The sequence below is a fragment of the Diadema antillarum genome, unplaced genomic scaffold (assembly GCF_040938485.1).
Source record: "Diadema antillarum isolate AM-2024a unplaced genomic scaffold, OU_Dant_1.0 seq00001844_RagTag, whole genome shotgun sequence".
Taxonomy (NCBI): domain Eukaryota; kingdom Metazoa; phylum Echinodermata; class Echinoidea; order Diadematoida; family Diadematidae; genus Diadema; species Diadema antillarum.
Genome location: NW_027272516.1, coordinates 1 through 72,089, shown reverse-complemented (window position 1 = coordinate 72,089; position 72,089 = coordinate 1). Strand labels below are relative to the sequence as shown.

The following is a 72,089-nucleotide window of genomic DNA, read 5'->3' as shown; positions in this document are numbered from 1 at the left end:
ACACTATACACTTCGCCCCTTGGGAACATGGCACGTCAGCATGGTTTAGAACCCCACTTCTATGCAGATGACACTCAACTTTATGTGACATTCGATTCAAGAGTGGCAGCTGAAGAAACAGCAGCAGCTACGAGGATGACTGAATGCCTGTCAGATATCCGACAATGGATGGTGAAGAACTTCATGAAACTCAATAACGACAAGACTGAATGCCTCATCATTTCTTCTCCACAAATGAGAAACAAGATTTTCTCCATGGATTTTCAGGTCGGTGATGTGTCTGTCTCTCCTGCAGATAACGTCCGTAACCTTGGGGCCTACTTTGACCAGTCTATGAGGATGGATAGGCATATTTCGCAGGTATGCCAGACTGCTTACTTCCAGCTTCGTAGCATCGCAGCTATTAGACCTCTGCTTACAAGGATAGCAGCAGAAAGCATCATTCATTCACTCATAACATCAAGACTGGATTTTTGTAACAGTCTCCTAGCTGGCCTTCCATCTGCAACCTTGAACAGACTTCAAGCAGTACAGAATGCAGCAGCACGCTTGCTCACCGGGCTGAGGAAGTATGATCACATTACCCCTGTCCTGGCTGAGCTGCATTGGCTTCCCATCAAGAACAGAATTGATTTCAAGATCTTACTTCTCACTTTTAAGGCCATTCATGGTCTGGCCCCAGGATACCTGTCTTCCCTAATTGAGCGACGGCAGCCTCGCCCTGGCCTTCGTTCATCTGGCCTCACTCTCAAGGTGCCCATCACACATCTCAAGGGATACGGAGACCGGGCGTTTTCCTCTATTGCTCCTCGCCTATGGAACTCCCTCCCATCTTTCCTCCGTGAAATTGACAAACTGGATCACTTCAAAGCCTCACTCAAGACTCACATTTTTCACCAGACATTTAATTGCTAACTGTCTTGGAGGAGTCTGCGCCTTTGAATGTTTCTGTGACAGATATATGGCGCCATACAAATGCTGTGGATCATCATCATAATATTCCCTTTTGATGAATCTTCTTTTATATACCATCAAAATGCTGTAATGTATGAAGACATGGTTACTGAAAACAAATCTTATATTTTCTCATTTGAATATACTTAATGTGGGTCGCAGTCCACATGTCCATTTATACTCTTGTAGGAATAGCCATCGAACGCACAATTGCAGTGGTGAGTCCACTCCATTTCCGATCGTACGTCACCACTCGCAAAATTCATTCATACATATCGGCGGTGTGTGTTTCCTCGTTTACATCCTGTCTCTATTCGGTTGATATGGCGGTGGTCAATAACTCCTGTAGACTCCTACATGGACTCATGTCACGTAAAACGATCGCGGTCTATTTGTTCCTGATCAGGTTTGGCTTCCCTGTTTCCATCATGATCGTAACACAGACGGTAACAGCATGGTCCCTACATCGTCAATCACGCCGCACGCGCAAGGCTCTTTCTCGGGCGTCCTCGGTATCGGCCACTCACATACGAGCTCGCAACCGTATGACCAAGCTAACCGTCCTCATCGTCTTAACGTATATCCTGACGTTTGCTCCTCTTCACTTAGCTGCACTGGCAAATGTCCTGCAGGGAAATTTACCCTCGAACCTACGTAGAAGAACTCGTCACAGCGCTATGTCGGTGCTGATTTGTGTCAACTCTTGCGCCAACCCTTTCATATACGCATCCCAGTACCCAAGGTTCCGAGCCGCCATTCAAGAAATGTTTTCAACTGCAAACGAGCTGACAACGGGAACCATCTCTTTTCTACTGTGGAAAAGTCAAACAAAACAGAGAATGTCCACATTCCTTAATCCTTTAGAAGAGCAAGTATTCCCACTCCTAATACGTTGTGATATGACTACTACCCTCGTACATCTATTGTAAGAGGTCAAGGAAACCCCCTCGAAAGTCTGTTGATACCAGAGTGATAGGGAATAGTATAATGTTAATTCTATGTAGAATTAAAAAGAAATGAGACTTATAATGTCATACCTATACATGTCGAGTGTAAATAATATTGTGCAAAAATGAAGGTATGGGCAATTAATATTGGCAATGGCCATATGTGCCTCAGAGAAATCCAAATGCATGAGTGACTGGATGTACCATGCAACCGCCCATCAGAGAAAGATGATGAGGAACGTCCTTTTTCTCTTTTTTTTTTTTTGGATGAATATATAATTTACAGCTGAAAATACTTTCTTCAAAACCCTGACAAAAAGTTCAAAAAATGTTGGCGAAATTTTTTCTCTGATAAACTTTGGAAGTTATTAGATGCAGCAGGATCGTGTTTTCACAACAGTGATCAGGGAATGTTAATCGACAAACAAAGGACTCTAAAGTCACTGACAGTTATTGATTGGACTAGTCCTAGAAAGCGGGATGCTGCTCCTTTCTTTTCGTTTCATTAAATTTTATTTCATTTTATTGTTTCTGCATGATACAAATAATCAACTATGATCACTTTCAGAAATATACACATGGTTCATCATGATTCACTGCTGATTTTGCACATGTCAGGTGAGCAAACCATTGTGACAGAGAACGGAGAGATAAAAGAAAAACATCAAGGTACCATACAGGATGGGCTCCAGTAAGCCGAACTTAAAATTGGGGCCTCTTTGGATGTACAAAGAAATAACTTAACAGTTTTAACCAACTATCGACTTCCTTAACCACAGCAAAAAGAAATAATTTCACACAACGAAACATACCCTGTCATGAACACAGGTGATGCTATTATAAGAAAGAAAAAAAAGAAGAAAGGGATAGCGATAATGAAAGATCGTGAGGAAGAACATGAAAGAAAGAAGTACTCGGGTCACCTAAATAGAAGGTCTCCTCGTTCACTGTACAATTGATAACCTTACACTCTACAAATGCAACACTATGGAAAGTGCATTCACCCTGTTGCCAGTCAACGGCTGGGTGAAGCAACGTACGGACCAGTTACTTGTACTTACATCTGTACATGAAAATAGAGACAGAAGGCAGAGTATAACATAGACTGAAGGTGCTTCAAGTAACAAAAGAATTCATGTTGTGGATATGCAAATTAGGTCACTAATATTTGGCAATAAGCACATATGTTTAGTGAATCCATAAAAAGAACTAAATTGAGCGAATTGCAACGGACTGAGATGGTAAAGCATTCCATATCAGGGCCGGCGTGCCGCATTGATTTTTTTTTTAAAGCTAAACAAGTTCCAGGATTCACTAGATGATTTTGGATGCATTTCTTGTAGGGTAGGAGTGGATTTGTTTATTGAGTTTGAAAATATTTATGAAATAAGGGAACTTTGACCATTAGGCCATTTGACCATTTAGATTATGTTTTGGTTGACCCTTTATGAGGCAATTGATCCAATTGGATCTTTCGTGACGATGACTGATTAAGATATATGATGACGAAAATGAAATAATAATGATGATGACAATTTTCATAACAACAATACTTGATTCAAATAGACGCAAGTATTTGATTTGACACTTGATCATAATTATAATTAAGCACATTATTGACAAAATTAGCCTAGTAGGCCTACCTTTCTTCGTTTCCGCGGATTATAGACATATCGTGAAAGCAACGGAAAGTGCTTCAGACATCATAATTCCACCTAATCTCTCATAAATAAACTTTTTGAGCCCCCCCCCCCCCCAACACACACACTCAAGAGGTTCACTGAATATTACCAAATTTGAAATGACTTTTCAGTACACCAGTGACCAAATTAACTTCCTACACACATGTGCTTGTTAGACTTCTTTACATAAGCCTATATATTCATTTCCTGTGATATTTTTCGATGACCCTATTTGAGGTTTATCAAATTGTATGAATAACTGCTGGTTATGTTGATTATTATCTTGATTGTCATATTAAACTTCTGAAACCAATTTTGACTGGGGTTAATGTGTTTAATAAAGACAATTAATGAAATGGTTTGCATGGGAATGTATTGATAACAACGGACAATGCACAATCACACATTACAATTGCAAGTAACAACAATATTGCAGAAATGTATATGAACATCTGGGTTCCTGCATTGTCAACATAACGAGTGGTAAAGTGGGTGACGTTGATTATTCCGAACGTTCGTTATTCCGAACTTCCGTTATTCTGAAAGTTCGTTATTCCGAAACACACACATTGCCTAGATGCTTGTTAATCCCGAATTGAATAGGGTTGTTAATCCAGACTTGAAAAGGAGGTGCGTGAACCTATACCAACGTGCCTTTGGAATGACTAACACTCTCCTGTTTTCCAATTTAGAAATTTCCTCTGGAGTCACTAACCTTTTCTAATTTTCAGATTTGAAACAAGCCTTCTGAACAGAGAACTTTATTTCATTTTCGAATTGAAGACCTGAATATAGGAACGACATAAGTCCAATTTTTGGCCAAATTCAGTTTGACATGGGAAGCTGTAGCCTTTGCATGGACTAATCTTGTGTACAAAATAATGATAAATCCTAATTACCCCCCGGAAGTGCCTGAAATGAATGAGTTAAATCTTATATGAATGCAACAATGAAGGACTTGGGTCATTCTTACATTCATATTATAGCGCCCTCTCTCACCCTTCTCTCATCTCTATAGTAGAATATCATGTACATGATTCAAAGAACGACTCAAGTCCATCACACAAAATGGCCTCTCCACAATAATTGCAAATGTTATATGTCCTAATAATATAATTATGTTCTGATTTGTATATACAATGTAGCCTTCCCATCACAGTTAAATAGAATATTATTGGACAAATAAAAAAGATGATCTTTTTTTTTTAAGTTTACTCGAAATGGTCTTCCATGGACTTGGGTCGTTCTTATATTCAGATACTCAATTAATATTTTGAGTGCCAGAGGCAGAACCTTTTTTTTTTCTTGTCCACCCGATGTGTTTCTGATTGTTTTATCCAACTACAAGCTTGGGATCTGAATCCAGATCTGGTTGATGCAACTCTTGCAATTTCGGCTTTACCATCCTCATGCATTATTCTTTTTTTTTATTTCTTTACATTTTCAAATGAAACAATCAAAAGGAAAGTTAATTCTAGCGCCCATCATGGATGTCTAAAAAGCCTCACCGGAATAAGATATGCTCTTCCAGATTCGGATTAAGCTCCCTCAAAAAAAAAATGGGAAACCCACCAACTGATTCTCAATTTTTCGCACTATGTACGGAATACTTATTTCAAGATATCAATTGTTTGACTGCCGTTTTGGATATACCTCAGGTTTGTCAGGAATAAAAAAAGAATTTCGGTACACGTATTTTGAATTAGTAGTATCGAAATAGATTAAAACTCACAAATCTTTTCAACATGTTATTATCTAAAAAAGAAATGTCTTATAATGCTCGCAACGTTATCACTAATTACATTTACTCCTGTGATAGCATAAAAAAAATCACTTTACACAAAGTGAATAAAAATATGAAGCATTAAAAACTGTTACTTATCCGTCCTATAAAGAATCATGAATGAGAAAAATCTCTCATTCAGCGACAGAATTTCTAGTAGGTATTTTCAATCTATGTGCGTTTCATTCTAACAGCCGAGCTAAAATTCGTTAGTTACACAATGACAAAAGATGAATAGGATTTTTTTTTTCAATGGCATGGTACGTCGTTGGCATTCAATGCTGGTATGACTCCTTGCTTTTATTGACCTTCTTGGGAGAGTGCAGAGTGAGGAATTGAATGAAAAACCCATTAGCGACATTTCTAAAGAAAACGTCCTATGAGAAGGTGAAAATTCCATATTGATCTTTTGATGTTCTATTCTACGCACAAGAGAAATGTAAATTGTGAAGTTTGATGGAAATAACGTGATTTCTCAAAAGAAATAAAATAATTGAATGAAAATTGCTTGTTTGTTTGTTTGTTTTTAATTCGAGGTACGATCTTATCTTAACTTCACTGTAAGGATTCTTGGTTTTTGTTGCTGTTCTTGTTATTGCTGCTGCTACAGCTGGTTTTTGTTTGTTTGTTTGTTTATTTGTTGTTGTTTTTTCTTGTTGTTGTTGTTGTTGTTGTTTTTGTTTTTTTTTTGGGGGGGGGATAAGAAACCAATTAAATGATAATTGTGATGCTTCCCGTAAATCTACCTCCTCCCCTCCCCCTAAAAATGAATGAGTAAAAACGCACACTTACTAACTTATACTCACTCATTACTTTTCCGGAACGATGATGTGTAGGACGGGGCTTCAATGTAAACTAAGAACCGTTTTATCTGGGAGGAGGAGCCATCTGCATTCAACCAGCTCTCGTCTCTTGTAGCTATGACATAATACGATATGAATTTCTGTGCAAAGAGGTCATTGCGCAACTCGTTCCAATGCGCCTGCGTATTCCAGGTGTTTTTTCTATTGGTCTTACCCAAACTGGAACAATGGTGTGTTTACGGTTTTTGCTTTTAATCCTGTATGAGTAGATTCCACAATGCTATCTGGTCAAGATGAGGTACAAATAGACATCTTCCGAGAAGTCCAATCCAATAAGACTACGAAACACTGTCAGCATCATTTTCGCCATAAACCCGACTCGTGAAGAGAGCCAAAAGTCAAACTTTTACCGTAAGTTGAATGATATTCATTTACAGCTTTTCCGTTTAGACATCCGAAGATAATTTTTGAAAGGATATCTTATGATGTGGAATCTCCGTTCTCTGATACAGCACCCATTACTCGATCTCTCATCATCTTATTACCATTATCATCATTATTCCCTTCTTCCTATTCTTCTGTCTTTCTCGGTTTTACCTCTGAGCAAAGGATGAAGTCATAAATTCTAATTTCAATTAATGCACTTTGCTAAATCTGTTCCCATCATTCCTTTTTTGTGAATGTTTCATCACCCATTTGTTGAAATATTTCAAGATTTGCCGTAGGCTTCTTCCTCTTCTTTTGCTTTTTTTTTCACTTACGTGGTGCATGTTATTAACTTTTCTCAGCACCTGAACAATAAAAAAATGTGCACCACTGAAATATATCAATTTATATTTGGTTCGTTTGCTTGTATTTCTGCTTTTTCAAATCACACATAACGAAAGAATACATACATTTCGAGCATTACAGTAGTCGATGCATATAAGTCTAAAAATACAATAAAATTATTGCAAAGTAATTCAAAATGAGATCGTAAATAAAAAACAATAGTCTTTTAGGAACATGATTATGTCATTCAATATTTGATATGTAATTACAATTATTGAAGATTGAGAAGGAAAATATTTCAAAGAGAGGGGGATTTAAGGTACTGGATTTGTAGATTATGGATTTAATAGTGATTGTAAGGAAAGAAAAGGAGACTGCGATCATACTCAGATGCTTGACATGAATAGAGGCCTCAGTGTACAATTGGAAATTAATATGACTTAGGCCTACATGATTATAGTTATAAAGGACGTGTCTTCAAACTAAGATTTTATAATCAACCGCAAAATATTGTTATAATATCTGTCTGGTAAAAGAGATGGTGTAAAATATAGAGTAAATTGTATTCAAAGGGCAAGTTAGTGTAAAAAGTTTGAAATAGGGTAAACAAACTGATATATTTTACTTTGTTGAGGTGGAGTGTTGTGATGTGCAAGGGGTGAAGTGATTACAAAGTGATTTGCAAAGTGATTTCTCGTAATATAGGAATAATAGTTAAACTCAAATGTGTTTTGCCAACAGCAAATTTATTAATGCTTTATTTTACGTTGATTTCTCCATATCTAAACTATGGTATTTTAGCTTGGGGAAATGCCTCATCAATATTACTCAACAGGATTTTATTATTGCAGAAAAAAGGTTCTTAGAATAATTAACCATAATATGTCTATTTATGCACACACTCGTAATTTGTTTATTCAGAATAAAATCCTTAAAATCACTGATGTATATCAGATGCAACTTGGTTAATTCATGTACAAGCTCCTTAACAATGATCTTCCATCAGTTTTTGATTCAATGTTTGTTCTTAATAACTCCGTACATAAGTATCCCACGAGACAATCTAGCTGTATCTATCTACCTTTAAAGCGAACATTTTTTGCCCAAAATGCCTTTGTTTATCGTGGACTCAAAATGTGAAACTCCCTTCCTTCAGAAATGAAAAATTCAATCAGTATTGGCACATTTAAAGTCAAAATAAAACAAAGATATTCAGTCGTTACTGAAATTTGATACAACAGACAACCTTCCTCTCAAATCAGTGTTTGTTTCCAATTCTCATATGCGGATCTTATTACACAAGCTACACGTATACTGACATGCTGTATGTTCGCTGGCTTCCTCGTCTTGTGACCCTTTGTTGTTTATTTGTTCGGGTTTGCATGGATGTTCCTGTATTAGCGTGTGTTTGTTTGAATGTGTGTGTGTATCTGTTTGTGTCATCTGGTCCCATTGCTTTACTTGTACCTCTTCCTCTTATCTCTTCTGAATCGGAATGCCCACTCGTTTATTCGAATCTATACGCACATGTGCATACACTCCCCCTCCCCCCCTTTTTTTTTTTACTCGGGGAACTTGCTAATTGTACAAGCTTTGCTTCTTATGCAAGTTCCCTCTATATTCGTTTCAAAAGCTAGTGTTTTTTTTTTCAATAAAGTGATTTCATGAAGATCATTTTGAATAATACGTAGGTTCATACATGTCTGTAGTTACAGGTGTATCATACTTTTGTTACACTATTGTTTGTATTTGCTTTGTGACACTCAAACCTTGTACAAATTGTTAACGTCCTTCGTAACAATAAATTTGGATATGGAAATAGATGAAATGAAATGAAAATGAAATGAAAGGTCAAGTTTGTTAATTTGACGTTTGCGTAAAGTTGAGTTTGCTCTGGGTGTACTTTTATGTAGGCTTTATATGTCTTGTGTGTGTGTGTCAATTGGTGACACTACACATGCAAGACATGTTCCGCCGACATTTCTAGGAAAATTGCACCAACTGCTCCGCGTCAAAATAATGCTCCACAACATTCACTCCATCTCCGCCGACATTCTTTGCTCCCCCGAAATATAACCCGCCTTCTTTTGCTCCTCCGACATTTGCTCCAAAGATAAGACAGTTTGCCCTCCCAACAGTTGCTCCATCGCCCTGCTGCCTATTGAATTCTTATACTCCTGTGGGCCTACTAAAAGTTTGCTTTTCATGAATTCAATGCAAAACTATGACTGTCTAGCGACATTTAGGATATAGTTTAGAAATGATTATTTTACGCAATTGTTATTTCTTTCTTTACTTAATGCTTTTGAAAGAAACGCAATGAGATACGGTCAAGTCATTAACCGCCGAGTCATTGGAGTGTTTCATTGGTTACAGTATCCGAAAATGCAATTATCATGGTTACTGATTCGACTAAAATCAAGCCAAGGGCACGACGCGGGTGTGAAGATTGATTCTAAGTTGTTCTCTTTTTTTTGGTGAAGTTTTTGTTACGTCTATAACATCCTCCAATTTCTGATTTAAACTATAGAAGAGCACGCATCGGCCGGAGGTACGATCTTTGGTTCAATTGACTCCCTCCATCACGTCATAAATCTAGCCCACTTCGTTTCTCTTGAAAGTTATTGCTATAAATGTATGTAATTGTTTACTATCACTGTTTTTTTTTATGTCATCAGCATGTAACCGTGAGAGACATAAATGTCATTTCATTTCATTTCCTTTTCACTTCATTTTATTTATTTAGTTTCCGCAGAAATTATACAACGCTGTATTTGCAACTTCCATCCATGATAATGTAAAGTAACACATGAATTATAAGTTCAGAATATACAAGTAAAGACTAAAATAGCGTTTATACATATCTTACACAAAAAAATGAAGTCAATATCAAGTACATTAGATTTATAGCGAATGAATAAAATTATGTGCGGTTGATATTGATATAGTTTGCTGTAGCACTACGCCCTGGTTTGTGGCATACTACAGGCTGTACTAGGGGAGAGCTGTTGTTGTTGTTGTTGTTGTTGTTGTTGTTGTTGTTGTTGTTGTTGTTGTCTATCATATACGGGGGGTCCTTTTGTCTTGTCCTTTGCTAAGCATCCACAACCACTATAATCATCATTCGAAATAAACAACTCAACACAAAAATCACTATAAGTACCAACACTCAACTGCATGAGAAGCACAACATTAAGAAATATAGCACAAAGCGAAACAGCAAAACTTCCTCGTATATTTTTTTTCACTTGTTTTCATTTATCTATCTATCTTTTTTTTTACTGAGGCAAAACGGGTAAATTGCTGATACATACAAATATAAACATAACGAATCACTTTAGGCCGACATAATTTCCAGCAAACTTGGGCGGAGTAATTGCTGGTGGAGCAATGTCGGCAGATCATTTGCCGGCGGAGCATGACTCATGGAACCGTGTCTGTTGTCTGTCTGTGATATTGATGTGATCGTGAGTTGGATATGATTTTAAAAAAAGTGTAACGAAGTTCCTCGACGCGTCAAACGGTCTATTAGTGATGAGCTTACATATAAATAACTTTCCTGTGGCATCAAAGGCTATTGTATTTGCATAGAAGATGCTTTTTCACAAGTGCCTTAAATGAACAAAGTTAAGTCGTGGCCTTTCCTTGCTCACGAAAATTATTCAAAGCATCTGGTCCCATGGTGTTTACTTGACTTCTGAGCTACAAATTGTATGACATGCTTGGGAGTACAAAGATGATAGTCTTTGGAATGTTGAGTTGGGTAGGCATGGATGCTGGAGTTCGTAGTGTACATATTTGTCGAATGAGGGTGTGTTGGAGGGGTTTTTATACATTAATTTTGCGGACTGTTTCGTTTGAAAAATGGAGTGTTTTCAATTTAAGGAATAACGGATTGGAGCTAGCCAGATAATGTGAATTGGTATCAATACGGAGTGTTTTTTTTTTTTGAGGATCAAGTGATTGCATTTTAGTTTTAAAGGAATTTGCCCATACTACGTCGCAATATGTGATGCATGATAGAATCAGGGCATTGTACAAGGCAGGGAGAACCTAGAACCTAAAACTTGAACAATTGCAAGCCCTCAGAATGTACTTTTTAAGCGGGTGCTTGACAAAAGAATGACAAACAGCAAAAATCCGTGATGGTGGAATGGTATATATAAATTCTACAAATTCAGAAATCATGCTTTCAAGGGAAATAGAAAAGCTTATCATATGATTTCTTCCATTAAAATTTTCGGTGGTTTTGATAATTGGAACATATGTAGTGAACCTTAATCTCCATGGTGTTATTACAACGTACCTGCTTAAATGTCTAAGTACGTCATTTCAAAATGTTATTCGAGTCCGATCGTTTATCTCTCTTCTTCTACTATAGAGATCTCAAAGACTGACGCACGCTTCGCCATCATGTGGTCTTTGGTTTTAATAATTGGTATCATAGTCCATGGAGACCTCGCATCTCTTATCGACGGATTTTCTGGTAAAACCGCCATCTCGGAGGATCGAATCATAGACATAGAGGGTGCAGGAACTCCAGGAATTCCCAGAAGCAATTTGCCGTGGAATTCCTCTACCGGAAGTGACGATACAAGTCAACCAGGTGATCCACCAAACCTCGACCAATTGCATTGGGTCTGGTTCTTTGAGTGGACGTGGGTAAATGGTCTGGAGATGAGCTGTGCCTTCGTTGGGATACTAGGAAACCTGCTCGTTATCCTCGCATTACGGATGCAAGTAGAAGTCAATAAACATTCAACCGACATCTTCATCGGAACATTGGCAGTTTCTGATCTACTGACATCCATTTCTATCCTACCCTTACCTCTTGCTGTCAGGGTGCCGCATACGGCAGTTGGTTCGCTCTACTGTAAGTTTCCATACACGCGTTTCTTTATGTGGGTCCCAGTCCACATGTCCATTTATACTCTTGTAGGAATAGCCATCGAACGCACGATTGCAGTGGTGAGTCCACTGCATTTCAGATCTTATGTCACCACTCGCAAAATTTACTACTACATATCGACGGCGTGTGTTCTCTCGTTTATATCCTGTCTCTTTCTTGTTGAAATTAGGGTGGTCAACAATACCTGTAGACTCCTGCATGGAGTCATGTCCAGTAAAACGATCGTGATCTATTTGTTCCTGATCAGGTTTGGCTTCCCTGTTACCATCATGATCGTAACACAGACGGTAACGGCATGGTCCCTCCATCGCCAATCACGCCGCGCACGCAAGGGTCTTTCTCAGGCCTCCTCGGTATCGTCCACTCACATACGAGCTCGCAACCGTATGGCCAAGCTAACCGTCCTCATCGTCTTAACGTATATCTTGACGTTTGCTCCTCTTCACTTAAGTGCACTGGCAAATGTCCTGCAGGGAAATTTACCCTCGAATCTACGTAGAAGAACACGTCATAGCGCTATGTCGGTGCTGATTTGTGTCAACTCTTGCGCCAACCCTTTCATTTACGCATCCCAGTACCCGAGGTTCCGAGCCGCCATTAGAAATGTTTTCAAGTGCAAACGAGCTGACAACCGGGAACATCTCTTTTTTACTGTAGAAAATTCAGGCAATACAGAGAATGTCCATAATCATTAATGTGTCCAAGTATTCCCACTCCTATATTATGTTCCGATAAAAGTCTTGGCTACACCATCGTACATCTATTGCGGAGTTCTTAAAGCAAACCCCTTCCCTGGAAGTGGATTGATGTCAGCGTGATAGGGAATATTATCATGTTAGTCCTGTATAGAATTATCAAAATAGAAATTAGATTTGATGTCACACCTAGATATGTGTCGAGTGTAAACAATATCGTGCAAAACTGAAAATATGGGCAAATAAGATTGGCAGTGGCCATATTTACATATTTATCTTATCTCAGAGAAATCCAACTGCATAAGTGACTAGATGTACCATGCAACCACCCATCGGAGACAGTTGATGAGGAACATCAATTCGTTAAATTCGCCAAATATACTATCTAAAGCTCAAAATCTTTTCGTGAAAACGCTGACAAAAAGTTAAAGAAATGCTGGCCAAACTTTTTCTGTGGAAGTTATGAGAGGCAGCATGATTATGCTTTCAGAAATTGGAATCAGTGATCACGGAATGTTAATCGACAAACAAGGGACTCTAAAGTCACTGAGAGTTGTTGATTGGACTAGTGCTAGAAAGGATGATGCTGCTCATTTCATTTCATTTCATTTCATTTCATTTCATTTCATTTCATTAGATTTCATTTCATTTTATTGTTTCTGCATGGTACAAATAATCGACTATGACCACTTTCAGAAATATACACATGGTTCATCATGATTCACTGCTGATCTTGTACATGACAGGTAAGCAAATCATTGTGACAGAGAACGGAGACATAATAAAAGAAAAACATCAAAGTACCATACAGGAGGGGCCCCAGTCAAAGCAGAGCTTAAGATTGGGGCCTCTTTTGATGCACAAAGAAATAACTAAACAGTTTTAACTATCGACTTACCTAACCACAACAACAACAACAAAAAAAAAACTAGATCTGTAGTCTTTGGGACATGATAGATATATGGTATAAGTTTGAAATTGATTGGCAGAGGACTTTCTAAGCTAACCTCTACATAACTTTTGAGGAGAAATAAGAAGAAGAAGAAGAAGAAAGAATCCGTACAAAAACAGAAGGGGATCCGAGAGGATACTCGGATCACCTAATAATTTCACACAATCATGTACAAAGGTGATACTAAGAAAGAAAATAAAGAAGAAAGGGATAGCGATAATGAAAGATGGTGAAAAAGTAGGGCCTACAGGAAAGAAAGAGATAGAAGGTCTTCTCATTCACTGTTCAATTGATAAACCTACACTGTATAAATACAACACTATTGAAAGTGCATTCACCCTGTTGCCAGTTAACGGCTGGGTGGAGCAACGTACGGACCAGTTACTTACATCTGTACCTGAAATACAGACAGAAGGCAGAGTATAACATAGACTGAAGGTGCTTCAAATAACAAAAGAATTCATGTTCTTGATATCTAAATAAGGTCACTCATATTTGGCAACAAGCATATATATAATGTTTGGCGAATCTTTCAAAAGAACTGAATTGAGCGAATTGCACGGGACTGGGATGGTACAGAATTCCACACATCTGGGCGGTGTGCCGCATTGATTTTTTAGCTTAACAAGTTTTGGGATTCATTAGATGAGTTTCGAGGCATTTCTTGCAGGGTAGGAGTGGATTTGTTTATTTGATTATTGCAACTTGATCATATGTGACCGTGCACCTCAAAATGAACATAAAGTCGCACACACTGATTTTGCGTGAGGACTGAAAATAAGTGAAATGGGTCAACCTAGCCGAACTTGACTTTTTCATATTTTCTGAAAGAGCGGGTCTTCTTTTACATTATGCTAAAATTTGGTATCATAACACGGGCAGGAAAGTGTGTTTTTTTAGCAGTTTATCTCGGACATTTTTGGTAGAATAGTGTGATTATGTGTGTCTTTAGAATCCCTTTTTCATTTCTGAAAAACCTTGTCCACACTTTTCACTTTCAACTCAAATAACTTTTGAGAGGATAGTGCCACTGGTTTGAAAGTTGGCATTAATTATTGACAGAATGTGTTAATGAGGCATGCTTAATTTCAGTTTAATCTAATAATCCCTTCATTGTCGTTACTCTGGAGGTTTACTTCCTGTTTTTTGTCCCATTCATCGCACAGCCAGCACGGTTTTGTAAAGATTAAGCGCTTGAATAGACAATGTACTTTAGAGCCTCTTTTCTCAGTTCACACTTTTCCTGAGTTTGTGCTTTCTTTCCAATATTTAGATAGGTTTGGAGAGTCCATTTGATTTGAGTTGTACATCATTTTAAAGCTTAAAGTCTGCTCTTTCAGAATATGTTCTTAACTAAAAATTCATATCTGGCGACTTTTTGTTTGTTTTGAGGTGCACAGTCACATATAATTAAGCACATCACTGACAAATTAGCCTCGTAGGGCTACCTTTCTTCTTTTCCGCAGTTTATAGACATATAGTGAAAGCAACACAAAGTGCTTCATCATCACTCCACCTACTTCCTCATAAATGAACTTTTTTGATCCCCCCACACACACACTACAGAGGTGCACTATATACCTACAAATTTGAAATGACCTTTCAGCACACCAGTGACCAAATTAACTTCCTACACACCTGTGCATATTAGGCTACTTAAAAAAGCCTATATATTGTATTATTTCCTGTGATACTTTTCGATGACCCGATTGGAGTTTTATCAAATTGTATGAATTAATATTACAGAATAACGCAAATACCTGCTGGTTATGTTGATTATCATCATAAGCATCATATTAAACTTCTGAAACCAATTTTCACTGAGGTTGATGTGTTTAATAAAGACAATCAATGAAATGGTTTGAATGGATTATCAATTATGTATTGATAACAACGGACAATGTACAATCACACATTACAATTGTAAGTCACAACAATGTTGCAGAAATGTATATGAACATCTGCGTTTCTACATTGTCAATATAGAGTGGTAAAGTGGGTGACGTTGTTTATTCCGAACGTTTGTTATTCCGAACTTTCGTTATTCTGAAAGTTCGTTATTCCGAAACACACACATTACCTGTAGATGCTTGTTAATCCCGAATTGAATAGGGTTGTTAATCCAGACATGAAAAGGAGGTGCGAGAACCTATACCAACTTACCTTTGGAATGACTAACACTCTCCTATTTTCCAATTTAGAAATTTCCTTTGGATTAACGAAACTTTTCGAATTTTCAGATTTGAAACAAACCTTCTGAACAGGGAACTTTATTTCCTTTCAAATTCATAGTTGGGGTGCCAGAGGCAGAACCTTTTTTTTTCTGTCCACCCGATGTGTTCGTGATTGTTTTATCCTACTACAAGAGATCTGAATTTGGATCTGGTTGATGCAACTCTTGCAAATTCGGAATTACCACCCTCATTCATCATCCTCTTTTTATTTTTCTTTACAATTTTAAATGAAATAATTGAAAGGAATGTTAATTTTAAGCGCACATCTTCGATGTCTAAAGAAAATCACCGGAATAAGAAATGCTCATCCAGATTCGGATTAAGCTCCCTCGAAATAAGGTAAACCCACCAACTGATTCTCAATTTTTCGCACTATATGTACGAAATACTTCAAGATAATTGACTGCCGTTTTGGATATACGTCGGGCTTGTCAGGAATACAAAATTTGCCTTACACATATTTAGAATTAGTACTATTGAAATAGGTTAAAACTCACAAATCTTTTCAACTTTTTATCGTCTAAAACGAAATTTGTCTTATAATGCTGGCAAGGTTATCACTAAATACATTTACTCCAGTGATAATATTTTTTAAAAAAAACTTCACATGAAATGAATAAAAATATGAAGCATTAAAGACTGTTACTTATCCGTCCTTCGAAGAATCATGATTGACAAGAATCTTTCATTCAGCGACAGAATTTCTAGTCGCTATTTTCAAGCTTGTGTGTGTGCGTTTCATTGTAACAGCCGAGCTGAAATTCGTTAGTCACACAATGACAAAAGATGAATGGGATTTTTTTTTCAATAGCATTTTGTATCTTTGGAATTCAATCCTGGTATGACTCCCTACTTTTATTGTCCTTCCTGCGTGAGTGCAGGGTCAGGAATTGAATGGAAAACCCATTAGCGATATTTCTAAGGAAAACATCCTATGAGAAGGTGAAGATTTCATATTGATTTTTTTGATGTTTCATTCTATGTACAAGAGAAACATAAATTGAAAAGTTTGATAGAAATAAAGTGATTGTTTGATGGAAATAAAATAATTGAATGAAGACTGTTTGTTTGTTTGTTTTATTTGAGGTGCAATTTCTTAGTTTCACCGTATGATTTTAGTTGTTGTTGCTGCTGCTGCTGCTATACTGCCATGACTGCTACTGCTGTTTTGTTTTGTTTTGTTTTGTTTTGTTTTGTTTTGTATTTATTTGTTTGTTTGTTGTCGAGTTTTGTTTTGTTTTGTTTTTTGTTTTGTTTTGTTTTGTTTTTTTTTTTTTTTGGGGGGGGGAACCAAAGAGATGTTATGACGCTGTCCGTATAAATCTACCCCTCCCCCTAAATATTAAATAAGTAAAACCCCTACTTACTTCCTTACTTCTTGCTTTTCCGGAACGATGATGTGTACGACGGGGCTTACACGCAAACTAAGAACTGTTTTATTGGGGGTGAAGAGCCATTTGCATTCAACCAGCACTGATCTCTTGTAGAGATCAGCGATTATTGGCAATATAATTTCTGCGCGAAGAGGTCATCATGGTCATTGCGCAACTCGTTCCTATGCGCCTGCGTATTGCAGGTGTTTTTCTATTGGTGGTACCCAATCTGCGACAATGGTGTGTTCACGGTTTTTGCTTCAAATCATGTAGAGTAGATTCCACAATGCCATCTGTCCAGGATGAGGTACAAATAGACATCTTCCGAGAAGTCCTAACCAGGAAGACTACGACACACTGTCAGCTTTGTTTTCATCATAAGATCCACTCGTGAATAGAGCGTGAAGTCGGATTTTTACCGTAAGTTGAACCACTAGTAGGCCCTATATCCATTTACAGCTTTTCCTTCTATTGCTATAGAATATTTTTATGTGGTTGAATGTTCGTTCTGTGATACATCACCCATTACCCTATCTCTCATCACCATCATCATCTCAATTCTCCTCTTTTAAGTGTTTCTTCTTCTTCTTCTTCTTCTTCTTCTTCTTCTTCTTCTTCTGTCTTTCTCGGTTTTACCTCACAGCAAAGGATAAGGTCACAAATTCAAATTTCCATCAATGCACTTTGCCAAATCTGTTTCCATTAATCCTGGTTTGTGAATGTTTTATGATCCACTTCTGTTATTGAAAGATTTGCCTTAGGCTGCTTCCTCTTCTTTTGTTGTTGTTTTTTTTTATTTACGAGGTGCATGACATTAATTTTCCACAGGACGTGAAAATTTATATTTTGTTCGATTGCTTTTATTTATGTTTTTTCCAAAACAAACATAACAAAGGAATACATTATAGTCGTCGATCCATATAAGGCTCACCACACTGCCAAATTATTGCAAAATGATTAAAAACGAGATCGTACACAAAACAACTGCAATTAAGCTATAATATATCTTAATGTACGTCATTAAGACAATCAAAATTTAGGGATGAAAATTGAAAGAAAGGGGATTAAAGGAAGTGGATTTGGAAATTATGGGTTTGTAGTAATGGTAAGGAAAGAAAAGCAGGAAACCTTCATCATACCCAGCTGCTTGACACGGATAGAGGACTCAAGGTAAAATTGGAAATTAGGTTTGACTTACATAATTTCATGAAGAACGTGTCGCCAAATAGAATTTTGTGATCAACAAGATTTCAAGTTAGAGAAATTGTACCGAAAGTCGTATAAAGGGGATTTGCACGCAAGGGGGGGGGGGGGGGGGGTTCAAGGGGATCAATCTGAGCCACCCAAACAGTAATGGGATCCTTTTACTGAATGACAGTTTTTGTTTTGTATATTGCTTTGTTTTGTTTTGCTCCAATACATGTTGCCAAACCTATTAAATAGGTAGCTCAATCTCCTTACTCAACCTAAAAACAACAAAGAGATGATGATACTGATGATTATGATAATAATGATAATGATCAGCAATATAATAGTAGTATAGGTTTTCTCATTCAATTTCATACTTTTGTCATTCAAATTCATCAATGTACATTCAAATTCACAAAGCGCACGCACGCGAAAATATTCGGGCATTCAAATTCAGAATCCAAGCGATCAATTTCATTTATGAATCAAATTCACGATTGGGCATTCAATCTCAAAATGCGAGCACCGAATTTCCTACCCGCGTATTCAAATTCATGCGATAGTCATGTGATAGTCCCATGCAACGAGCTCGTTTGGAGCGTTCAATTCAATTTTTAGGCGATCAAGTTCCTACTTCGTGCAATCAATTTAACGAGGAAAATGGAGTAGACTTTGAAGGAAGGAAAAAGGGCCAACACAACCAATGAAGGCTTTCATATAATGCAATTACATTGTTTACAGGTCCTACAATTGTACATTGTTCTCTGTTCATGTATTCTTTGTTTTTCATCTCAATGAATTTCAAATTGTAATGGCCACTCAGCAGTGCATCCAAACAACATAACGACAATTTGATCATTATTATTTCTTGATGATACTACATGCTGACAACGCCCCAACACCAACCACATAATGACAATTCATCAATTTAAGACAAACTGACACACAATGATCTCACTTAGTCCCGCAAAAGTGAACCAATAAGACAGCAGTACACAACAAACAAGACGTATAAAATGTTCATGTATCAGTTTCAATATAGTCGAAATTGTTGTTGTTTTTTTCCTGGAAGGTGTCAACCAACCCTCCGTATTATGCTTGTCTGTAGGCATATACAGTGTCTAATGTTTGTTCGTTTGTTTCATTTTCCATCAAAGAAGATGGCTGGATAACCCATATTCAGCTGCAATAGCTGGTGTTCCATATGGGGTCCAGTTGGATGTTCTGCTCTTTACGATGAATAACTGAAGTGGGATCTTTTACGTGCATGAGTTGTGACTCTCTCACACATAGGACCTCCATTTTATGTCGAATCCGAGGGACATGTGCCTGTATATTTCTTTTCGCTATAAAAGCGCGAGTTCAAAATTTTCAATGAACAGAAGGGCTTCTACTGCAAAATAAATAATAATCATAAATCCCAATATATGCCCTAGGGCCTATTCAAAGGCAAATGAAAAACATATGCATACACGGCCCAAAACTAACTAAATTCAGGACTTCTTTTAAATTGAATGCAGTTATTTGGAACATGGTTGCCTATTCACGAATTTGAATGATCGACGAGATTCCGTCGCCAGCTTGACATGAATTTGAATGCTCATTGATGAAATGCGTGCTCCTCTCTTAAGGCCGTGTCACACCTTTCCGGGCAAGCCTTGCGTGCGACTTGCCAAGAACAATTTTTACTACCCGGAGGTCCCCGGAACGAGCCGCCCATGACAGTACCTAGCACGTATCTCACCCGTAGTCACCCGGAGGTGTGCACGCAAATCTTTTTGCCAGGAACCATGTTTAGGCCCTGTCACACCTTTCCGGGCAAGCTACGCAGGCTTGTTGCGTGTAGGGATTTTCCAGCATACCGGACAATTTCTGAGGGCGAACAAGGATTTGGGCGAGTCAGTGCATGTGTCTTACTTGCTGGACGCGTTCTACTTGAAGGACAAGTTCACCTTCATAAACATAAGGATAGAGAAAATGCAGCAATATTAGTAGAACACATCAGTGAAAGTTTGAGGAAAATTGGACAATCGATGCAAATTTTTTTGTGTTGGAACCGCTGGATGAGGAGACTACTACAGCTTGTGAGTCATATGCGTACAGCAGGATAAAGAAAATGTAAAGAAAATTCAACATATTTTCACTTTTTTCGCATAATAAAAGAGCACTTGACTTGTCTCTTTCTAAAAGCAGGGGGAATAATATTACCCCTAACATATGTCGGTAACGAGTCAAGGGAATATGTACTTTTTTCAAAAGATGGAATTTTGTGAAATTCTCTTTATATTTTCCTTATATTGTTATTCATACACTGCAGTAGTCTTCTCATCCAGCGGTTACTATACAAAAACTTCAAAAATTCATAACTTTTGAACGGGTTGTCCGATTTTCCTCAAACTTTCAATGACGTGTTCTCCTAATATTGCTACATTCTCTCAATCCTTATGTTCATGAGGGTGAACTTGTCCTTTAAATTCTATTTGCGGGTATACTGTGTGACCTCTGTACCAGTCGCGTGGGGGCTGCCAACTCAGTGAAGGAATTCCTCTGAAGGAATGGCAAAAGTCCCACGGAATGTCATTATCTTGGCTGCATACGGGGACTGCGAAGTACCTGCGTGGGAGTTGCCTGCGAAGTGCTGCCGCTAAGGGCCTCCTACTGGCGTTCTGCGTGGAGTTCTCCGGGCATTCCCGCGACTCACCCGGAAAAAGTTTTGGTCATGCTCAAAATATGGCTGCGGTTAAATCGGACTTGCGTGAGCACCTCCGGGCAACTACAGGCGAGATACACGCTATAGGTACTGTCAGGTGCGGACCAACTGTGGAGATCTCCGGGTAGTAAATTTGTTTCGCCGCAAGTCAAGCCGCAAAACTTCCCCAGATACGGTATGACAAGGCCTTGAGAATGCTTAAAACTTGTTCCGAGTGAGTCGTGGGGGTTCGCTCGCAGAGGTACACGCAGAACACCAGTATGAGACCCTTACCGGCAGCACCTCGCAGGCAACTCCAACGCAGGTACTTCTCAGTACCCATAAGTCGCTCGTAACACAAAACGGATCGGTTTCAAAGCTCTCACGCAGGTCACACGGAATGCACGCAAGTAAAAGCTAAGTAGCACGCGTCTAGTAGGTAAGAAACAAGTGCGAAAATTGCAAACATTCTTGTTCCCCCGCGGAAAATCTTCCACGTGCTGGAAACTACCTCCTCGCCACAAGCCCTTGTAGCTTGCCCGGAAAGGTGTGACACGGCCTTTAAATTTGAATGTTCGGATAGTGAATTTGAGTGCTCGGATAGTAATTCGAATGACCGGATTTTGAATTTGATTGCTGATTTAGTGCTGTGAGCGTGGAATGCGTGAAATCGACAGCTCGGAATAGGAACTTGAATGACAAAAGTATGAAATTGACCGGGAAACCTATAATACCAATATTGAAAATAGTAATGATAACAATGATCATTATCCATTATGGGAATTATTTGGGGACAAAATGCTATAATTGAATACCCCTCCCTCTTCTTTTCTTTTCTGGTAACTTGGGTTCGATCTTGATAGCAGCGTTGTGCCCTTGGCCTGATAATTTGCTTAAGCAATTGTATATCACAGCATTTTTGGATTCTGCATGACCAATGAAACATAATTGTGAATGGAGTGAAGATTACTTTCTTGACAGTTTTCCAATTTCACCTCTTAGAACCATTCTTTAAGAAACAAAGATTACATAATGATTTCTGAATAACATTTAGATGTCGCTGACTATTATATAATACTTTTACACATAATTCACAGAAAGCGAACATCATTCAACCAAAAGTGTTTCATATTCGGTTAACAAAGTACAAGGGAACAAATGCCGTATCTTTGAAGAAAATATCGATAGAGCAATTGTCGGGGCATTATTGTTTCAGCGGGCGGAAATTTTGGCGGAGCAAATGTTGCATCTACGAAGCAAATTTTAGGCGGAGCAAATCTTGGCGGATTAAAATGGTGCTAATGGAATAGTGCTTGTAGTAGGTGCATGTTTCTGTTTGCGATATTAGCTTTGATGTGATCGTTAGTATGGTTTAGAATAGACTCGAAATTACTCAACTCCCAATATACCTGTGTAAGACTGTCCATTATTCATGGGCTCACCTAAAATTATTTTCCTGTGGTATCAACAGCTATTGTATTTCAATAAAAGGTGCTTTTTCACAAGTGACTTGATTGATCCAAGCATCTCGTGCCATGGTGCCACATTGACTTTTGACCTATGACGAGCTGGGAGTATGAAGGTTATATTATTTGGAAGAAAAGAAAAAATGAATATAGTTAAGCAGTGGCCTTTGTTTGCTCATGAAAATGATTGGACCAAACGTCTGCTTCCAGATGGTGTTCTATACATGAATTTGAGGACTGTTTCATATGAAAAATCATTCATATATTATCTATTCATTATTATTTTCAGTGTTTTCAATTCAAGGATTAACAATTGGAGCTGGCAAAAAAAAAATGTAAATGGGTACAAATACTTAGTACTCTTTTTTGGAGATGAAGTGATTACATTTTTGTTTTATCAGAACTTGCCTATGCTATGGTACAATATGTGATGTATGGTAAAATCAGGGCATTGTACAAGGCAAGAAGAGACTTTTCATTCAGAAGAACTTCAAACTTGAATATTGTAAGTTATCAGAGTGCACTTTTTAAGCGAGTGCTTGGCAAAAGGGTGGCAAACAACAAAAGCCGATATGGTATATATGAATTCTACAAATTCTGGAATTAGGTTTTTTAGGGAAATGGAAAAGCGTATTCTATAATTTCTTTTTTTCCATTTTCCGGCAATTTTGATAATTTGAACTTACGTAGTAAAGCTTAATCTCCGTTGTGTTATTACCTGATTGAATGTTTAAATGCGTCATTTCAAAACTTAATTCGAATCCAATGGTTTATCTTTCTTGTTGTAGGAGATATCAGAGACTGACGCATGCGTCTCCATCATGTGGGCTTGGGTTGTAGCGATTGGTATCATAGCCAATGGAAACCTGGCATCTCCTGTTGACGGATTTTCTGGTAAAACCGCCATCTCGGAGGAGCGAACCATAGACATAGAAGATGCAGGAACGCCAGTAATTTGGAGAAGCAATTTGCCATGGAATTCCTCTACCGAAAGTGACGAGACAACTGCAGGTGATCCACCAAAGCTCGACCAATTGCAGTGGGCATGGTTCTTTGAGTGGACGTGGGTGAATGGTCTGGAGATGAGCTGTGCCTTCGTTGGCATACTAGGAAACCTGCTTGTTATCCTCGCATTACGGATGCAAGTAGGAGTTAATAAACATTCGACCGACATCTTCATCGGAGCACTGGCAGTTTCTGATCTACTGACATCCATTTCTATCCTACCCTTACCTCTTGCTGTCATGGTGCCGCATACTCCAGTTGGTTCGCTCTACTGTAAGTTTGTATACACGCGTTATTTTATGTGGGTCCCAGTCCACATGTCCATTTATACTCTGGTAGGAATAGCAATCGAACGCACGATTGCAGTGGTGAGTCCACTGCATTTCCGATCTTATGTCACCACTCGCAAAATTTACTACTACTTATCAACGGTGTGTGTTTTCTCCTTTATATCCTGTATCTTTCTTGTTGAATTTATGGTGGTCAACAACTCCTGTAGACTCCTGCATGGACTCATGTCCAGTAAAACGATCGCGGTCTTTTTGTTCCTGATCAGGTTTGGCTTCCCTGTTACCATCATGATCGTTACACAGTCGGTAACGGCATGTTCACTTCATCGTCAATCACGCCGTTTGCGCAAGGGTCTTTCCCAGGCTACGTCGGTATCGGCCACTCACATTCGAGCTCGCAACCGTATGGCCAAGCTAACCGTCCTCATCGTCTTAACGTATATCTTGACGTTTGCTCCTCTTCACTTAGCTGGCTTGATATATGTCCTGCAGGGAAATGTACCTTCGAACCTTCGTAGAAGAACTCGTCACAGCGCTATGTCGGTGCTGATTTGTGTCAACTCTTGCGCCAACCCTTTCATATACGCATCCCAGTACCCGAGGTTCCGAGCCGTCATTAGAAATGTTTTCAAGTGCAAACGAGCTGACAACCGGGAACATCTCTTTTTTACTGTAGAAAAGTCATACAATACAGATAATGACCACAGTCGTTAAACCTTTAGGTGTGCAAGTATCCCCATCCTAATACGTTGTGATGTGACTCGACTATACCCTTACACATTTATTGTGGAGTTCAAGGAAAACCCTTTACTTGAAGTGTATTGATGTCTACGTAATAGGGAAATACATCATACTATAGTACCGTTTGATATTAAGATGGGGCCAAATGTCATACCTACGTGTACTGTACAAAAATGAAGCTATATGGGCAAATGTGATAACGCCAACCGAACCATAGGATTTCTAAGGCGAGACCTACAGGGATACAACAACAGAATAAAAAATCATGACGTATAAGACCCTTGTAAGACCATTTTTAGATCACTGTTCAACAGTCTGTGACCCCACATTCAGACTTTGATAGACAGGCTGGAAGCTGCGCAAACAGAACAGCGCAATTTCTTAGAGGTGACTACTCTAGGCACAGTAGTGTAACAAATATGAAGCGTGACATGGGCTGGGAACTGCTGAAACACCGACGCAGAGTAGGACGCATCACCACATTCCGCGAAGCGCTTGCGGGTCGCCTATCCATCCCAGTTCCAAAAGCCCTGCGTCCGGTCCGAAGAGTTCTCCGGAAGTCATCATCTACGAGTTACATCCCAATCGCCACATACAAAAATTGCTATGAGTACTCATTCATCCTAAGAACTATCACAGACTGGAACGCACTCCCATCAACAGTCACCGGCATCACAAACAAGGACTCCTTCAAAGCAGCAATTCTTCACTACATTCGAGAGCAAAGCAACAAGTTTCTAGACTTCTCTCTCCGCGCAATAAATACCAGCGCACCCCTGTGCGGCTGGCCCCTGAGGGGTGTTGGACAATATCTAAGAAGAAGAAGAAGAAGAAGAAGAAGAAGAAGAAGACGAAGAAGAAATAAGATTGGCAATGGCCACTGGGTGCATCAGAAAACTCGAAATGCATAAGTGACTTGATGTACCATTCAATCACCCATCAGAGAAAGATGATGAGAAACAGCAGTTTTCGGGGTTGAAGTTAAACATTTCATTTAGAGCTGAAAATATTTTCTTCACAACGCTGACCAAAAGTTCTAGAAATGTGGGCAAAACTTGTCTATATTTTTGGGAAGTTATGGGATGCAACACGATCATGTTTTCACAAATTGAATCAATGATCAGAAAATGTTAATCGACAAACACGGGACTCGAAAGTCAGTGAGAGTTGTTGGTTGGACTAGCCCTAGAAATGTACACGGAGGATACTGCTTATTATGACGGACCAGGGAAATCTGACCTTTAGGAAACGTATGCTATGGTTCATTTTTTTTTTTAGTCAATTGATTCAATGGGATCCTTTCGATGATTTATGATTATGCAATGATGCAGGATGCTGATAATGATGAGAAAATACAAATGATAATGACAATAACAATAATAACGATCACTATCAACAATACCGATAACTAACTTTATGAAGTATTCACCATTGATTCAAATCCACACACATATTCGACCTGCCACTTGGTCGCATAACATACTAACAAAATTGGCCTAGTGCCTTTCTGTTTTTCCGCAGATTATATACATACATGAAAACAACACAAAGTGCTTCAGACATCATCACTCCACCTAATATCTCATAAATAAATTTTCTTTGAGCTTCAATGATTATAATCACACATGCAAAAGCCACCCCACCCCCCACACACACACTACAAAGGTACGCTGTATAATCAGTTACAAATTTCCAACCTGTCTATTCTAAAGTAACTTCCTTCAAATGAGGTTTAACATTATTTTACATAAACCTAACGTGTGTTTTTTTTTCCTGTGGTATTTTTTTATAAGTTTGTACTGGAATTTTATAAAACTGTTCGAATAAGTATCATAGAACATCGTAAATACCTGCTCGTTCAAATACGTTGATGATCATCTGTAGTGTCGCATTATTTTACTGGTCAATATGTGATTGATATTGATTTACTAGTATTACGTACTTCCAAACTTATGTAAGCAAATTTTGACTGGGGTCGACGTGTTTAATAAAGACATCTAATGAAATGAATTGAATTAAATGAATTATCTAGTATAGGTATTGATGACAACGGACATTGTGCAGTCACACTTTACAATTGGAAGTAACGTCGATGTTGCAGAAATACCTAAGCATTTACATTGTCAACGTAGAGTGGTAAACTGAGTGAAAACATTCGGAACAAAGAACCTTCTCTTTTCACTTTCCAATTGATAATCTGGGTGCCAGAAGCAGAACTTACTGTCCACCTAATGAGTTTGTGATGGTTTTATCCTATTACGAGGGTTCTGAATCTGAAATGATTGATGCATCTCGTGCAGATTTATTCCCTCGCTAAAGCTTAAAACCATCATCTTTTATGATTCATTTACAATCCATCAAGAAAAAAAAATAAAGTGAATATCAATTTTTGACGGTCATATCTTACATATCTACATTGCAAAAGCCCTCACTGATTTAAAGGGATAGTACAGTATTGGTGGAGGTGAGAATTGGGCTTTTAACTTTTGCGAGATACCAAGAAAACACTTATGATATAGAACAGAGCATACCATTTTAAGAGGAATTTAAAGTTTATTTGATCCAAAAACAAAGTAAAACAAAGCGATCGTAATAAAGTGTGGGTCCCACACTTTATTAGAATTACTCTTTTTGGGATATCTCAGCCATTTCAAAACCAATTTTCATCAAATAAACGTTGAATTTCTCATAGAATTACATTTTCTTTCATATTTCATAAGAGGTTTCTCATTATCTCACCAAAAAATGTCAGAAATCTGGAGTTAGGTCTCAACCGGAACTGTACAATCCCTTTAAGAGTTGCATCATCCAGATTCGGATTCAGCACTGTCGAAATAGGGTAAACCCATCAATTGATTCTTAATTTTTCACAATTTGTACGGAAGCACTTATTGACGGCCACTTTTGATATCTAAAGACCTCAGGCTTAAAGCTTATCGCAACCATATAAAAAATCAGCACCACTAGAATAACTTTAAAAATAACAATTTTTTTAACCTCTTATCATCTAAGAAGAAACTTGCCACATGAATGTTCGTAACAGTGTCACTAAGTACATTTCTGGCAGTAGTAATAAAAAAATCACTTTACACAAAATGAAACGAAAATATGAAGCATCAATATCACTATTGAATATCAGTCCTTTAAAGAATCATGACTCATAAGCAGCCTTCATTCACCGACAGAATTTCTAACGTGTAATTTCAAGCCTGTGTGCGTGCGTGTCATTGTAACAGCCGAGCTAAAATTCGTTGGTCAGAAGATAGATAGATTTTTTTTTAGTTGCTGTTGTTGTAACGGCAGGGTTTATCTTCGCCATTCAATGATGGTATTGATTCTTTGATGTCAGTAATTAATTGAATGGAAAATCTGTTAGCGACATCTCAAACGAAAAATCCTGAGACACTGATGATTCGAGATCGATCTCTAGACGGTACGCTGTATTTTGACTTTTCATTCCAGGCACAAGATCAGAGAAATAAATTGACCAAGCAGCGAGCTTCTTTAGTCGTATTCAGTATGAACTGATCGATAAATCTGTTCGATGGAAATAAAGAAATTGTAATGTTCGATGAAAATAAAGTAACTGAGTAATATCTGCGACTTTTTTTATTCGCAGAGTATTTTCTTGGCTTCATCGCAATCTTGGTTGCTGTTGTTGTTTGGGACATGAAAAAAATAAATTACTGTGATGTTACCCGTAACTCTCACCTACCCCCCCCCCCTCCTTCCCCCAATATACACCTATACTTAATCACTACCTTTTACTTTACCTTAACTTTTCGGGAACGATGGTATAGAACAGCTGCATACGAACTGACACACGCACTAAAAATCGTACTAGCTGGATACGGTTATCGAGACGCAATTAGAATATGATTTTTAACACATTTTGAAAGGAAAAAAGCAAATAAAGGAATCAATACAAAACTGGATCTTGCGTCGAGCTGTTTCTTTTGGAATTGAGTATCAATCAGCTGTACAATCTTTGCTCATGAGGCAGCAATGTCAATACGAACATCCACATGTCTCGGTTGTATGCAATGTCGTTGCTTTAATTCAGATGTTATATTATAATTGTCTTTTTTTAAAGAATCGTTGACATTTTGCAATGGAATTCACTTATGCTCTAAGACTCGGATACTTATAGATGAGTATAAGGCCTACCAATAAGATCATCAGACAAGTTTACTAAAGGAGATTAAGGACTTTTATAATTAGGTTCATCAATACTGTTTAACGTTAATTTACGTTTAGGGTCATAATGATTGACACAATGCAACTTAATCTATCTTATCTGCAACTTAAAGGGACTGAACAGTACTGGTTGAGGTGGGGATTCATGTTTTGAACATTCCTAATTGAGATAATGAGAAACCTCTTATAAACATGAAAGAGCTTGTAATTTTATGAAGGGTTCAATAATTATTCATTTGATGAAAATTGGTTTTCAAATGGCTGAGATATCCCCCCAAAAAAATGATAATAATAAAAGGCGACAGGCCAAGCCTTTTATTAAGATCTCTTTGTTTCACGTTGTTTTGTTTTGTTTTTTGATATCTCAGCCATTTCAAAAGCGATTTTCATCAAGTAAACTTTTGATACCCCTTAGAATTAGAATCTCATAGAGTGGTTTCTGAATTATCTCGAAAAGCTTTAAAAGCTAAATCCTCACCTCGACCAGAACTGTACACACCCTTTAACTTATCTGCAAGCTTATATCACATGGGGTGCGGAACGATTTTTCAGTGTGTGTATTAAGGTATGTGTGTGTGGAGGGGGACCCTTCGAGCCTGGGGATGGAGTGGATTAAGGGAAGCCAGAGCTTTTTTTCGTGCAGGGGCCACGGAACGTTTTTCCTTGGGTGGAGGGGGTGTCCGGGAAGAGGGTCAAGGTTAATGGTAACCCCCCCCCCCCCCCCCCCCCCCCCCCCCGCTTACATGGGAAGAATCTAAGGGCGGAATATTTCGAAATTGAAATTCATGAGTGTTTTGATTTGTTTTTCTATTTCTTTTTCTTTCTTTCTTTCTTTTTTGGTGGGGGGGGGGGGCAAGCCAAGAGTGTGTGTGTGTGCATGTGTCTGTGTGTGCACGCTCGCGCGCGCGTGTGCAGACCCCCCCCCCCTTCCGTTCCGCGGCCCCAGTGTGGTTGGATCAAGGGTCATCATGGTTACCCCTCCCCCTCCAAACCACACCAAAGATGTAGGAGGAGATACCATCTGGATTTAACCAGCACTGATCTCTTGTAGAGATCAGCAAGCACCTACAATCTAATCTCTGCGCAGAACGGTCATTGCGCAACTCGTTCCAATGCGCCTGCGTATTTCAAATGTTTTTTTCTATTGGTTGTGCTCGAACTGCGGCAATGACGTGTACATTTTTTGCTTCGAATCGTGTAATGAGAAATAGGTTGGACAATGTTATCTGTCCGAGATGGGGTACAAGTAGACATCTTCGTAGAAGTACAGTCCAATGAGACTTCAACGCACGGTCAGCATCGTTTTCGCCATAATCCCGACTTGTAAAGAGTGTCTGTAGTCACACCTTTGACGTAAGTTGCGTTACATTCTGATACAGTTTTTCCGTGTGTATCTCATGGGAGTTTATTTGAAGTACAAACATATTTTGATGATGTTAGATTTTCGTTCTCGGATATAGCACGTACAACCCGATACCCTTTTAGTCGTCTTCTTCTACTTCTTCTTCTTTTTGTTCTCGTTAACATCACCGAGGAAAGCATAAGTTCACCAGTTCAAATTTCCACAGCACTTTGCTACATATTTTTCAGTAATGGCTGGTTTGTGAATTTTTGACAGATGTATATTGTATGGTTTCCTCTCAACACTAAATATTCTCTTTTTTTTCCATTGATATGACTCATGTCATCGCCTTTTCACTGTATCTGAAACATGGATACAATGTGCTTTACTTCATCAATGTTAGTTATCACGATGTACTTTTTGGTAGAGTGCTTGAGAAAAGATTTGAAAACGGCAACGTTTGAGAGAGTAAATACGAATTCTTCAAATGTTAAAAATTTTGTATCATTTCAAAACGTAATTCGAGTATAACTGTTTATCCTTCTTTTAGGAAATATCAGAGACTGACGCAAGCCTCACCATTATGTGGTCTTTGATGGTAGTGATTGGTATCATAGTCCATGGAGACCTACTGTCGCCTCTTGACGCATTTTCTCGTACAACCGCCATCCCGGAGGAGCGAACCATAGACATAGAAGTAGCAGGAATTCAAAAAATTCACAGAAGCAATTTGTCATGGAATTCTTCTACCGAAAGTGACGAGACAAGTCAATCAGGTGATCCTCCAAAGCTCGACCAATTGCAGTGGGTATGGGTCTTTGAGTGGACGTGGGTGAATGGTCTGGAGATGAGCTGTGCCTTCGTTGGGATACTAGGAAACCTGCTCGTTATCCTCGCATTACGGATGCAAGCAGGAGTCAATAAACATTCGACCGACATCTTCATCGGAGCACTGGCAATTTCTGATCTACTAACATCCATTTCTATCCTACCCTTACCTCTTGCTGTCAGGGTGCCGCGTACACCAGTTGGTACTCTCTATTGTAAGTTTGCATACACGCGTTACTTTATGTGGGTCCCAGTCCACATATCCATTTATACTCTTGTAGGAATAGCCATCGAACGCACAATTGCGGTGGTGAGTCCACTCCATTTCCGATCTTATGTCACCCCTCGCAAAATTCATTCTTTCATATCGGCGGTGTGTGTTCTCTCGTTTACATCCTGTCTCTATTCGGTTGATTTGGCGGTAGTCAACAACACCTGTAAGCTTCTACATGAAGCCACGTCCAGTAAAACAATCACGTTCTACCTACTCATGGTCAGGTTTTTCTTCCCTGTTACCATCATGATTGTAACGCAGTCGGTAACGGCATGGTCACTCCATCGTCAATCACGCCGCGCGCGCAAGGGTCTTTCTCAGGCCTCCTCGGTATCGTCCACCCACATACGAGCTCGCAACCGTATGGCCAAGTTGACCCTCCTAATCGTCTTAACGTACATCCTGACATTTGCTCCTTTTCACTTAACTGGCTTGATATACGTCCTGCAGGGAAAGGTGAACTCGTACCTACGCAGCCCACTTCACAGCGCTGTGTCTGTGCTGATTTGTGTCAACTCTTGCGCCAACCCTTTTATATACGCATCCCAGTACCCGAGGTTCCGAGCCGTTATTAGAAATGTGTTTAACTGCAAACGAGCTGAAAACCGGAGCCATCTAATTTCTACAGTGGAAAACTCGTACAATACAGAAAATGTCCACATTCATTAAGGAGTGCAAGTATTCCCACTCCTGATATGTTATGACATGACTAGGCCATACCCTCGTACATCTATTGTGGAGTTCACGAAAAACCCTTTATTGGAAGTGGATTGATGTCTATGCAATAGGGGAATATATGATAGTAGTCCTGTTTAGAATTGAATAAAGATGAGGCCAAATGTCATACCTACCGTGCGAAAATACAGCTATATGGACAAATAGGATCCTAAGATTGGCAATGGCTACTGGGTGCCTCAGAAAAATCGAAATGCATAAGTGACGGGATGCACCATTCAACCACCCATGAGAGAAAGTTGATGAGAAGCATTCCTTTTTGGTTATTTTACAGCTGAAAATCTTTCCTTCAAAACCTTTACCAAAAGTTCAAGAAATGCGAGGAAAACGGTTTTTTTTTTTGTATTTTGATAAGCTTTGAGATGCAGCATGTTTTCACAAATTGAATCAATGATGAGGGAATGTTGATCAAAAACAAGGGAATCGAACGTAACTAGGAGTTATTTGTTGGATTAGTCCCAGAAATGTACAAGGAGGATGCTCTTTTTACGACGAACATGGAAAATATGATCTTTACGAAACGAATTGTATTGTCGGCCTTTTGTGAGGCAATTGATCCAATGGATCTTTTTTTTTGTGTGTGTGTGACGATGACTAATAATGATATATGATGGAGATGACGGAGATGAAAATGATAACAAAGACGACAATAACAATAATTTTTTATTCAAATACATACACGTACTCGACCCATCACTTGATCACATAATTAAACATATTACTGACAAATAGCCACCATGGTACCTTTCTTCTTTTCCGTAGATTGATAGACATAGGGGGGGGGGGGGGTTCACACCAGGCTTTACGTAGAGTTACCCAGTGTTACGTAGTGTTGCGTAGTGACTACGCAACACTACGCCACTATGCGCTGTGAGAACGCAACTCTACGTAAGAGGACGCCGAGGGACGCAAAATAGGTACGCAAGATGTACGCAAAAAATTAAACATGTTTAATTTTTTCGCGTACCCTCCGCGTAGAGCTCTGATACGCAGGTTTTACGCAAGTCTACGCAATACTACGCAACTGTGCGCCATCTTTACGCAACAGTACGCCACCGAACCCCTTTCACACCAGAGCACTTTTTGTGCTCGCGTATGACATAGCGTAGTGTTGTGTACTGTTACGTAGACATTTGCGTAGACTTGCGTTGACTTGGCGTACATTTTCGTAGACTTGCGTAGGCCTGGCACACGTTTGCGTAGTGTTGCTTACAGTTGCGTAGCCTATTATTATAGGTGCAGATTTGGCATTCAAATGCCTGACCCATGTTGGAAAACTGCTTGATATCATTCATCCCATTGGACTCTGAATTGCTGGTGAATGTATAGCCTACTTACCTGTGCTCTTCGAGACTTAACTATTTCTTCTGTAGGCCTAATATTGTAAAATGCCGAAAGGAAGAACAAAAGTTGTGGTAGGAACAAGGGTTCCCTTGCTCGTTATACATGCCTCTATGCCACATGGAAGAAGTCAAATGGCTGCATGGTCATCATGGGGGCAGAGGGTCTGCTGCAGGGAGGTTCAACTTCTCGGTCTTAATGACTGTCTTGAAAGGGCTCTGGTTGAACACCCTAGCATCAGAGCCGGAGCGAGTCTGTTCAATGTCTACGTACATGAACCTGTAGTGAGTGTCTACAATTGCCAGCACTTTACAGGTTTCTTGATGACAACATGTTTATGAGCAAATCGAAATCTATACTCTATTGTAGGGTCTTGTAGGTATTGTCAGCGGCCAGAAACCTCAAAGTTACAGCAAGTTTCTGGTTCCAAAGATTCCAGAAGGTGGCATCTTGTTTTGTAATTCTCAGTGTAATTCGTGTCAGGAGGTAATTGAATACCTGTGGCGCCATCCTTACAGAAAAATGATCATTTTAATGAATCTTCGGCAAGCTGTTCTTTCATCAGTTGTTCATATTGCCGATGTATGGGTCGACGCCGGATCCAAGGTTTGACCCACACTCTCCTTCTCATTCTTGCAACAGCTCTTTTTCTTCTCTTTTGCCGTTCTTGAAAACTCTCGCATTCTGCGATGCCAAACTCTAGGGTGTCCAAAATGCTGAGGAATTAAAGATAGGATTTAACCTCCCCTTGATACTTTGCTACGTATTCGAACAGCAGGCAAGAGTGAACTGAAAAGCAGAAAGCTATGTGATGAAGTAGTTCCGCAGTTTCATTAATTGTTAATAAATCGGCGGTAAGCAACTTCACGCAACTGCAAGCAACTCTACGCGATCTGCACGCCCTACCTACGTATATGTACGCAACTCTACGCCCGCTAAACGTAAAATACTCTAATACGTGCTTCCTACATACACGTAACTCTACGCCGAAACTACGCCAGTCCTGCGCGTATCATCATAATTATTTTTCATGAGTACGCAGGTAATTTCGGCGTAGTCGCTACGCATCTCTACGCAACTGTACGCAAAGCCAGGTGTGAAACCCCATATACATGTAGTTGAAAGCAACGCAAAGACATTATCACTCCACCTCATCTCTCATAACTAAACTTTGTTTGAGCTTAAATAATTATAATCACACATGCAGAAGGGACAGCCCACACAAACACACACATTACAGAGCAACGCTGTATAATCATTTACAAATTTCCAATCTTTCAGTATACTATTGTGTATTCTAATGTAACTTCCTTCATATAATGCTTATACGAGTACTTCACATAAGCCTGTATGATTTCCTGTGATATTTTGCGAATAGCCTAATGGAGTTTGATAAAATTGTTTGAATACTTATTACAGAACATCGCAAATACCTGCTCGTTACATTGATGATCATCGTAGTGTCGCACTATTTTACTGTTTAAAATGTGATTGAAGTTCATTTGATATGTACTTGCAAAGTTATGTAATCAAATTTTGACGGGGTTGATGTGTTTAATAAAGACAACTAATGAAGCTACTTGAATTGAATGAGTTATCAAGTATGTATTACAAGTATGTATTGATGACAACGGACAAGGTGCAGTCACACTTTACAATTGGGAGTAACGATAATGTTGCAGAAATAAATATAAACATTTATATTGTCAGCGTAGACTGGTAAACTGGGTGAAAACTTTCGGAACGAAGATTCTTATTTCATTTTCAAATTGATAATCTGGGTGTCAGAAGCAGAACCTTATTTTACTGTCCACCCTGTGTGTTTTTGGTGGTTTTATCCTATTACGAGGGTGCTGTATCCGAATATTATTGATGCACCTCTTGCATATTTATCACCCTCGCTAAAGTGTAAACCCATCATCTTTTGTAATTCATTTACAATTCATCAGGAAAAAATAAATAAAGTGAATATCAATTTTTGACGGCCATGTATTACATATCTACATTCTAAACACCCTCATTGATACAAGAGTTGCATCATCCAGATTGGGATTCAGCACCCTCGAAATCATCAATTGATTTTTACTTATTCACCATTTATACGGAAAAATACTTATCTAAAAATATCAATTGATATTTGACGGCCTCTTTGGATATCTGAAGATCTCATTGATAAAGAAAAAAAAATGCCGCAACCATATTGGAATCAGCACCACTGACATCGCTCAATAACAACTTTTTTTTTTCAACTTTTTATCATCTAAAAGGATATTTGCCCTATAATGTTTGTAACGGTATCGGAAAGTACGTTTGCTCCAGTGGAAATGAAAACACACTTTAAAGGGATCGTACAGTTCTGGTTGAGACCTAATTTCAGGTTTCTAACATTTTTAGGTGAGATAATGAGAAATCTCATATGAAATATGAAAGAGCATGCAATTTTATGAGGAATTCAACGTTTATTTGATAAAAATTGGTTTTGAAATGGCTGAGATATCCAAAAAAGAACGATTCTAATAAAGTGTGGGACCCACACTTTGTAACGATCGCTTTGTTTTACCTTGTTTTTGGATGTTTCAGTTATTCCAAACCCGATTTTCATCAAATAAACTTTGAATTCCTCTTAAAATGGTATGCTCTGTGCTATATCATAAGTGTTTTCTTGGTATCTTGCAAAAATTCGAGAGCCTATTTCTCATCTCAACCAAAACTGTACTATCCCTTTAAAGGAAATGAAACGAAAATATCAAGCATTGATACCACTATTGATATGAATCCTTTAAAGAATCATGATTCATAAGCAGCCTTCATTCAGCGACAGGATTTTTAATGTGTAATTTCAAGCCTGTGTGCTTGCGCCTCAAAGTAACAGCCGAGCTAAAATTTGTCGGTCAGAAGATAAATGGGATTTGTTGTTGTTGTTCTTGTCGTAACGGCAGGGTTTATCTTCGACATTCACTGACGGTATTGATTCCTTGATTTCAGTATCCTTTCAATAGAAGAGTGCAAGTTAAGGAATTGAGAGGGACTCTATTACCGACATTTCCAAAGGAAAAATCCTAAGATACTAATGATTCCAGATCGATGTCTTGACAGTTCGCTGTATTTTGATGTTTCATTCCAGGCACAAGATCAGAGAAATAAATTGACCATGCAGTGAGTTCTTTTCACCTTATTCAGTATGAACTGATAGATAAATCTGTTCGATGGAAATAAAGAAATTGTAATGATCGATGAGAATAAAATAACTGAGTAATATCTGCGACTTTTTTATTCGCAGTGCATTTTCTTGGCTTCACCGCAATCTTGGTTGCTGTTGTTCTTTCAGACATAAAAACATAAATGACTGTGATGTTACCCGTAAATCTCCACTCCCCCCCCCCCTTCCCTCACTATACACGTACTTATTAATTCACTGTCTTTTACTCTAACTTTTCTGGAACGGAGGTGCAGAATAGGACTGACACACGCACTAAGAATTATTTTATCTGGATACGGTTAAAGTGAAGCAATTACGAATGATATCTAACACATTTTGGAAATAATAAAGCAGAGAAAGGAATCAATACAAAACTGTTCTTGCGTCGAGTTGTTTCTTTTGGAATTGAGTGTCAATCAGCTGTACAATATTTGTTCAAGTGACAACAATGTCAATACGACCATCCAAACATATGTCTCATTTGTACGCAATGTCATTGCTTTAATTCAAACGTTATTTCCTCATTGTCTTTATTCAAGGAATCGTTGACATTTTGCAATACGCTTATTCTTTAAGACTCGGACACTTATAGATGACTGTAGGGCCTACCAGTAAGATTTGCAGACAAGATTATTATAAGAGGTCTAGGAATGTGTGTCCACGTTTACCAATACTATTCAAATTGAAGTTTATTCCGTTTCTCGACAATACAAAAATAACATAACATACATCACTCTTTCTTCAGTGATAAAAATCGTATCAAAACACAAACAAACAAAGTGAGTTTAACAGAGTAAAACAGTACTTGTATACTTGCAGTATACAAGTAATACTATTGTTTCGTACGTTTGAGCTCATAATGATTGATCCTATATGTAACTTAATTTATCTTATTTGCAACATAACTTATTGGCAGACTTATATCACAGGAGGTGCAGAACGATGTTAGAATGTGCATGTGTGTATGTGTGTGTGTGTGTAGATGGGGAACCTGGGGACGTGGTGCATTGTACGTGTTTGGGTTAAAGAAAGCAAAGGCAGTTCTCGTGTAGGGGCCGCGGAACGTTTTTTAGGGGGGGGGGGGGGGTCTTGGACCGAAAAAGGGTCTTGGACCGGAAAAGCGTCAAGGTCAATGGTAAACACCACCCCTACCCCCCCCCCCCTTTAACCGGGAAGAATCTAAGGGTGGAATCTTTCGAAATTGAAATTCCCGGGTGCAGGATTCTTGATTTTGTTATTGCTTTTTTTTTTTTTTTTTGGCTAGCCACGAGTGTGCGTGTGCGTGTGGGTGTGTGTGCAGCCTCCCCCTTCCCTAGTCCCGCAACCCCTGTCGTGGATGGGTCAAGGGACATTATTTCTACACCCTTCCCCACAAACCACACCAACTAATACGTAGGAGGGGATACCATCTGAATTTAGCCAGCACTGATCTCATGTAGATAATATCATGCACCGATCGCTCAGCAATTAAATCTCTGCGCAGAACGGTCATTGCGCAATTCGTTCCAATGCGCCTGCGTATTTCAGGTCCTTTTTCTATTGGTTGTACTCGAACTGCGACAATGACGTGTACTGTTTTTGCTTCGAATCCTGTAATGAGAAATAGGTTCGACAATGTTATCTGTCTGAGATGGGATACAAATAGACATCTTCGGAGAAGTCCAATCCAATAAGACTACCACACGCTGTCAGCATCGTTTCCGCCATAATCCAGACTTGTGAAGAGGGTCTATAGTTACATCTTTGGCGTAAGTTGCGTTATATTCTGTTACAGCTTTTTCGTCTGTATCTGATAGATGAGTTTATTTGAAGTACAAATACATTTTGATGATGTGAGATTTTAGTTCTCGGATAGAGCACACAGTACTCGATACAGTGTAACCTTTTCTTCTTCCTCGTTCTCGTTTATAATCACATACGAAAGCATAAGTTTCCCAGTTCTAAAATGTTCCATTTCACTTTGCTACATCTGTTCCACTCATGGCTGGTGGCAAATGTTCTGACCAATGAATGTAGAGTATAATCTCTAGGTTATCATTTTTTCTTTTTTGCATTGACATGATTCATGTCATTGTTTTTTTTTTTCACTGATCACATACGAAAGCATAAGTTTCCCAGTTCTAAAATTTTCCATTTCACTTTGCTACATCTGTTCCACTCATGGCTGGTGGTAAATGTTCTGACCAATGAATGTAGAGTATAATCTCCAGGTTATCATTTTTTTATTTTTTTTTTTTGCATTGACATGATTCATGTCATTGTTTTTTTTTCATTGTACCTGAACAATGAATAAAATATGCACCACTGAAACTTCATCAATATTAGTTATCAGGATGTAGGGCCTACTTTATGTGGAGTTCATGGCAAAAGATTTGCAAACAGCAAAATCCGAGAAAGCAAATTATGAATTCTTCAAATTTCAAAGTGTGTGTTTAAAAGAAATAAAAAACCTATATGTCACCTCTTTTTTTGAATTTTCCTTCAACTTTAATAATGGGAATTTAAGAAGGGAGGGTTAATCTCCGGTGTGTTATTGCCTGCCTGAATATCTAAATCCGTCATTTCAAAACGTAATTCGAATCCGATCATTAGGTGATCCGAGAATCCTCTCGGATCACCTTCTGTATCTGTACGGATTCTTTGGGTGTTCTTCTTCTTCTTTTTCTTCTTCTTCTTTATTTCTCCTCAAAAGTTGTGTATCGATTAGCTCAGAAAGTGCATTGCCTATGAATGTCAAACTTATACCATATATGTATCATGTCCCAAAGACGACAATCGAACTAAAATCAAAGTGATCAGTCGACCGTGACGTCACTATGACGTCATTATATGAAAACACATTCTCATTCAAATATCATTAATGGAATTAAATTTTTTAATGAAATTTACGTCACATATATTTCAAGTCAAGCGCATTCTACTCATATTCTCAAAATTCATATTTACGCTTAAGACGTGCGCGTACGCGCGCGTTGAAATATTTGTATGCTTTAATCGAGCTCAAATTTTTTTTGCACACGTTTCAGACCATTTCGAGCATTTTTTGAAAAATTGAAAAAATTGGACGGACGCGTACGCGCGCGCACATATACGCATGCACAGCTCATATGCAATCGAAATTTCCCGTTTTTTCACTTGGGTCGGATGTCTGAAATGTCAAGGAATATTTCTACCAAGTTTCAAGTCAATCCAACCCAATATGACGTCATACGGGCCCGTCAAAGTTGAAATTCCGCGCGCGCGTCAATGGCGATATACAGTGCAACAATGCAAAAAAACCGCCAATTTTAAATCCGATTTTACTCGTCAGGATGGACGGTGACCCCCCATTTTCTTTACATATTCTAAAAGCTGATGAGTTGTACATGTCATTTCATGGGTCGGCGATACTGAAAAAATGATTAAAAGATATCAAATTTCTTAATAAAATAAAAAAAGTAAATTTTCAAAATGACGTCATCAAATTTCAAGTTCACTCGTGTTTATCTCACTTATCCTTTGCCGATTTTCACCCAGATTTCAGTATGTTGTAGCTTATTAAATCTTCTTTCATTAATGTAATTACAACATTTTGATTGGATGATGGCATCACCTCATAAAAATGGATTGAAAGTTATCTTGTCAAATTTGACCAGTTTACGTGTTATCTCTATGGGAGTGCAGTTTTTCTGGAAATGAAAATTGACATAACTATCTTTATCGAGCACTAGCTCACTTATGCTTCGGTGAATTTCTCCCAGATTTTGATATGTTGTAGCTGAGACTTTGGGCTATCGGTAATGTGCCCTTTATTTTTTCAAACGGTGTCGGGATCACGTCCAAAAACTTGGTTGAAATTAAAGCTTATCTTCGATGTATTTTCATATTCCTTTCTTTTTGCAACTTTCTTTGCAATAACTCAAGAAAAACAAACTGTATCAGCCCAATATTTTGCACATGTTTATTTCATGTCACGTACATTATTTCATATAATAACAATTACTTGATCGGACACCATCTTGGGTATGTAAATAAGGGTCAAAGGTCATACATATTTTATCCTGTATCTTGGTAAATATATGTCTTATCTTTCCCATATTTTGCACACGCAAAGACCATGTTACAAGAATCATTTCACAAAATAACTACTTTTTGCTCAGATGCCATCTTGTCTGTGCAAAGTGGGGTCAAAGGTCATATGTACTTCTTTCTGTATCTTCGTTTTAACGTGCTATCTCCATGGGAGGGAATTTTTCTAGATGTCAAAATTGATACAATTGTCTTTATCGAGCACTAGCTCACTTACCCTTCGGTGAATTTTTCCCAGATTTTAATATGTTGTAGCTGAGACTTTGCGCTATCGATGTTGTTCCCCTTGTTTTTTCATACGATGCCTGGATCACGTTAAAAAAACTTGTTTGAAATTGAAGCTTATCTTCGATGTATTGAGATATTTCTTTCTTTGTGCAACTTTCTTTGCAATAACTTAAAAAAAAAAAACAGCCCCTATCACCCCCATATTGTGCACATGTTTAGTTCATGTCACGTACATTATTTCATAAGATAACAACTACTTGATCGGACACCATCTTGGGTATGTAAATTAGGGTTAAAGGTCATAAATGTTTCATCTTGGTGAATACGTCCTATCTTTCCCATATTTTCCACACACAAAGACCATGTTTCAAGAATCATTTCACAAAATAACCACTTTTTTCTCAGATTCCATCTTGTCTGTGCAGAGTGGGGTCAAAGGTCACATGTACTTCTTTCTGTATGTTCGTTATGACGTGTTGTCTCTATGGGAGGGAATTTTTCTAGATGTGAAAATTGACACGATTGTCTTTATCGAGCACTAGCTCACTTACCCTTCGGTGAATTTTTCCCAGATTGTAACATGTTGTAGCTGAGACTTTGCGCTATCGATGTTGTTCCCCTTGTTTTTTCATACGATGTGTGGATCACGTTAAAAAAAACTTGGTTGAAATTAAAGCTTATCTTCGATGTATTGCGATATTTCTTTCTTTGTGCAACTTTCTTTGCAATAACTTAAGAAAAACAGCTCCTATCACCCCCATATTTTTCAGATGTTAAGTTCATGTCACGTACATTATTTCATAAAATAATACTTGATCGGACACCATCTTGTTATGTAAATTTGGGTCAGAGGTCATAAATGTTTTATTTTGTATCTTGGTGAATACCTGTCCTATCTTTCCCATATTTTGCACACGTATAGACGATGTTGCAAGAATCATTTAACAAGATAACCACTTTTTCCTCAGATGTCATCTTGGGAGTGTAAATGTGGGTCAAAGGTCATATGTACTTCTTTCTTTATCTTCGTTATAGTGTATATGGAAATTGGTACCAAAGATGGCAGATATGACTCCCTTTTCTAAATGATAATCCAAACAACACATAGCTAAAGTCTCTAAACACAGATGAAACCTGGATGGTCATGCCTATCGCGATCAGGACCCGAATGAATTTTTACATTCATGTCTAAGGGACTTTCAATCAGTGAACCCTTTAAAGGGATCATATAGTTTTGGTTGAGACCTAATTTCAAGTTTCTAACATTTTTTGGTGAGATAATGAAAAACCTCTTATAAAATATGAAAGAGCATGCAATTCTATGAGGAATTCAACGTTTATTTGATGAAAATTGGTTTTGAAATGGCTGAGATATCCAAAAAAGAGCGATTCTAATAAAGTGTGGGACCCACACTTTATTACCACCGCTTTGTTTTCCTTTGGTTTTGGATGTTTCAGTCATTCCAAACTCAATTTTCATCAAATAAACTTTGAATTCCTCTTAAAATGGTATGCTCTGTACTATATCATGTGTTCTCTTGGTATCTCGCAAAAAGTTTAAAGCCCAATTCTCATCTCCACCAATACTGTACTACATGTATCCCTTTAACATCAGTAACAACTTAATTCGTAGATTTTTTTCCCCCAGTATATTTCATTCTGAGCAAGTTCACTTTTGTAATTCGGTCTTATTCAAAATAACGTTTAGCTGTGGATGGTTCATGGAACACACACACACACACAGACACACACACACACACAAACTGTTTGAAAAACATAATATTATGCTTTATCCACAAGTATAAAATCCTTCATACTGGTGTTTTGTGTTTTTTTCATTGTTCTTCGTCTCATGTGTTGACATTGGTCAAGTAAGAGCTGACGTGTGCAGCATATCAATGTCAGAATGCATTCTATTCACTGCACACAGAACCTCAATTATGATAAGAGACTGCTTCTTACTCCTACTCATTTGGTGTGAACAAACAAAGCAAAGAGGCTGTACATGTATAGCAATGTGTTCCATTTGCCTGTCTTTTGAGTATATTTAGGTGATCCGAGTATCCTCTCGGATCACCTTCTGTTTCTGTACGGATTCTTTCTTCTTCTTCTTCTTCTTCTTTTTAGGTGATCCGAGTATCCTCTCGGATCACCTTCTGTATCTGTACGGATTCTTTGTTTTTCTTCTTCTTCTTTATTTCTCCTCAAAAGTTGTGCAGAGGTTAGCTCAGAAAGTCCGCTGCCTGTCAATTTCAAAATTATATCATGTATGCATCATGTCCCAAAGACGGCAAATCTAATGTATCATTGTGATCAGTCGACCGTGACGTCACTATGACGTCATTATATGAAAACACATTCTCAATCATATCTCATTAATGAAATAGAATTTTTCAATGAAATTTACGTCACATATATTTAAAGTTATGCGCATTCTACTCATGTTCTCAAAATTCATATTTTCTCTTAAAACGTGCGCGTACGCGCGCGTTGAAATATTTGTATGCTCCAATCGAGCTCAAAATTTTTTTGCACACGTTTCAGACCATTTGGAGCATTTTTTGAAAAATTGAAAAAATCGGACGGACGCGTACGCGCGCGCGCATATACGCACGCACAGCTCATATGCAATTGAAATTTCCAGTTTTTTCACTTTGATCGCATGTCTGAAATGTCAAGGAATATTTATACCACGTTTCAAGTCAATCCGACTCAATATGACGTCATACGGGGCCGTCAAAGTTGAAATTCCGCGCGCGCGTCAATGGCGATATACAGTGCAACTATGCCAAAAAACTGCCAATTTTAAATCCGATTTTACTCGTCAGGATGGACGGTGACCCCCCATTTTCTTTACATATATTGAAAGCTGATGAGTTGTACATGTCATTTCATGGGTAGGCAATGCTGACAAAATGATTAAAAGATATCAAATTTCTTAATAAAGTAAAAAAAGTAAATTTTCAAAATGACGTCATCAAATTACAAGTTTACTCGAGCGTATCTCACTTATCCTCTGCCAATTTTCTCCCATATTTCAGTATGTTGTAGCTTATGAAATGTTCTTTCATTAATGTAGAAACAACATTTTGATTGGATGACGTCATCGCCTCGTAAAAATGGATTGAATGTATCCTTGTAGAATTTGACCAGTTTACGTGTTATCTCTATGGGAGAGCAGTTTTTCTGGCAGTGAAAATTGACATGACTCTCTTTTTCGAGCACTAGCTCACTTTTGCTTCGGTGAATTTTTCCCAGATTTTAGTATGTTGTAGCTGAGACTTTGGGCTATCGTAAGTGTGCCCTTCATTTTTTCATACGACGTCGGCATCACGTCGAAAAACTTGGTTGAAAATGGCACGTGGCTTCGATGCAGCGTCATTTTGCTTAATACACAGGGCCTATGGAGCATGAAATAGGTCATTGCATAGCGCATCCGACTCGTAATCCTAAGGTCCCTGGTTCGAGGCTCACCCCTGCCAATATTTTTTTTTCATTTTTTTAAACACTTTTTTTCTTCTTTTTCTTTAGTTAGTCTTAATCTCCCTTCCTAACTTTATCTTTTTCTGATTTTTTTATGCTTCTCCTTCAAATTTCTATAAAATAACATATTTTTTTCTTTATTTTTCTTTCTTTCTACTACTTTCTGTGCAATAGATGAACAACAACAATGGCTATCAATCCCATATTTTGCACATGTTTAGTTCATGTCACGTACATTATTTCATAAAATAACAACTACTTGATCAGACACCATCTTGGGTATGTAAATTAGGGTCAAAGGTCATAAATGTTTCATCCTGTATCTTGGTGAATACATGTCCTATCTTTCCCATATTTTGCACACACAAAGACCATGTAACAAGGATCATTTCACAAAATAACCACTTTTTGCTCAGATGCCATCTTGTCTGTGCAAAGTGGGGTCAAAGGTCACATGTACTTCTTTTTCTATCTTCGCTATGACGTGTTATCTCTATGGGAGGGAATTTTTTTAGATGTGAAAATTGACATGACTCTCTTTATCGAGCACTATCTTACTTATGCTTCGGTGAATTTCTCTCAGATTTTAATATGTTGTAGCTGAGACTTTGCAGTATCAGGACTCGAATCATTGATAAAAAAAAAGATCGGATCACCTTAATTTGTCAGTGATGACAAATTACAATCTCTAGTTCTTCTTATTTCTCCCCAAAAGTTGTGTATCGATTAGCTCAGAAAGTCCTTTTCCTATCAATTTCAAACTTACACCATATATGTATCGTCTCCCAAAGACGGCAATCGAACTAAAATCAAAGTGATCAGTCGACCGTGACGTCACTATGACGTCATTATATGAAAACACATTCTCAATCATATCTCATTAATGGAATGAAATTTTTCAATGAAATTTTCGTCACATATATTTCAAGTCAAGCGCATTCTACTCGTATTTTCAAAATTCATCTATACCTTAAAACGTGCGCGTACGCGCGCGTTGAAATATTTGCATGCTCAAATCGAGCTCAAATGTTTTTTGCACACGTTTCAGACCATTTAGAGCATTTTTTGAAAAATTGAAAAAATTAGACGGACGCGTACGCGCGCGCGCATATACGCACGCACAGCTCTTATGCAATGGAAATTTCCCGTTTTTTCACACATATCGGCTGCCTGAAATGTCAAGGAATATTTCTACGAAGTTTCAAGTCAATCCGACTCAATATGACGTCATACGGACCCGTCAAAGTTGAAATTACGCGCGCGCGTCAATGGCGATATACAGTGCAACAATGCCAAAAAACCGCCCATTTTAAATCCGATTTCACTCGTCAGGATGGACGGTGATCCCCCATTTTCTTTACATATTCTGAAAGCTGATGAGTTGTACATGTCATTTCATGGGTTGGCGATGCTTGAAAAATGATGAAAAGATATCAAATTTCTTAATAAAATAAAAAAAGTAAATTTTCAAAATGACGTCATCAAATTACAAGTTCACTCGAGCGTATCTCACTTATTCGTTGCTAATTTTCACCCAAATTTCAGTATGTTGTAGCTTATGAAATGCTCTTTCATTAATGTAAAAACAATATTTTGATTGGATGACGTTATTGCCTCGTAAAAATGGATTGAAAGTATCCTTGTAAGATTTGACCAGTTTACGTGTTATCTCTATGGGAGAGCAGTTTTTCTGGCAGTGAACATTGACATGACTATCTATTTCGAGCACTAGCTCACTAATGCTTCGGTGAATTTTTACCAGATTTTAGTATGTTGTAGCTGAGACTTTGGGCTATCGTAAGTGTGCCCTCCATTTTTTCATAGGACGTCGGCATCGCGTCGAAAAACTTGGTTGAAAATGGCACGCGGCTTCGATGCAGCGTCATTTTGCTTAATACACAGGGCCTATGGAGCATGAAATAGGTCATTGCATAGCGCATCCGACTCGTAATCCTAAGGTCCCTGGTTCGAGGCTCACCCCTGCCAATAATTTTTTTTTTTTCAAACACTTTTTTTTTCTTTTTCTTTAGTTAGTCTTAATCTCCCTTTCTTAACTTTATCTTTCTCTGATTTGTTTATGCTTCTCCTTCAAATTTCTATAAAATAACATAATTTTTTCTTTATTTTTCTTTCTTTCTACTACTTTCTGTGCAATATATCGTATTATGAACAACAACAATGGCTATCAATCCCATATTTTAAAGTAACAACTACTTGATCAGACACAATCTTGGGTAAGTAAATAAGGGTCAAAGGTCATAAATGTTTCATCCTGTATCTTGGTGAATACCTGTCCTATCTTTTCCATATTTTGCACACGCAAAGACCATGTTACAAGGATCAGTTCACAAAATAACCACTTTTTGCTCAGATGTCATCTTGTCTGTGCAAATTGGGGTCAAAGGTCATATGTATTTTTTTCTTTATCTTCGTTATGACGTGTTATCTCTATGGGAGGGATTTTTTCTAGATGTGAAAATTGACATGATTGTGTTTATCGAGCACAAGCTCACTTACCCTTCGGTGAATTCCTCCCAGATTTTAACATGTTGTAGCTGAGACTTTGCGCTATATAGCTAGTGTGCCATTTGTTTTTCGTACGAAGACAGAATCATGTCAAAAAACGTGGTTGAAATAAGGTTATCTCCGATGTATTGAGATATTTTTTTCTTTCTGCAACTTCCTTTGCAATAACTCAAGAAAAACATATCCTATCACCCCCATATTTGGTATATATTTACTTTATGTCACGTTCATTATTTCATAAAGTAACAACTACTTGATCGGACACCATCTTGGGTATTTGAATTAGGGTCAAAGGTCATAAATGTATCATCTTGTATCTTGGTGAATACATGTCCTATCTTTCCCATATTTTGCACACGTAAAGACCATGTTACAAGAATCATTTCATAAAATAATCACTTTTTGCTCAGACGCCATCTTGGGTGTGCACAGTGAGGTCAAAGGTCAAATATACTTCATTCTGTATTTCCGTTAGATGCAATCTTGGCTGTGCGAGGTATGTCAAGGGCCAAGACTAGGTTCGTCCTGTATCTTGGTAAATGCATGCCCTTTCACTCCCATATTTTGCACACAATTAGCCCATGGCATATGGATCTTTTCATGAAAAATCAACTTTCTAATCAGACGCCATCTTGGTCGTCTAAAGTAGCGTGAAGGATGAAACGAATTTTGTTGTGTATCTTCTTAAATATATTGCATATTTATTGGTCCCATAATTTGTACAGATATAGACCTTGTCAAGAGGATCATTGCATAAAGATAATGGCTTTTTCCTCAGACGCCATGTACCTTGTATCTCAAAATGAGGTTCAAAGATACAAAATTTTCTTTTTCTGTCTTTGTTGATTCGATAAGATCTTTCCATTTTAAATCTATAGATCATCTAATTTGTCAGGCTATACAAATCCTCGAATTTATTATTTTTCTTTCGTGTATTTCCTCTGCTAAGTCCTATGAACCCCATATTTTGCACAAGTTTAGTTCATGTCATGAACATGATTTCATAGGATTAGCCTACAACTTCATCCGACTCCATCTTGGGTAGGTAAATTAAAGTCAAACGTCAAGTGTTTTTCCTGTATCTTTGTGAATACATGTCCTATCTTTCACATATTTTGCAACCGTAAGGACAATGTTGCAAGAATCATTTCACAAGTTACCCACTTTTTGCTTAGATGCCATCTTGGCTGTGTAAAATGGGGTCAGAGGTCAAATATTCTTCATTCCGTATCCTCATTATAGTGTAAACCATCATCACCATATTTTGCACATGGGCCACGACAGATGATCATTTTGTAAAATAAAGATGGTTTGGTACATTCTTCTGTGATTTTTTTTTTTGTTTGTTTGTTTGTTCAGAATGGTCTCATATTCAAGTGATGTGCAGATTAATGTTTCCAGGTTAGCATGCCTGTACAGTGACGGGTAATCAAATTGTACATTACTTGAATATGAGGCCATTCTGAAGGAAACAATTTTCACACAATAGATATCAATGTATTCTCAAATGAACCCCACAAGGATTGGAACAATCATCCCGTACGTTCCCACTGATCAGTTACTAGCCATCCCCTTGGCCTTTAAACATCATTCTTCCCCAGTATGTTTCATTCTAAGCAAGTTCACTTTTGTGGTTTGGTCTTAAATCATATCTAGCTGTGGATGTGCTATATACACTCTTCCACACTCAAGTTCTGCTCCATTCTGAGTTCATCTTTACTCCATGTACTGCTTAACCTTCTAGACACGTTTCTAAGAAGTTTTGCAAGTAACATGATAACTAATAGCCTCAGAAATCACAATCATTTTTTTTTTTTTTGCCTACACATGTAGTGCATGTGTATGCAGATTGGAACGAACTCTTGCGTGCCTCGCATGCAAGCATGATTCAGAGTGGTGCAGAATTGATAGGTACAGTAAGGACAAAGTTTGTGATAGGCATACATGTGTTGTATGGGATGTAACGAAGTCATTGGTTAGAAACAATAATTATTTCACTTAAAGGGGAAGGCTAGTAACTGATCAGTGGGAATCAGTGGAAATGCTGGGAGATGATTGTTCCAATCCTTATGGGATTTATTCAAGAGTTTATTGTATATCTATTGTTGTGTGAAAATGATTTGCTTCAGAATGGTCTCATATTCAAGTAATGTGCAGTTTAATGCTTCCAGGTTAGCGTCCCTGGTCAGTGACGGAGCATTAATCTGCACATTACTTGAATATGAGACCGTTCTAAAGCAAATCATTTTCACACAAGAATAGATATACGAAGAACTCTTGAATGAATCCATAAGGATTGGAACAATCTTCTCCCAGCATTTCCACTGATTCCCACTGATCAGTTACTAGCCTTCCCCTTTAAGTGCGGACAAATACCCTGTAACTCTTATACAGTTGTACCATGTCCAGTGAACACACACACAACACACACACAAACTGTTTCAGAAACCTAACAGCTTTATCAATAAGTATAAAACCCTTCATACTGTTCTCACTCTTCTTTCTCACATCAATCTCATGATCAAGCGTTGACGTTGGTAAAGGGAGAGCTGATAAATGACACGTGTGCAGCATAGCAATGTCATGATGCATTCTTTCACTTCACACAAAATCTGTCACAATAAGAGTCTGTTTCTTACTCCTATTTCAAATGGTGTGACCAGACAAAGCAAATGTCTCCACAGTCATGTACAGCAATGTGTTCCATTTGCGTGTGCTTTCAAGTAAATTTTGTAATAGAGATTCACCTCTTTGTGTAGCCTTTGTGTGTGGTTGAATGTCATGTGATGTTCATTAGGTGTTGTACTTGCTGCAACAAAAATGAGGCTAAAGCAATCATCGGTTTTAGGTCACTGGTTACACAGAATTTATTCCTCTTTCTTTGGATACATACAATATACACATTTGAATACCTATGATTTTAGGGTGTGCACACTAACAGCAGGGGCACATCCAGGAATTCCTTAAAGGGGCGCTTTCACAAAACGAAATGGGGGAGGTGCACGTCCCTTTCATTTTTGCCATTTTATTTCTTTTGTTTTAACAAATAATGCAGAGCAGGTCACATGCCCGATGTGCTCTACCATACGCCCTCCCCTCCCCCCCCCCCCCAATTCCTTTTTTGAACCGTCACTGAACAGGTGTGTCAAACAAACTATAGCACTTGCATAAGCATATATGTCATTCTTTTGAAAATGAGTCACTGTTAAAGACATTACTCCAGCATTTCTTTTATCATCAAAGCACAAAGAATTACTGGCCTCACTTGTGGCCACCTTGAAGAAACTGACTTAACTGTCTGTGAGGTTCAATGAGGGTGGTCATTATCAACCATACTCTTGGTCAGCGCGTTCACATTGGTCCCCGCGTCGCGGGGACAGCCACAAGAGATCTTATCTTTTTTATGACTGACCGTTCACATTGGTATCTCATCTGTCCCCGAGCTGTGGGGGCATTTTGGGGCTTGGAGCGAGCTCTGCCACTTGAATCCAGGCATAGCGCATGCGCACATTTGATGACCACAGCTGGACGCTATCAATTGCGCCCCAAGGTCACTCTCCCCTCCAAATCTTGTCCCCGTACCCAACTTGCTTCGCGAGGACGAGGGGACAAGTCCCAGCGAGCGTTCACATTATGGTTTTTGAGGAGAAAATCCCACAGCTCAGGACTTTCCCCGCGTCGCGGGGACCAATGTGAACGCGGGGATAATCACTCATTCATTTTATATCACATTGTGTTACGGAGGTTAACTTGGCCTAACGAACCATCATAACCACTAAAAATACCCAGACTCTCAAACAAGGTGTTTGGTCGATCTCGGTCATCTTGTCAAACTCGTTACTTGTACAAAAATTGTATATACATATTCCTCCACGAAACAATAAAGTGCCTAGAAATGATAGTAGGGCCTACTATGCACATGTATCTGTAACACTTTCCCCCCCCCCCCAAAAAAAAAAAAAGAATGCATTTACATTTACAACACAAACACAGACTCTTACCTTGGCACAATATTTTGGAACAGTATTGTACATTCCTCTTCCAATTCACTCTTGCAAATGCATGAGTTAACCATGGTTGCTGTATTGTTAAGAAAACATAAACAAGGTATGCTATGGCTATATCATCATCAGAACCTGTGATAAAACATGTACGACTTTAGTACCATTCAACTTATACCAATCTAACACTCTCGTGAGTTACTGCTGCTTTGTTAATTACAGCATACTGGAATTGCATGTAATTGAGCAACACTGAATACTGCAATGTCATGTCATGCATACAAACAATGCACAATATAACAAAGTTACATGGTTTCATCATTAGAACATACTTGTACATAGAAATCAGTTTTACACTGTCATATCAAATGATTAACCTGTGTACAAAGATTATAAACACATCATCTCTTCTAAAAGCAACTGCATATAATCCAACTAATGTAATCATATTACCTACAACCAAAATATCATATTCCATGATATGTGACCTGCATATCCCAATTACCTATAGATGTTGTGTCAGCATCTATTGAAACTGTCGAAACATCAACAAACTTCATACCTGATCATGTTTGTGAAGGCTTCAAATGTACCTGAATGAGATATCCTTGATGATAACCTGTGTGTACAAATAAGTGAGTGTATACCTGGATACATCCTGGTATAACACAGTCAGCTTAAATATATGCTGGTTGGTATGTTGGATCAACTGTGAAATACTGGACACCTTTACCAAGGCCATGATTGAGCTATAACAATGAGCAAAAGCTATGTACATGTATAACTATATGATTTCTGTACCTAATACTGTAAAAGTGGTTTCTTTTGCAGTAGTTTTATTTTCGCGCTTTTTGCGCTTTGAGGTCGAACCGCGAATTTAACATCACGCGAAAATGTTTTGAACTCGTCGCTTGTTACAACGCTACATTACCGACCGCGAATTTAAACACACGCGAAAAAGTTGGCACCGATGGAAACCGCAAAAGTTTCTGTATGCGAAAGAAAACACTTTTACAGTACCATATACATGCTAAATGGATCCAAAAGGCAACATCCAATCAACTTAGGGTATATGCCACAACAAATTCAACCAATACCTGTACATGTACAAGTATGAAACTTCAAATACCTGAACTAAACCTACATTACTCAATACACCACATTCTCTATACAAACAGCAACACTACCTGTTTGAAGTTATTTTACCAACAACTCACATTCTTGACAACTATTGATGGCTACCGTAACTTAACACAGCCTTCATAATGTCTTCTTTTGGAAAGTGACTTTTTAAAGCACAAATATAGCTTGCTGTGTTTCCGCACTTACACAAACATGTCTGAAAATACTTCCATATTATTGTTATTTACACACTCAAAGTGCCATTCATGCTGTTGGCATCACAATTATAGTGTATGCAACATACATACATATTGATGTACACACTGTCCTGAGTACTTGCAAAAACAAAATTACACCAGTTGAAAGTGTTACAAATATAAAATACACTTGCACAATTGTTGCATCTGGCAACGAGACAAAATATTGAGATGTCTCAATTAAGCATGAGAAAGGGTGTCTGTGACAATGTTTTCCTTTCCGCGAATGTACTTAATGTCAAGGTTATACTCCTGTAGGATTAAACTCCATCGCATCAGTCTCTGATTTTTGTTTCTCATTCTGTTGACGAATGTCAGTGGGTTGTGGTCAGTCCATACAACAACCGGTTGAGTTATGCTGCCCACATATACATCAACATAGCTGAGCGAAAGAATTAACGCTCAGGGTCTCCTTCTCAACGGTAGAATACTTCCGCTGGTGGGCGTTGAACTTCTTTGAAAAGTGGCAGACTAGTCTGTCCACTCCATCGTCATCAGCTTGCATCAACATGGCGCCTGCTTCGACATCGCTGGCATCGACAGCTAGGCTGAAGCCTTTCTTGAAGTGCGGCGCTGCCAATACAGGACCACTCGACAGGATTGCCTTCACTTGGTCAAACGCAGACTGGCATGTGGCTGACCACTAGTACTTCATATTCTTCAGCTGGAGATCAGTCAAGGGTGCCACAACATCTGAGAAAATATGGCAAAAGCGACGGTAATATGTGGCCGCCCCAATGAATCTCATGGAAAAAATTTTTTTGACAAGCACTTACAGTAAAAGAAACATGACTAGAAAGATTAAAAAAAAACTGAATAATTCAAAACAATTCTGTACAGGTGTACATACATTTTTGAATGGACTGCATTTCATAAAACTCCAAAATACACATTCTATAGAGATAATTACAATGAGTAGCTGAACACTGAGTAACATTGAGAGCATGTCTTTTACAAAAGTTATAGTGCCTATCTTACAAGATATTATATAAATGGGATAGCAGAAGAAAAGAAAAACTTACCTCTTAAGACAGTTGGATGAAAGCATGGACATGTCAGGCACAAACACAGACCAGTTCAACCTTCATCAGGCAAAGGAAAGCCATTAAAATATTACATGCAATAGTCCAAGACTAAGGTGTTATTTCATCAGCTCCTTGCATTACAATGGCTGGCAAAGACTAATTTAAATCATAGCAATCAAGTAATTCAAAAGCTGTGCTACACATATACCACATACATGATAGATTGAAATCTTGTTATACGTGATCAGTCAAAGGTGTCACTCTGTGTATTGGCAGTCTTACATGTATGAAGTATTCAATAATGTACATTACAACACGTGAATGCACATCACGATTTTGCATAAGATACACAATTCTTTTTACATTACTTTCTTTCCATTGATTTTCTTCTGCTCTTTATACTTATCATACCATAAAACAAGCTTTTCCTTAGAAGCATTTGATTTTCTGAATGAATAAAGGAGCCTACATTACACTTTTGAAAAAATCATAATGGAAAATCAAGTTTCAAAAAGTGAAAACAATAATTCTATGGGCAATGTTATATTTCTTTTCTACATCAGTTGTTATGTCTCTTCTTTGTCGGTTCTATTTCATTTCTATACCTGTTTCATTTAGTTTTAATACATTTCAGTTTAGGATTAGAGTATCTATCAGTCATTTCTGCAATGCTACAATTGTTGTCTCTTTCTTTCACCTTGTCATGCATTACCAAAAAAGGAATAAATCAAGAAAAATCAAAGATCATTGTTTCTGTCATATTATGTCTTGTCTATTCAGTTGTTTTGAAGTTAGTCTTGTCACTTTTTGTCTTGTAATGCTACTATTTTCTGTTCACTAGTCTTGCTTACGTTGTTCAGGTCTCGTTTCATATTCACAAGCATATTTTGAGTGCATCCCTCAATTCTTTGCACTTTTGGTCATTGCATATTATTAGTAGCAGACATTGTAATGGACAAGCGTACATGTCAATGGATAACGTGTCTGGCTGTCATTATTGTTGTATACTCTACTTATCTCACATTGTTCTGTTTACCTTATTCTGTATTACAAAATGAAATACAATTTGTATATATATAATGAAAATACATTCTAAGTGATTTGAGTATACATTGTATGTGAAATTACTTTGAATACACAGACAATGTTACTCATAAAAAGAAAATTCATTAAAACTGAATTCTAATAGCCTCATGATAACTGTAGTAGAGTGGAATAACTTCAGTGTGAAGTGCATCAATACCTATGCTATATACATGATCAATCAATGTGTCACCTTCTGTAGTAGCGTCAAGTACATGTTGTTGATATCCATAAGAACACATCAATTTATGCACACATGAATCACTTGAACCTTGTCTCAGATTTTCATTGAAGTCACCAATAACTATGCATTTTGTACTTCTTTGCTGCAATTCTATGAGTAATCTCTTCAGTTTCTCACAAAATTGTTTCTTGTCATATCTAGGAGGTCTATATATCACTGAAATGAGAAATGAAGGACAAGTTACAGCAAATGTAATATATTCTAGATTATTGACATGTAAATCCAGCCTACTAATAGATTTGATTTTACTGTACACTGCAACTCCACCATGTGCTTGATTTTTCAGTGCAGAAAATAAAGGACTTTCATCTGAATAAGATTTTGACCGAGGCTGATTGTACATTTTAAACTGATCTAAATTCACATCAAAAATGTCATCATTAAGCCAAGTTTCAGTTAAACAAATAATATCAGAATTTCCAAATAAGAAATTTGATTGCATATCTTTGAAATGTGCTTTAAGACCTTGAATGTTATGTAACATTATACTCATACTTGCAATGGAGACATCTTTGTCAATGTTCTTTTCATCAACAAATGTTGGCATGCTCTCCAAGCTTTCTTTAACAACTGGATTGCAATACATAACTTTTGGATCAAAATCTTCAATTGTTAGTCCACATAATGATGTAACACGGCTCAGAGCTACATATGCTTGTCCGGGCAAAAATATATTTTTCAGAGAAACGACAGCTTTTTCCATCGTCATGCCTTGTACTTTATGTATGGTGCATGCGTATGCTAATTTCAAGGGAAATTGTTTCCTAGTATATTTTTTTCCAATTGATTCCTGTTGCCTTTCTATTGACTGAGTTCCTACTCTTTCGTTGTCAAATTTTACCAGCACACTTGTAGATCGTGCATTTTCATTTACTCTTACTATGTCAGTTACAGTGCCAATGCAGCCATTTGATAAACCTTTGCTCACATTCACATTTTTGATAAGCATCACTCTAGAATTTTCAGCAATCCAAAGATATGCTGGCAAAGAAGCTTTTGTACATCTCCGTGGTTTGTCACATGTGTTATTTTTACCCTCATCACTGAGTTCAGAATCTTCTGCATCAATACAGATGATATTTGTGCATTTCTTGTGAAGCATTATTTTATTCCAGTCATTTACTTGTTTGTTTGAAGAATATATATGCAATGCATCCTCACATTGTTCTCCAGTTTGGCATGATTGAAGAACTGCTATATCATCACTAGATAATTCATCTTTCTTTTCTTTTATCCTTAATTTGTTCAAAAGAACAGCAAACTTTGCATCATCCTTTTGTCTCATTATTTCATCTAAGTTAATTATAGAGAAGTTGTCTGTCCATAAAGAACTTTGCAGTGTATCTTTATACAAAGGAGTACCTTTTACTGGGGGTAACTGATAGAAATCTCCAACTGCAATAACTGAAACCTTTCCAAATGGAGCATCATCACGTGTCTGCTTTATTTGCCTTAAACGTCCATGTATATACCACAATAGCTTCTGATCAACCATTGATATTTCATCAATTATTAGTATCTGCAGTTGACCCAGCTGATTACGTAGATGACTTATCTTTTCTTCTCCAAGCGGTTGGTATGGCAGTGTAGCAGAAATGGGTATGGACAGAGCATTATGAATAGTACTACCATCAATGTTGTAAGCTGCAATTCCAGTTGGAGCTACTTTCATAATTGAAATATCATCTGGATTATGCATCATTCTGCTAAGAATTCTTGTCCCTTCATTACATATGCATTTCACAAGATGACTTTTTCCTGTTCCAGCACCACCTGTAACAAATATCTGAAATGGTGTAGGTTCTTTTCCATTAACTCTGTCAAGACACCATTGTCGTATTTTGTAGAACACTTTTTGCTGCTTGCTATTTATAGTTCTTAATAAGACATTACTGTCTTCTTTCGAAATGCTACATGAGCGAAATTCTATGCCGTATGACTCTTTCTCCTGAGATTTAGACTCAAGATCTGGGATTCTAAATTCATTGTCAGTATCTTCAACTTCTTCATGGATTTTAGCTGTTTCATGTCTTTCAATTTCTGTTTCTGGACAGAGTAATCCCCATGCATCTTCTTGTGGACCAAATTTCTCAAGATATTCTTGTGCTTGATCAATTATATCAGCATTTTTTTGAAACTGCCTGAGATTTTCATTGACAATAACTTTGACACTTTCCAGGTTTTTATTATACATTCGTACAGATCCAGTTTCGTAAAATTCCTGATATGTCAAAAATTGATTAGGTTTTAACTGTTTATCAGTGCGGAATGGCAAATATAGTTGCAATATACTCTGATAATATTTCTCTGGGCTTACAGTCGGTGAAAAACGAGGATATCTCACTACAGCATCATTGGTTCTTGATCGTTTTTGTACAAAGCCCAGCTGATCTCTCAATTTGAACACATTCTGTTTCTGTTTCTTACCCTTCATATCAGATTCACTGAGCAGTCTATACTTTGAACAAAATGTGGCTAAACACATATTTTCAAATTCAAAACTATCAGGTCGGGCTTTATATTTATCAATTCTGTTTGGCATCCATGGACTCCTATCATCATCGTCTCGTCTGCTTTGAATAATACTCAATGGTAAACTCATTCTTACAGGGTTTGGTCCAACAGGTATAAACTCTACTTTTCTTGAGCATTCTTTCAATCTCAGGCTACAAACACGATACACACTTTCTTGTGCTGAAACTTCACGGTTTTGCATATACACATGTCCTATTTCCTTCATACTTTTTCGAGCATCTTCATTGCCCTCTTTCATTTCACTTTCTGCATTTTTCAAGAGCAAACTCATCTCTCTTTCTGCTTTTGACATGTATGACACAACATAAACAATGCAGGCATACTCATTTGTTATATACTGCAAATCCATATTGGCATTCCAAGCTCTGAGTAAGAATGGATTATATTGATTCACCCATATATCTTTTGGATTTCTTCTCATGACTATATCTTCTTTTGTAGCTACAGCATTATAGGCATCTTCAAATTCCTTTTGAGACATGCCAAGAACTTCAAAGAGCTGTCTCGCATTATCACATTTCCCTTCCATACATGATGAATTCTTTACTGTAGACAGAATATCTTGAGCTTCATCAGTAACTTCTGGATTATCATCAGGCTTCACAACAAATGTTTTCTCAGAAGGTGGTCTTGGAAAATTAAATCTACAAGAAGTTCCCTTTTTCTTGCATGATTTTGAATGTTTCTTTGAGTGAAGCTGAACATTCTTCACTATTTCATATAGTTCCTCATCTTCATCCTCACATGGAATGTTGCAGGATATGTATTTATCAACAAAATCTGTGACAGTTTCATCTTGGTCAATACCCAAGTTAGGTGCATTTTCAACCCAGAATAAACAGTGTGTGTGTGGAGATCCTCTTTGTTGAAATTCAATTCTGTAGAAGTAGTCAATTATCTTGCCAATAGGTTCTGCCTCGGAAAGAATCACTTTGTTCAAAAATGCATGAAAGCGTTTATCAAACATACGAGATACTGTCACTGGATTTGACTTTAATAAATTACACTTATCTGTCCAATCTAGATCATTTGCTTTTCTTCTATCACCTTGTTGATGTAGCAATGTATTAATAACTTCAGGCCATCTCATCTCAGCTGAGGAAAATGATGCAAACCATGTAGGTTTTCCAAGTTGTCTAACCATTGCTAATACATCTTTCTGTGTAGATTGCCAGTATGGAGGTGTTCCCCGTATTTGTTTCAGAAATTTGTATCCTTTATTCGAATCCAGTATCTCACGAACCTTTCTTGCATCTTTGAGATCTGAAGACTGCATCGATGTGGGATTATCTATTTCCTCTGAGCTTTTTCTGACAGCTATAGAAACATTAGAAAGTATTTGTTGCAGTTCATAAATACACTGAGCATAGAAGATATATTCTGTATTTTTTGCAAATCTGTTGTCTACATGCATCAGACGATTATGTAAATAACGACCAAGTGTTATGTCAATGTACCTAGTATCATGAAATGTTGGCTGGCCTGTTGGAAATAGAGCAGGAAAACATTTTGCCTCATTACTCTCATCCATCAGCAGTGATACAGGACTGTTCTTTTCACAAGGTGCACAACATATAATATCATCGAAAAATTGATCAAGCACTTCTTGCCTCATATCAACCTTCTGTAAACATGTGTTTAACTGAATTCCCTGTAACCGTCCAACTTGATCATCCTCTACATCATCGTCATCATCATTAATTTCACTTGAATCCAGCGGTTCAACACAAGCTGCTTGACTATTTTTCTCTGATAAATCAGAGCTCCATTCATTATTTATAGCAATATCAGAATACCACTTATTATTTTTCCTCAAATATTCCAATGCAGCTAGCACATTCTTTTTCTTGACAAACTGATATTCATAATGTCCTTTATATGACAGTTTCCTCTTCAGTTTTACACGAATTAATTGATCATCAGTCTCTGGTCGAGGTAATATCTTTACAGTTTCATCTGTGCGTGAAGGTACACAAACTGTTGGGCCATGTACTCCATACTGTCCTCCTTTTGGCAGGTTCAAAATTTTCATAAATGGAATGTTTAGTGCAATCAAATGTGTTTCCAACTGATTCAGATTTTCAAGTTCGGCAGGAATAGCATGTAATTCTAAGTTATTTCTGCTAGCTTCAGAAGGCATATTACCAGCTAATAATTTCCTGTGGCAAGTGTAACAAATCCATAAAGAATTTCTAGGTGAATTTACTATTTGACAGTCAACATCACAGTCATCACTGCATGTATGCAAGTACTCCTCTTTTAAGCATTTTGAATCATTATATTTTGCCTTCGTGCACTTCAATACTTGATTTCTGAATAATAATTTCAAACAGACACAACATACATATTCAGGGCCGTGTGAAATTATTTCCCTAAATTTTTTCAAAACATGATCACAATTTCTCATATTCATTTTTTCTCGCTTTTTTTGTTTCACATTTCTCAACGCAACCTGCTGTCTGTACACAAAATTTGTCTTGTACTTGATATTTGAAACTTTTCTCATAATTTTCTTACACCTCTCTCTAAATGATGCATTGTTTTGATATTTAGCTCTCCTCAGTTTCTTAAGCCTCTCTCGGAATAAAGCATTGTTTTGATATCTAGCTCTCCTCAGTTTCTTAAGCCTTTCTCGGAATAAAGCATTGTTTTGATATCTAGCTCTCCTCAGTTTCTTAAGCCTCTCTCTAAATGAAGCATTGTTTTGATATCTAGCTTTCCTCAGTTTCTTAAGCCTCTCTCTAAATGAAGCATTGTTTTGATATCTAGCTTTCCTCAGTTTCTTAAGCCTCTCTCTAAATGAACCATTGTTTTGATATCTAGCTCTCCTCAGCTTCTTAAGCCTCTCTCTGAATAAAGCATTGTTTTCATATTTAGCTTTGCTCAGTTTCTTAAGCCTCTCTCGGAATAAAGCATTGCTTTGATATTTAGCATTCCTCAGTTTCTTAAGCCTCTCTCGGAATAAAACATTGTTTTGATATCTAGCTCTCCTCAATTTCTTAAGCCTTTCTCGGAATAAAGCATTGCTTTGATAACTAGCCTTCCTCATTTTCTTAAGCCTTTCTCTGAATGTGGGATCCAAGGAGTACTTGTCTTTTTGCCTCTTCTTAATTTCCTCGTTCTTTTCTAACCTATAAGTTACATCTGTTTGATATTTTACTTTCTTTGCAGCTGCTTTTTTAAGTTTGCGGGATAGGTAAGGCTGATCATCTGATAAAAATTCTGTTTCTAACTGCCTTTGCTCATTTTTTTTCTTTTCTCTCTGTGCTCTCATTTGATCTCTATTTCTTTGTCGGGTAACATTAGCATTCCTTTTTTTTCTTTGTTTTTTCCTTTTTGTAGTCTGCATAGTAGTTTTAACTTCTTCAGATTCTTCAGTGTGCCTACTCATTTCAACTGCAGGTTCCATGTCATCCTCTAATACTTCATTGTTCAATACATTGATTTGACAATCACTGACAGGTTTTGTAACTTTCCTCTTTGTTGTGAGTTTTCTCTTTCTTGTCACAGGTGTTTCCATATCAGTAATATTTTGTGATCTTGACAGCTTTTGACATGAACCTGATTTTTGGATCGTTGGACATACAGATTCTACGACATCGTAATGATTGCCATTTGTGTGTTGCAAGTAAATACCTTTTTGTGATGTAATAATTCCAAACTGAAGTTTGCTCGCACCAAATAATTTCCATTTTGAACCATTATTTTCATATATATATATATCAGTATCTAGCAAATTTGATAAGGCCATTATTTCCAATTCTGTAGCCCATGTGCCATTGTTGAATACTCTTTCCTTTCCAATGTATTTTACAATATCTGTGTATCCTGATCTTAAAAGACTTACATAATCTTCCTTGTTTTGTAAAATATGTTTAACTATTGCTTTTCGAACATCACGGTGAGAATCTTCCTTGCCACATATAACATATGATATAGCTCTGTAAAAGCAATTTCCATCACCAGTAATTCTATAGATAGTCAATGGTTGTGACAGGATAGTAATATCATCCCTTTCTACCATATCTTTTTGCATATCATTACTGCTACATTTGTCATTAACCTTTATACCTAATTTGCAACAAAGCTTCTCTCTATCAGATTTATTCACAGGTCTGTACATGAGATCAATCTTTTTTATTTCTCCCACTTGTCTCACCTCAGATGCATCAATGTCCGCATTTACTGTCTCATCACATGTGTTTTGCAATGGAATTTGTGTCTCTTGCAGGTTTGATACCATTATTTGTTTTTGTGTCATTTTCCTCATTCTAACACTACATTTCTTTAATGTTAGGGTTTTAGTAATCTCACATGATAAATCATGACTTTCCTTCTTATTTTCTACACTTCTATCTGAATTCACATGGAATACAGGTAATTTCCCATTCAAAGTACTAGACAGAACAGTAGTTACACTTTCCACTGCGTCAAAATGATTGCCTCCAGTGAACAGAATATATATGGCTCTCTCAGTTGTTACTTTGTTGTAGTATCCAGGTTTCCTTGCAGACAGTATTTGCCAATTTTCTGTTCGATCATCATACACATATATATCACGATCTAGCATATGTGCCATTGAGCTAATATCAGTGTGACCAGCCCATGTTCCTAAATCCATCAATTTCTCTTGAAGAACAAAGTCCCTGACACTCTGATATTTCACTGTGTCTATCACATTTTTAAATAAATCACCCGTTTCCAGTAAATGTGCCACATTGGATTTCCTGAGAATGAAATGGTTTCTTTCGCTGCCAGTAACTACATGAGCAATACTTCTGTAAAAGCAGTTGCCATCACCCATAACTCTCTTGATATTTACAGGTTTCCCAATATACAAACTTTCATTTCTATCCTCCATTGATTCATTGGCAGTACCACTGTAACTGAAATTCAATTTATTGCACAAAGACTGTTTGTCTACGTATGTAATCGGCACAAATTTGAAATTTCGATCTCTTCTTTCTGTTGTCTTTTCAACTGAAACAAATTCAACTTCATTCTCATTCCCATAGCCATCACTGTTTACATTTACTCTGTTTTTCTTTGTTTCATTTTGAGTCTTACAGCTATCACTGTTAGTTCCTTTAACATGATCACAATGTTTTGAAATGTTGCTATTTTGATCATTTGTATTCCTCCATGCAGTATTTACTGAGTTTGATCTCTTGGAGCCACTAGTTGTCAATGCATTTTTCTTAGAATTGGATTCTAATGCCAGACCGGTTAGTTCAAACTGAGTAGTACGTAAATCACATGCCATTGATTTTGCCAAATTCAAACAGTGTACCTGTATACCTTGCCATGATGAAATGCTAAGCAAGACACTGCATCCATCTTGTACCAAGTACCCATCATGACTTCTGGAATGAGAATCAAATACATAATAACCATTGTCATGTGTAATGATTGCAAATGTACTCTCAGCAAAATTCATAAGACATGCATCATATCTGCATAGTTCTTGTTCTAAGGCTTGGCTCAATGACAAAGCACCAAAATTTGACAAATTGTTTTGATTTCCATCCAACACTCCATATTTTGATTCAGCATAGGTTATTTGAAATTTTTCATCCAGAATATGAAGTTCCTTGGGTAATTCATCTATCATTACAAGCTCTTCATTCAGTGGTGAATCCTTCTTTATGTAATAATACAACTCATTCCCAAGTGTCAGAATCTGATCAAGATCACGAGATCTCATTTCGATTCCATTCTTGGTTTGGGTGTAGAGAACTGCCACAAGGGAATTACATGCACATTGTTTGCCAGCAGTGTAACCAAATCGTTGATCACCTTGATTAAAATTTCCTTGTGCGATTGTTTTGGTCATAGGATATGATTGCCTTCTACCACATTCAGAACTTGAGAGTGAAACATGCTTATAGACGCGTTCTTCAGTCTCTAAATCACTTGCAGCTGGTTCATCATCTAATACATGTACTATTGATTCCTGTACATCATATGAATTGTGGTGGTCAGCACTTTTCGCAGAATCATCATTCATTACTATGCAGTCAGATGGATTAGTAGTTTTTTCACTTTCAGGCAAGAATATTGATTCATTACAAACTTCAGCACACTGTGTAGCTGAAACAGGTCTCTGACATGGAGAGTGAACACTTACATCTGTACAAGAATTCACAGGGAACAATTCCTTCACTGATATTTGTCTGTCACTTTCAACATCTTTTCTTTCACTGTAACATGGGTTCAGTTCATGCACATTGTGCATTCTGTCACGTTTCACTTTGGAGATATCATTCGAGCTTGTGTTGTCTCTACTTGTGGAATTACTGTCCTCATGGTCAGATGTTTCATTCTTACACAACTTTTCATTCTTTGCTACATGTTCTCCTTCAGGAATGTCAGGTTTGACCTTTCCATTATTACGCACCTGTGAGTCAGCATTTTTTTCCGGTAGCACACTTTGTCTGTTGATCTTGGTGAAACGACCTTTCTTTCTTGGTTGCCGTGCATTTCCACCTCCATAGAGCCTGTTCACATTCCAAACTTCTTTTTCAATGTCTGTGGAAGGGACAGAGGCACATGTAGTCTGATCACCATTCGGTACGCAACATTCATTACTCATATTCGGAGTGCTTTTAGCCACATCAGCCCAACTTCTCTGTGTTTTTGCATAGATCTGCTCAGTGTATTTTGCCATCACATGAGGTGACTGAACACACTTTGAATATACATTCAATACAGATTCAGTATATACCTGCAGACTATCATTTCGTTCTGTGTCCAAGTTTGCATTCACATTTTGCTTCACGAGTTTACCAGGTTCTTTTTGCTTTGTTTCTGCATTTGATTTCTTGCCCTTGCTGGTCTTGGCTCTTTTCTGTTTTTCAAGATAGTAGGCTTTCATTGCTTTGCCAATGTAGGTCACACCAGGTTGGAGAGGCACACCATTTACTGATCTCACTGAGCTCTTGTTAAAGGTCTTGGTCTTGGGATTGTCAGTCATTGTTTGGGATGTAGTCACTTTTGTCTTCCTTGATTTCACAGTTATCCAACCATCATCCACTGCAGTTTCTAATGGCTGAAATTGGCTCTTGGTCAGATTTGTCATGAAAGTCGAATCTGATTCATCTCTCTCACAATCTGCTCTTTTCTGCACACACACATTTGTCATTTCTAGAATTCCATTGTCCTTTCTTTTCACATACCGGTACCTCTTTTTCAGTCTCTTGCTTGGTTTCCTTCTCTGGTTGCAGCTCTTGCATGATGAATGTGAAACATCAGCACCAGAATCTTCATCACCAATGTCTTTGAGAAGCTCGTATCTGTTGAAATGACAGGGAATGCCAATTTTGTCAAAGATGCGATGGGCAATATTATTGCTTCCACATGCTGAACATATCCAAATCAACCTTGCATCACACAGTCTAGCCTCAGAAATAGTTCCTGTACACATCACATGAAACTGCTTGCCACAATCCTCACATGGTACTCTGCTTTCATTTTCATTGATCACATTACAACATGCATCACATTCACTGACCTCTAGATTTCTCAAGTCACAACTATGGAGGATATCTAGGATATCACCAATAACATTCTTGAATTCACTTGCTTCCATTGTCAAACTACAGGGCTTTGAAAGTAGGTACCTATTACCAAATAAATGTACTGTTCAATCAATATATTCCTTGAATCACTATACTTATATGAATCAGGTCTACCCCTGGTACTCTGTATTGCAATTGACAACAAAATTGTAGAATTGTATTGCCTTGAAAGCTAATATATACGTGAACTGTATTACACTGTACAATGTACTTGCAATGAGGCTGTGACACCAGTCCTTATAATGTTTCTACCAACAGGTGGCGCTTCTTATCTACCGAGAAAAATTATTTGTACAAGGTGTGTTGTTTAATTAGTTACTACCAACAGGTGTCGCTTTTTGTCTGCCAAGAAAAATTATTTTGTGCAATGTGTGTATTCTTAATTGTTTTCTACCAACAGGTGGCGCTCTTTGTCTATTACCTGCTAGTAATGGCTACTGCGGCAATTTCAGGAATGCGATTATAGCACTCGCACCTTTGCTTATCTTTGTGTACACCTATCTTGCCACCAGAAGAAGACTTGTATTGTCTACCGCAATAACGTTTATCACATATAATGCTTTTGTCTTAAGATGGCGCTCTTCAATTCTCTTTTACCGTAAATTCCCCACTCAAGACACCGTTTCTGAAGTGATGCAAGACTATATTTCTATTTTTAAATTTTCAGCAAACTTCTCGCCTCCTCTAAGAGAATTCTCTTTCAATTATGATTCTCTTCAATTCTGATTGCTTTATAGTTTTCACCTCCTTTACAGAATGCACTCTTTATTCAACACTCCTTAAAACTCTTTTGTTAGATTTCGACTCTTTTTCTCCTCAATTCTGACTCTTCCTCTCTTATTACTCTTTCTCTCTTTGATTCTAACTCTTTCTGTCTTTGATTCCGACTCTTTCTGCCTCTGATTCTGAGACTCTCTCTCTCTGATTCTCTTTGAAATTATTTCAAGTTCTTTCAAGATGAGTAGGATCAAAGATTCAGGTTTGCTGAAGATTCAAATTCAGTTAGAGCAGATAGAGTTTTATCTTTGTAATCACAGTCTTCTATTTGTGCAACTTTAAATATCCCAGGTTGGTTCCCTTTTTTTTACAAATTTGCCTATTTCTAAAGTATGTAATAGCAATTTTATAAGATTGTATTTACTCTAATCAAGCCCGTTTTTTCTCTATCACAATTTATATCCCAAGACAAATTCACAAATGACAATGTTTTTTAGTACTCATACTTTCAGATCTCTGTTTCTCCCTAATATCACTCTTTCCTCTTTTTAGTGTAATATCACTCTTTGTATTTAATCTCCAATATTACTCTTAACACTTATTCTGCAATTCCACCCCTTCTACTTATTCAGTTAAATCACTGGTTGCACTTTTTGTGTACTATCACTCTTTGCATTTATTTATTATGACTCTCTGCGCTTCTGTTCCAGTTTATATACAGGGGTTTCACTCGTTTCTTGTTTTCTTGATTGTATGTATACTTTCCAATTTTCTTGTTATATACAGGGGTTTCACCTGTTCTCCGGTTTTCTTGTTATACACAGGGGTTTCACCTGTTCTCCAGTTTTCTTGTTTTTTCAGGGGTTTCACCTGTTCTCTCGTTTATATACTTTCCAATTTTCTTGTTATATACAGGGGTTTCACCTGTTCTCCGGTTTTCTTGTTATATACAGGGGTTTCACCTGTTCTCCGGTTTTCTTGTTATATATACTTTCCAATTTTCTTGTTATATATACTTTCCAATTTTCTTGTTATATACAGGGGTTTCACCTGTTCTCCGGTTTTCTTGTTATATACAGGGGTTTCACCTGTTCTCCGGTTTTCTTGTTATATACACAGGGGTTTCACCTGTTCTCCGGTTTTCTTGTTATATACACAGGGGTTTCACCTGTTCTCCGGTTTTCTTGTTATATACACAGGGGTTTCACCTGTTCTCCGGTTTTCTTGTTATATACACAGGGGTTTCACCTGTTCTCCGGTTTTCTTGTTATATACACAGGGGTTTCACCTGTTCTCCGGTTTTCTTGTTATATACACAGGGGTTTCACCTGTTCTCCGGTTTTCTTGTTTTTTCAGGGGTTTCACCTGTTCACCTGTTTTCTCGTTTGTCAGGGGTTTCACCTGTTCACCTGTTTTCTCGTTTGTCAGGGGTTTCACCTGTTCACCTGTTTTCTCGTTTGTCAGGGGTTTCACCTGTTCACCTGTTTTCTCGTTTGTCAGGGGTTTCACCTGTTCACCTGTTTTCTCGTTTGTCAGGGGTTTCACCTGTTCACCTGTTTTCTCGTTTGTCAGGGGTTTCACCTGTTCACCGGTTTTGTTTTACAGGGGTTTCACCTGTATCCTGTTTTGTTTTACAGGGGTTTCACCTGTATCCTGTTTTCTTATCCAGGGGTTTCACAGACCTGTAAAGAAAGAAAACAAAAAGAACATAAGCTTTGTTGAAATTATATTGTGGTTTCTGATCCTGCCTCCCAAAGTCAGGGGAAAATTATGCTGCCCTACGATCTAAAACTCTGAAATTTTCAAGTTTGACTGCACTATTACTAAGAGGTCACTATGGGTAACGAAATTATGGTGGCAAAATCAAACTGATGATATCTGCTCTTCATTTCTTTTTTTTTTTTTATAATATAACCGGGAGGGGTAGCCATTATATTAGAGCGGAAAAACTAATATCATTTTCTTCATTCACTCAAAGTTAGCTTTCGAAGTTACTTCCTTTTGTGACCTGAGGGAAGCATAATTTTCCGAGACTTTCTTACGCAATAACACTTGCTGTCTTCCAATATAATGTTTTGTCTTCTAGATCTCCTTTGACAATATATTCCTCATCAATATACATGTAGTATTACCAAAAGATGCATAAAGTTTTGACATATATCTGATGCAAAAATAAAAAAATAGATAAATTTGACTTCTGACTGGCAGGACACTAAATGTGGACTTCATCACTCTCATCAATTGTGAACAAAATTGACATAGCAATAAACAAATAATTGGGAACACATGACCTCAACATGACTATTTTTCCTCATCCTCATCAGCACACTTGATATAATGACCATGATCATGTATACCAATGTACCAAGGGTGACACGACATTTGCTCCAGTCTACGTATCTCGAAACATTAAAGGGTAAGGTCAAGGACATGATTTCATTTTTTGTTCAGAACAATGCAAAGTTTAGGATTAGGGTTAGCATTACAGTTAGCGTTAGGTTTAGGGTTATCATGGCAAAAGTAGACCGGAGCTACTGTTGCGAGAGCAAATGTCATGGAACCGTACCACATTAGAACATGATTCATGCAGAAATAAATAATTGAGAGGTACTGAAACAGTTTGTCTTCCAGACCCTAGCGCCCTCTCTCAACGGTATTTTAAAAATATTTTAAAGACATCAATGCACTTATTTACAAATTTACCAACTGAATATCATAAGTTACATGAAGACTATATTCTGTAATTTTCAACGCATTCCATGCAAGCGAACTGATTTTATGGCAAAGAGAAGCTTTCATTATTTTTGTTGGAAATGCCAGCAAAAATTATTTGTTATATAAAATTGCAAAATCTAACCCCGTAAACACATTTTTGTTTTTCATCCCCCTCACAGTTGTTTAAGATATAAACATTCAAATAATATATGAATAGACTGGAATGGTGACATGCTACCTTGATGGAATTTATGAATACTAAGGACAGGCCTTAAACAAAGTGCCAATTTCATGACAAAGTCAAAGTACTTTTTTATGCAAAATGATAAAGTAAAAATAAGGTCCTTTTGTCACAATCTTAACAATTCAATCAAAGTTTTTGGTACCAATGGCAAAGGTATTGGTATCAACGACAAAGGTAATTGGTATCAATTTAATGGCAGAGGTTACTGGTATCAATTCAATGGCAAAGGTAATTCGTATCAATGGCAAAGGTAATTGGTCTCAATGGAAAAGGTATTGGTATAATGGCAAAGGCAAGTATATTCCATCTTACAATGCATCTATTGTGAGTGCTACAGTAGTCTTCACGGATCTGAACAATCCAAAGTGACACACAGCAAACTAGGAAGCAGTGTGCTGATACATTTGGATTGTACTACTCATATCAGCAGGAATGTGAACAAACTCTTGGCATATTTCTGAATTGTGCTTACACACACCTTTTTACTAATTAATATGACATAATTTTTAATTAGCCAAATGGTTTTAGAGCTACACAAGTCTCCCACTTCACCCTTTGTCCCACTTGACCCCAGTCTTCCCTATTCCTTTACAGCAATACTAACCCTATAAACAAGGGATTTTGTAATCTCAAGTCAGTACACATTGCCAGTAATTTGAATCAACCATACAACAGTAGTGTAGTTTGGCAGTAGGCTATAAAAAATTGATGAAAACAAGCACAACTGGTGTAGGGCCTACACACAACACAGTGTACACCACTTAAGTGATGTCAATGTGTGCTATATTCCATTTGTCATCACCCACTGCAAAACTTGCACTTGTGTCCTTAGAGTACATTAAAACCCTCGTAAACAACTTGAAGAAGGAAACATTTCCTTTATAAACAAGACAATTGCCAAAATGTCTCTTGTCCGTTTGCACAGAATAGAAAAAATTCTAACTCTCAAAGTTTGGTAACCCATGTCTGTGACCTTTAACCTTGTAATGACCTTCAACTCTCCAAGAGATATCTACCAAATAAGATTCGTTCCAAACAGACATGTCCGTCAAGAGCTGTGAGAAATTACCAAAATGCACCCTAAAAAACATGACTTTGGCCCCTAAAAGATCATTGACCCCTGCCTGTGACCTTCAACCTTGTGGTGACCTTCATCTCCCAAGGAAACATTTACCACCTAAGTTTGGTTGCAAACAGACATGTCCATCAAAAGTCATGAGCCATTATCGAAACACGCCATCAAACACTTGTCTTCAGCCCTTAAAGTTCATTGACCCCTGCCTGTGACCTTTGACCTTAAGGTGACCTTGCTGTTTAGTAAAATGTGTAACTTTCCATAACCACTCTACCCTCCAAATTTCATTAAAATTGAACCCCTCAGTACAGATATTCCAGTTTTTGTAGCGTTACAGACAGACGACAGACAAGCCGACAATGGACGGTCGGACAGCTGCACACAATCCCTTAGTCCCGCCCCTCACCTCCAATGGGCTCAACAAAAACCTACAATAGGCAATCACGTACAACTCAAATGAAGTCGTTCAGTGCCCTGTTCCATCTCTCATGAACCCAAGGTAAAACTGCACGATTAGTCTATTGAAGATACTGGTATCTCACAATAGACTACACAAGCCTGATTCTTGTCCAAAAAAAAAACTGCAATAACTTATTCTCCTAAAGTGAATAATTGTACATCCTGCATAACCTTTAGTCACTACCAACAATACGCAAGTATTTACTTTAGTGGGATATACTATAGTGCAATGCCAGTTATCATAAACACCAATGGCAGACATATTCCTTCACAGGAATACTACATATTGCGCAGTGTTACGTCACATACTGCCTGTATTTTAAAGCTACCATGTAGACCTTACTGCAGTTTGGCACTAGGATGATGACTGATGAAATAACATCCAACTGCTGCACACAGATCACAATCTGCACCCCTGTGTGGTTTATTCAGTCTTTTAACACCCCAGTGCAAAACTGCACATGTGTCCTTGGTACATTAGCCTGCTAAAGATGAGTCCCAAGTATACTCAGTCTGGCGTCTAAGGAAAAAGCATTTTATATCAATATCAGTTCATTTTCATAAAAGAAATACTGCTATCTCCACAGTAGACTGCTCAATTCCAACTCCTGCCAAAAAATAACATTTGTACCTAAAGTGTTAAGGGTAATCGGCAATGCACAATAATTTAGCCCGCTAAAGTGAATTACCCAAACACTATACCACTTTGCTCTGTCCACAAAAAAAAAAAAAAACCCCGAATCCTCCACAGATCCAAATGATGATGAGGAATTCTGAAAACAAAAAACAAAAATGCTATTATTCAATAAAATATATATCTTTTCTAATATAACATGCAAACATAAGTAACGTTTGAATATCATAACAATCATGAATAATTAACATTCCAGTATTCTTGGTTTTGACATAGACTGTCTCTAATGTATCGCATGTTGAATGGCCCAAACTTCTACACTGTTTGCTACTGAAACACATGAAGTAATAGTATTGCAACTCATGCCTTTCTGACTTGACAATATACCACCTAAATTTGGATCCAAACAGACATGCCCGTCAGAAGTTATGAGAAATTATCAAAATGCACCCTAAACAACTTTTTGGCTCCTAAGAGTTCATTGACCCCTGCCTGTGACCTCCGACCTTGTGGTTACCTTCATCTCCCAAGGAAACATTTACTACCTAAGATTGGTTGCAAACAGACATATCCATCAAAAGTTATGAGCCATCATCGAAACACGCCATAAAAAAACTTGACTTCCGCCCTTAAAGTTCACTGACCCCTGCCTGTGACCTTTGATCTTAAGGTGACCATGCTGTTTGGTAAAATGTGTAACTTTGCATAACCACAGTACCCTCCAAATTTGATTAAAATTGAAGCCCTCAGTACAGATATTCCAGTTTTTGTAGCGTTACAGACAGACGACAGACGAGCGGATAAAGGAGGGACAGACACTGCACACAATCCCTTAGTCCCGCCCCTCACCTCCAATGGGCTCGACAAAAACCTACAATAGGCAATCACGTACAACTCAAATGAAGTCATTCAGTGCTCTGTTCCATCTCTCATGAACCCAAGGTAAAACTGCACTATTAGTCTATTGAAGATACTGGTATCCTCACAATAGACTACACAAGCCTGATTCTTGTCCAAAAAAAAAAACTGCAATAACTTATTCTCCTAAAGTGAATAATTGTACATCCTGCATAACCTTTAGTCACTACCAACAATACGCAAGTATTTACTTTAGTGGGATATACTATAGTGCAATGCCAGTTATCATAAACACCAATGGCAGACATATTCCTTCACAGGAATACTACATATTGCGCAGTGTTACGTCACATATTGCCTGTATTTTAAAGCTACCATGTAGACCTTACTGCAGTTTGGCACTAGGATGATGACTGATGAAATAACATCCAACTGCTGCACACAGATCGAAATCTGTACCCCTAATATGATGTCACTGTGTGCTTTATTCAGTCTTTTAACACATGTACCCCAGTCCAAAACTGCACTTGTGTCCTTCATACATTAGCCTCTTGAAGATGAGTCCCAAGTATACACAATCTGGGGTCTAAGGAAAAAGCATTTCACATCAAAATCAGATCATCATCTAAAAAAAAAAATACTGCTATCTCCACAGCAGACTACCAAATCCCAACTCTTTCCAAAAAACAACATTTGTACCTGAAGTGTTAAAGATAATTGGCATTGCACAGTAATTTAGCCCGCTAAAGTGAATTACCCAAACACTATACCAGGAAAATGACCACTTTGCTCCGTCCACAAAAAGAAAAACCAAATCCTCCACAGATCCAAATGATGATT

The 72,089-nt window shown here is 37.7% G+C and overlaps 1 protein-coding gene across 5 annotated transcripts; it reads right to left on the bottom strand.

The window, feature by feature from the left end:
- Positions 1–50,657: 50,657 nt before the first annotated feature.
- LOC139712702 (uncharacterized) lies at positions 50,658–70,492 on the bottom strand. Of its 5 annotated transcripts, none has more exons than XR_011709589.1 (4): positions 63,368–66,444; positions 62,261–62,333; positions 53,106–53,165; positions 50,658–52,776 (listed from the first exon to the last, which is right to left on the bottom strand). XR_011709589.1 is itself a non-coding variant. In XM_071624504.1 (2 exons), exons 1-2 carry the CDS (start codon positions 64,556–64,558, stop codon positions 62,325–62,327), a joined length of 1,200 nt encoding a protein of 399 aa, XP_071480605.1. In that variant the 5' UTR covers positions 64,559–66,444; the 3' UTR covers positions 56,262–62,324. The 5 variants fall into 5 exon arrangements, 1 of the variants encoding a protein (XP_071480605.1); XR_011709590.1 differs by having other exon boundaries at positions 62,269–62,333; XR_011709591.1 differs by lacking the exons at positions 50,658–52,776; positions 53,106–53,165 and adding an exon at positions 70,460–70,492 and having other exon boundaries at positions 56,262–62,333; positions 63,368–63,498; positions 64,152–66,946.
- Positions 70,493–72,089: the final 1,597 nt, after the last annotated feature.

What these genes read in the sequence shown, in the direction of transcription:
- LOC139712702 (XM_071624504.1), bottom strand. Translation starts at nt 64,558, where the DNA reads ATGGAAGCAAGTGAATTCAAGAATGTTATTGGTGATATCCTAGATATC.